This window comes from Pseudorasbora parva, chromosome 22, assembly GCF_024679245.1.
Source record: "Pseudorasbora parva isolate DD20220531a chromosome 22, ASM2467924v1, whole genome shotgun sequence".
Taxonomy (NCBI): Eukaryota; Metazoa; Chordata; class Actinopteri; order Cypriniformes; family Gobionidae; genus Pseudorasbora; species Pseudorasbora parva.
This window is the reverse complement of record NC_090193.1, coordinates 6848185-6920273: the sequence shown is the minus strand read 5'-3', so window position 1 is coordinate 6920273 and position 72089 is coordinate 6848185. Positions and strand designations below refer to the sequence as shown.

Below are 72089 nucleotides of genomic sequence, written 5' to 3'. Positions count from 1 at the left end.
TAAGCAGGGCTGAGCCTGGTAAGTACCTGGATGGGAGACCAACTGGGAAAACTAGGTTGCTGCTAGTAGAGGTGTTAGTGAGGCCAGCAGGGGGCGCTCACCCTGTGGTCTGTGTGGGTCCTAACACCCCAGAATAGTTGATGGGGACACTATACTGTCAAAGAGTGCCGTCCTTCGGATGAGACGTTAAACCGAGGTCCCGAGGTCGTTAAAAATCTCAGGATGTTCTTCGATAAAGAGTAGGGGTGTAACCCCGGCATCCTGGCCAAATTTGCCCACTGGCCCCTGTCCATCATGGCCTCCTAATAATCCCCCTCTCCTGATTGGCTTAATCACTCCTACGCTTTTATTATTCTTAATGAAAAACACAACAACTCACAATGACAAACTCACTAGGCACTTTTACATTTCACTTTTAAACCAAGCTTCCGCGATAATCTTGTCTTTTTCTTTTTTTTCTTTTTTTTTATTGTATGGAAAATCCCATTTAAAAAAAACAGACCGCCATTACATTTTTCTTCTCGTGCACCCCCTGGTGGCAGCTCGCGTACCCCTAGGGGTGCGCGCACCACACTTTGGGAATCCCCTAAGGTCTTTAATGGTTCATTGCTGCAGCTGGTCACTCCCAGCCATGTTGGTATGTCTCATTTTCTTTTTTGCTCTTGGCCCCGGAATTGCTGCTTTCAGCTATATTTGTTATTATTATTATTATTATTATTATTATTATTATTATTATTATTATTATTATTATTATTACTATAATTGGAATATTGTATTGGTGGCCTTAAAAAAGGCACGACAGCCCTGAAGATGTAAGATGTTCTCTATTCATGTCAAATCAAGTGAGAGTGCATCAGATCTCAGTTTCTGAGAGGCTGACCTCAAACCATATGTCAGCTCCCAGAAGTTGGAAGTGGTAAATGACCTTGGGAGCCTGCTGTCGTCATATCAGTTTATGTCACTTTAGGTTAATATCAGGATGCTTCTGGACCTTGCCTGTTAAAGGAGAGTATTGATTCAGTGAGATTTGCCCCGAAAGGTGTCGGACTTGTTAAAATGATCCTGTTCTAGGAACTATAATGCACATTTAGCAAACACTGACAATTTTTTTTTTTTTTTTCTCTGTGAAGAGAATGAGAGTGTGAGGGAAACATTCTAATTTACCCAACTGCCTGTGTGATGAGGGTCCATCCATTATACCAACACACACACACACACACACACACACACACACACACACACACACACACACACACACACACACACACAGTATGAGTCCTAAGAGGATCTTCACGTAATTACTGTGGGTACGCTAGATTAAATTGGGCCAGTTTCCAGCTCTGAGCAAAAATACTGAGGACCATTTTCAGATAAACATTTCAAGCCAGTGTCACGGTTTTGTTTCATGTTCTTATTTTAGGTGTGTTCGACATCGGCTGTGGCTGGATACAACAGATCGGCGATCTAGCCGCGTTCAGGAGGGGAAGAGCTGCAATCGGAGACGTGATACCGGACACTTTCTGCTTCCAGTAGTGATGCTCACGCTGTGTTTGTATACTTTATCACAACGAAAGTTAAATAAATCCAATACGATGCGCATATGTTTCTGAGACATTTTCATGTAGTCTAATACTTTATATACTTCTTAATACATTTTGTGTCTGTACAAGAATAAAGTTCAGCATAAGTGAACTATCAATGAAGTGGGGTCAACGTTTTATTTTGATAAACATAACACAATATAACATCGCGACTCGAATCGCTTTCGCAGTGGTTTGTTGACATACGTCACAGTCACGTGGCGTCAGCGCTGCCTCAAGTTGGGCAACATTTCAGTCAGCCGCCGATCGGTCTGCGCCTCTCTGCATGAAGTCGAACGAGCCTGCTGTCATGTTTCCTGTTGTCATGTGCTTCCCTAGTCTCGTGTCATGTTGTCTTTAGGCTTGTTCGACTTCACCCAGCAGTGCGCAGACCGATCAGCGGCTGACTCACTGCATGCCGGTTAGAAATTTTGTCCGACTTGAGACAGCGGCGACGGCACGTGACTGTGACGTATGTCAACAAAGTACCGAGAGAGCGATTCGAGACCAGCCGGCTGATGCAGCCGCTGCAGATTCTCAAGGGGGACTGCAGGAGGCTGCTCGAGCTCTGATGACGACACAGCTGATCCACGATTGGCCGATCGCGTGCGTTTCCTGTTTATTCTAAAACCTTATGTTACACTAATGCTCACAAATCATTTATTTATAATAGTAAAACCTCTTTTCATGTAGTCGTGATGTTATATTCTCATGTTTATCAAACTAAAACTGATTAAAACCGTTGACAACACTTCATTGATAGTGTAGGTTTATATGTTGAACTTTAATCTTGTCCAAATAGACGCTTTATTAAGCAGTACATAAAGTGTTGAATGAAAATGTCATTTGAAACATCTGTGTATTAAAGGGGGGGTGTAACACTCAGTTTCAGTCAATCTCATGTCAATCTTGAGTACCTATAGAGTAGTATTGCATCCTTCAAATCTCAGAAAAGTCTTTAGTTTTATTATATTTATAAAAGAAATATAGGCTGTACCGAGTCTTTCCGGAAAAAAAATGAGCGTTTATCAGTTTATGAGGACATGATTCGGTTTATGGACTATTGTATGTGACTAAACCTTAGCAGTAGCAAGCAAAACGGTTTTGCACATCAGACTAGTGTAACGTTACACAGAGAACAACAATGGAGTAACCGTTAGCGCATTTGAATGACGAAGCACGCTTTGTGAGAACGCTAGGTTTATGTTTGGGTGGTTTTACAATAAACAAACTGACACCTATAGTGGTCAGCTAAACAAATGTATTTAAACACACACCACTCACCGGCTGCTTCCAAAGCAGGACCGAACCTTTATCGCTGGGACCGCTCCGTCAAAAACACACTTCTTTGGTAACTGTTGATTTCGTGAAGTCCTGACAGCAGTGACCGTGGAGGTCCACTGTTGCGACACAACTGACGCATGATGTTGTGAATCTTCTCGTCATTTCTGCGTTCAAATCGGTTCAAATGCAGCGCTGCCTTCCCAGAATGCTGTGCTGAAGCGTTGAAGTCGCTTGATGTCACCCATAGGAATAAAGTGGAGCGCGCCGCAACCATCGATCTGCACCTGAGAGAGTGTTTATGGGCGTGCATTTGCGCTCTCGCTCTAGTCACACGCGTGCGCACCCTTCCGGGAGAAGAGCCCGTACGGCCCATACAAGGACCTTCCGCTCTGTCGACGTCAAGCCGACCCATACTCGAAAAAAACTCTGAAACTTGTGAGAAACCGGAAGGAGTATTTTTGACACAGAAATACTCCATCAAACATCCAACTTAGTTTCTTTAACAGTGTAAAAAGCTCAGTATGCATGAAACAGCATCTCCCCCCCCCCCCCCTTAAGAAATATTGCATTTATTTAACTTCAGCTGTGATAAAGTTTGTAAACGCAACGCAAGCGTCACCACGAGAAGCAGAAAGTGTCCGACTTCACGTCTCTGTTTGCAGCTCAGTATGCATGAAACAGCATCCCCCCCCCCACCACCACCACCACCACCACCCTAGAAAACTTCATTATTTAGCTTCCAGCCGATCACCTTCCGTATTCAACTTATGGAAAAAGTGTAGTGTCTCTCGTGGTTCAAAATGCTTACATTACATCTGACGACACTGCACACCTATTATGCTCATCTGACGTAGCGATTCTTTGTAAAGCTACACAGATGTGTGAAGTTCTCGTGTGTGTCATATCTGTCTCTCACATTAGCATTGGCAAAGAGCCTTTGTTAGTTGAATTACACATCACAGTTCTCATTGCTGTATTTCCGCTCAAGATTGGATGTTTTCCATTACATCTGGAGAGCATCCATCAAAACATTCATGTTTGTCAGGCTATTAATGGCTTATTGTACTGTGAAACTTCTCCTATCATATACTCCTGTCAATAATCTTTTTTTTTTTTTTTTTACTTTAAATTTGCTAAATTGATTATTTGGATTTGATGGGGTGTATTGGGAGTCCAGAGTTGAGGTTGTAGTGAGCAAAGGGGAAAAGCTAATACGGTTGCCAATGAAATCATCAGGGCCCAGTTTTTCAAAAGTAATCCACTAGGATTTTGGATAACGGATTGGATCAAATCTTGAAAATGTGTTTTTCAAAAGAAAAAACAGATTACATAATCGGATTTGATCACGTAATCCAATCTTGGTTTTGATCCGGATCAAACCTTTAGTTTGGGTTTTTCAGAACTTTTTTTGTAGGATTTGGATCATTTTGATCCCTAAAATCTGGATTAAACTGATCCCATCAGAAGGGTGGATTCAGCGTGGATTTCATGCCCAAAATATAATGAAAACTTTAAAAATGTATCAAATAATACTATATTTGGATCATGCAGTATCTTACAAGATATCCTATTTATTTATAATGTTTTAATTTTATTTGTTCATCTGTCAGGTTTCAGTGATTAGGTAGGCTTTAACGTATCCAGCCTTTCAGTGTAGGCCTACAACAAAGTAGAAAGAGTTTGGCCTCATAAAATAATCCCCCAAACAGCTGTCAAAATTGACCAAAAACAATACATTTTATTCTTTCACTAATTGATATATATATATATTCATCACAATCGAAAATATTTTTGTTTTTAGAATATTTATTAGTGATGCATGCAATGATTACAGTACATCTATACTTGATACTTGTTATAAATATCCTCAATGTCCAGTGTTTGTGTTGTAGGTCTCAGATGAGCGGACTGCTCAGAGTGGGGTTTTTCTTGTTTTTTTAAAACAAGTTTTCTTGTTCATTTCAAATAAAATTAAACTTATATTGACCTCACACTGGCTATTCTACTTGTTGCTCTTTATATATAGTTCTACTTTGTGATTTCCTATCATGTTTGAGCACTGGTTATCCAGATTTAGTGATCCTGAAAAGTTCCTATCCAGATCAGATTGATCCAATCCGATGTTGCTTTAAAAAACTGTCTCCAAAAGTAAGCTGGATTACGTGATCACGGATCGCACAAAAAGGATTACTAAATCCGGATCAATTTTATCCGGATTAAACCTTTTGAAAAACCAGGCCCAGGGCGGGCTTTCGACGATGACGGACAGATGATAAACAGTAACGTAATCATCACGTCATCAAAGGGGCTTGGATTATATTTTTTCAAATCCTAAACGGAGAGCTTGTTTGTATATGCATTCACCTCAACACCTCAACTCAGAAATGATGATCATGTTGGGTAAGTACTCTGTGTATCGTTAAATTATTCTATTTTTTTACAACACCGGCAAAGATTGTGTATTCCAGCCTGATTTCAGCGCACGTGCAGACAGGGTTGCTAAGTTTTTACAACAAAACCCGCCAACTACTAGCCCTAAACAATAGCTTCTCGGGGGGTTCTCCGGGAAAAAAATGGTGTTTGGGGGTAAAATGTGTGTTATTTTGGCAAGGTTGCCTGCTAAAATTCGCACTCATGGGTCTATATCACATAATAGTTGCTTCAACCCGCGGACATGGAAAACAACCCGCAGGGAAAAAACACGGACTTGGCAACAGTTTAACTCTGTTGACATTTGGCAATGCGTCGCTCCACTGCTCTGATTGGTTGTAGGTCTATCCAATTGAGGTCTTTCCTGGTTCGGTTGAAACGCCCCATAATCACAGCCCAATGGAGCAGTTTCAGACTCATATTCTGACTAGAATTGAGTATGACCACGTCAGGCTAAGTAACTTGCACAACACTGGTTACAAATTAAACCTTATTTGATGTAGATGAATGATAGGATTTTCTGCATACTGTAACTTACCCCTCAGAACCACCGTGAACGGTCTGTCCCTTACGAACTGCGTGTCGTGCTTGATTTCACCACTTCCTGTGAATAAAATCTTAGTTGACTAAGCCCCTTTTCATCGACCAACATCGACTATTAGGGGGCAGCCCTTAGATTGTATAATACATTTTTGCCGCTTGATATATTCAGTCTCCACTTGCATTGCATGGAAATGAGCAGATCAGATATTCTTCAAAATAACTACTTTTCTTTTTTTACTGAAGAAAGAAAGTCTTAAGGGGGTCGCACACCGGACGCGGCGCTCGGCAGCGCGCCACATCTTTAAAATTTCGAACACATTGTTTTCAATGAGTGTACGCACACCGGTGGCGGCATTCGGCGCCTGTCCGCGGCGACTCAGGGAAGTTGTTCTAAATCCTGCCGCGCCACAGAGCGCCATTTCAAGGCTTTATATTAAAAGTATATTATCGTTAAGGTATACTGATTTCACCCTTTGCTACAAGACACATTTGTTTTACATTCTGAGTTCAACAGCTTGAATAAAGTCTAAACATATTTTGGGGAAATGTATAATAAACGTAGCCTTTTAAAATCCTTTTAGAATGTGCGCGTCCGGTGTGCGACACCTGAGACGCTGCGCGGCGCGCCTCCGAGCTCCGCGTCCGGTGTGCGACCCCCTTTACAGGATTTGGTGAGTAAATAATAAAATAATTATAATTTGTAGGTGTTATTTTAGGTGTTATTATAATTTTATGTCTGTTCTGAAAGACCAAAAATCAAAAATAATGTACTAGTTGTTTCATCAGTCCCTTGTCTTTGTTCAAAGCAATGCACCTGCGAGACTTGCAGAGTAAATTAATTTTTACTGAGATCTTACTGTGATGGACCTGAGGCACTGGCCTGATCTGTAGTATACCTTGTTAACTCTAGAGATCTTCCAAACATGAATTGAATCAAAATAGTGTATATGTATGACTGCTGTGTTTTATATATATGTGTGTAAAGTAATATTTGGATGCTTTACACAAGAGCCTGATTTCTTCACCTCTGCTTTTGAAATAACCAAATATATTCTGTATATATAGTATTGATGCATATCCTGGTTGGTTAATCAGCATACACCAAAAGCAAATCTTGTTTTGTTTGTTGTAATGTTTTATCAAAATATAATAACTTGCTTGACTTTTAAAATGACTTTTCATTAATGTCATTTAACTGGCACTGTAACAAATTCAGATTTTTGACTAAACAATTTCCAGATGGGTAAAATCTAGTCTTGCCCTCTGTTGTTGTTCTTTTTCATTTCAAAATGTGACATTACAGAACTTGCTTCTTCACCACTGAGCTATTGTGGATGACAAACAGCAGATGGACCCAAGGGCAAAAGAATAACTTGCCGACTTGGATGACCGAACAAAAGGTGTTTTTACTGAATAATCCAAGTTTGAGGCCGTGTCCCAAATGGCACACTTCATGTGGACTTTCGGTCTTGTGGACTTACAACGGCGGTTGTGTCCATGCACGTGTCCGTTAAGTCCATGAAAACGCAGGGTGTCCTATTTGTCATTTTAGGTCTTAGAAGGGTGCTCGCGAGCCCCCTTTGAGGTCGATTAGGCCCTCGATGCGCACTTCTGCCGCCCATTGGTGCGGGTTGCACAGTGGACTTCTTCCCGGCAATCAAAGCAGCATTACGTTGTAAAAAAAAAAAAAAAAGAAATGCATATGGAAGACCCTGAGGGTTTAGAGTGCCATTTGGGACAGGGCCTAAAATTACAACAAAAAGGAAGCTGAGCTTACAGAGACAAATCAAAGAAACTAAAGGTGAGCAAAAAGCAAGTCCAAAAACACAAAAGACTTAGCTTTCTTGGCAAGGAAAATACAAAGCATAGTAGTCTCAAGACTGAACACAACTAAAAGAAAGAGGCATGCTTAAATAGGCCAACACAAACAAGATAATGAACCCTAGAAATCAAATACTAATGAGTGGCAACAATTAATTTTACAGAAGCCGTGGCCACCTAGTGACTGGGCGAGTCATTACAAGCTGGAGCCTTAAATTTTGATTTATTATCTAATGCAATAGCATTCCACAAAATCATGCTCATACAATATCCTGCATAAGCTAGAGTGCATGTGATCATTTGTCTGACGTAAGCGTATGTTTTATTGTGTTGTTCAGCTACTAGTGTACAAGATCTTTCCTTAAAGCACTGAATGAGAATGTATCTAGTGGGTTAAATATAGCCTTGCTAGTAGTACAAGGTTTAAGATGGTCTCAAAGGGGCAGGTGAGTCTAACACCGCTGGTACCACGGGAACTTATTATTTCAGCAAGTCAACAGAGAAAGGGGTTTCACTGCAGATATTCTCTGGCAAATTCAAAACGACGGCTAGTTTGACTTGCTAATGTACTGATTAGGGATAGTACTAAAATGTATGTCCCAATGTTTCCCTTTTCAGTGTAATAGGTTGATGACTGCTGAAACGTATAAAAAGTAAAGAGTATTTCTTGTCCTTCTGCTAGTTCAAGGACAAGGAACCTCTAATAAATCTCAGACCAGGTTGGTGAAGTGAACAGAATTGACTTGTAATGAGCAGTTACATTTTTACATTTGTTCTGAAAGAGAAAGCAACAGCCTCCAGATGAAATCAGAGGAATGTCACAGCCTTTACGATGTCTGACAAAGTTAATGTCTGTTGACTCGCAAAAACGAATTTCAGTGCAAAACAGAGTGATATGAACCATCTTTATTATGGTGAGATGTGCCAACATCTGTTTAAACTGAGAGACAGACTGCGTAATGCGGTTGAAGGATTCACATTAATTACAGATTGATGAATGATGCTCCACGTGGCCTTTACATTTTTTAGAATGTTCATGTTCTCAGTGCATTTCATATTCTTGTGCTTTTCCCTGAGTGATAAATTAGCTTGACTTCATCCCAAAAGCAGCTTGTATGAATAACTAGAGTATATTGCACAGGGAGAAAAAATAGCATTTGTGTCATTTTCACTGGCAAAGACACAGAAACTCAATGCATGTGTATTTGCTTTGCTTTTTTCCATGATGCAATTAAAAACGTATTTTGGTTTGGTAAAAATAACTGTGATCTTAAATCCTTCTTCCCCAAAGGACAAAACAAAAGAGGTCTCTTAAAACAGGCACAAGTGGCAAAGCAAAGGCAAGAACATGATTTGTGTCCTCATCAGTGATGCAAAGGCATGTTAGAACCAATTATGGACTGTGTCACTTTGTAAATGCATCTGAGAAGCAGAAAAGCAGAAGGGATGCATGAAAAGAGGTGAAAAAAAGGTAACTTAACATAACTACTAATATCCAAGGTGCTCCAATAGGCATAAACTATTCAATAATCAACTAACAATTTATTTGCTAAATTATTATTTCTTAATTATTACTTGTGCTTATTTTATATATTTTATATATATACACACACATGCGCACATCGATAAGGCATAACATTATAACCTATTCCTGTTGGTCCCTCTTTTGTTGCCAAAAACAGCCCTGACCCATCGAGGCATGGAATCCACTAGACCCCTAAAGGTGTGCTGTGGGGTTCTGGCACCAAGATGTTAGCAGTAGATCCTATAAGTCCTGTAAGTTACAAGGTGGGGCCTCCATGGATCGGACTTGTTCATTCAGCACATCCCACAGATGCTCGACTGGATTGAAATCTGGGGAATTTGGAGGCCAAGTCAACACCTCAAACTCGATGTTGTGCTCCTCAAACCATTCCTGAACCATTTTTGCTTTTTGGCAGGGCACATTATCCTGCTGAAAGATGCCAAAGCCACCAGGTAATACTCTTTCCATTAACGAGACAAAATAGTATTCACATGGATGGCAGGACCCAAGGTTTCCCATGCAAAACATTGCCCAAAGCATCACATTGCCTTCGCCGGCTTGCCTTCTTCCCATAGTGAATCCTGGTGCCATGTGTTCCCCAGGTAAATGATACACATACACATCCAGCCATCCAGGTGATGTAAAAGAAAACGTGATTCATCAGACCAAGCAACCTTTTTTTTATTGCACCATGGTCCAGTTCTGATGTGCCCACTGTGGGTGCTTTCAGCAGTGGACCGAGGTCAGCTTGGGCACAGTGACTGGTATGTGCCTATACAGCCCCATACGCAACAAATTAAGATATACTTTTGACACCTTTTTTTAGAACCAGTGTCATGAACTTTAACATTAAGTAAAGTTGCCTTAACTTCAATCACTATATAATCAAATCAATTTGCAGCCATTTTTGGCTGGGATCATGAAGAGCTCTTTGAAGCTGCACTGAAACTACAGTTTAGCCCCCTGTTGAAGCCCACTATATGGAGAAAAATCCTGGAATGTTTTCCCTTTAAAACCCATAATTATGTTTCGAATGAAAAAAAGAAAGATATGAACATTTTGGATGACATGGAGGTGAGTAAATTATCAGGAAATTTTAATTCTGGAGTGAACAAATCTTTTAATTAGCTGGTTTGCTGTGTTTGATAGGATGTGTACATTGAACTGGTAGGTTGATTTCCAGAAGCAAGAATGTGCATCTAAAAAAGAAAACAAAAAACTGTGCATCTCCACCAGATGGCAGCACTGCCCTGTTTTTTTGTTTTGTTTTTTTGAATAGACAGATTAGATAGATAGATAGATAGATAGATAGATAGATAGATAGATAGATAGATAGATAGATAGATAGATAGATAGATAGATAGATAGATATATAGATAGATAGATAGATAGATAGATAGATAGATAGATAGATAGATAGATAGATAGATAGATAGATAGATAGATAGATAGATAGAAAGATAGATAGATAGATAGGTAGTCTTTAATCATTAATAATTGTGTTCCCTTTTTCAGGGAACTATGCTTCCATATACTAAACCTTATAAAGTTAGAATTCTGAGATGTAAACTCGCAACTGCGTGATATAAAAAGTCAGAATTGTGACTTTATACCACGCAATTGCAAGTTTATATCATAATTCTGACTTTACAACTCGCAATTGTGAGAGAAACAATTCTGAGATAAAAAGTCACAATTACTATTTTTTTTTTTATTATTATTTTTTAGTGGCGGAAACGCGCTTCCATAAGGACCACTATCATCAAAGATGATTAACAATTAGCATATAGTTTGGATTGGTGGTATGGAATATGGCAGGCTATCGGCGCCATACTCTTATAGATAGAGAGTCGTCTGATGAGAGCTTGACTGATGTGACCTGCCAGAACTAATGGTCCACTTGACTTTGGGTGTTGTTAACCCATTTAATCAAAACAACAACAACCATCAACATATTTTTAAATTCTTACTTTATTGTTACATATATCATATGTTGAGATATATAAGAATTTTGATGAATGGAGAAATATGTTAATTCAGTATACACATTATCCCACACATTATCAGTATACACACAATTGTGACTGGCCATAAAAAGCACTTTCTCATAACAATTAAAAAAATAAAAAATAAAGCTGCGAGCAGCATTTAGCGGGGTTCACGCATTTAAGGCCTTTAACAACACAAGCATCAAAAGACATTAAGTTTTATTTAGCAAGATTTTAAACACTGAAATAATAGATGGAAAAGTCCATTTACAGCCAATATAGGCAATTTGCCATAGGGAATGCATGGTTTTTAAAGCTTTTTTAATAGTCATAGCACCACCTATAGTCCGATCTCCGTAAAACTTTGCATGCTTCATCAGCATTTTATGCCACATATAAAATTTTCGTGAGGTTTTGAGTTTCCCCTTAGGATTTATAGGCTGTTGAGTGTATTTTGCCACGCCTCTTTTCTAAATGCCCCTTTTATAGCCATCCAATGGCAAAAGTTCAACTTTTTTTCAATAATTTTTGATCTAGAGAGTCCAGAGAATTGTCCTAGACTGGTTTGGTTCCGATCGGGCAAAAAAACAGGGACTAGTTTGCAAAAGTAGGTTTTTAACATAATTGCAAATATTTAATTGCAATTGATTTGATTGACAGCAATGGTTCTAGAGGCAAAGTTGTTTAACATGAGGAGATCTATCATATGATATGCATATTTTGCGGATGTGTGCGACACCACGTGATTACTGAGCCATAAAACTTGTTAGCGCCAACTAGTGGCCGATTTCTTTCAAAATTCTTACAGACCTCTAGGACCATGAGTCAAACATGTCCACTGAGTTTCGTTCCGATCGACCTCCGTTAACCCCGTCTAATAGGTGCTTCAAATTCATTGGCTGATGGCGGCCATGTTTTTTAAAATACGCCAATGTCTTCATAGACATCATTAGTATCTTGGGCCAAGACACTGCATACCAATTTCCAGGTCAATCGGACTAGCGGTCGCATGGTTATAGCTATTTTCATGTTTTTTTCACATTATAGCTCCACCAAGTGGCCAATCGTCACAATTTTTTTTATCGTGACCTCAGATTGAGCCCATACACATGTCCCACGTTTGGTGAAGATATCTCATTTCGTTCTTGAGTTATAGCCTCTTTAGTAAAATAGGCTCCTTTTTTTTTTATATAATTATTGATCATCTGAATCCAGAGAACGTTTCTGCACTAGTTCGGTTCCCATCAGTCAATAAACCAGGGACTAGTTTGCAAAAGTAGGTTTTTAAAAAAAAACAAATATCTCAAAATTGGCGCCTGAAGAGCGAGGCGATCCGAGGCATGCATCTCGTCCGTCTTGAGCCAGGGATTCCAACGATATAAGGCACTTGAGGCTACGGCCAACGGTCTAGGAGTTATGAGCAGTTTCACGCAATTGATTTCTATAGCGCCACCTATGGGCCAATCTGGCTCATAATTTGATAACCTCTCATCGATTTTTGTACTACCTATTGGCCAAGTTTCAAGTCTCTAGCCCTTATGATTTGGTCTGCGCGATGCGTTTTACGGCAGAATAAAAACTGGCACAATTACAATAGGTTTTCAAGCACTTCGTGCTTGAACCCCTAATAAAGAGGGGCATAAAAGGGCATAAAAAGGCTTATAAAAATAAAAAAACTGTAGGGTCTCAGCACTGGATTTTTGAGCTGCTGGTTACAAAAACTTTATCAAGCGTTTTGACATGGCTATCAGAGAGCATAACGGTAGAATTTTGCATTTTCAGCTCATTTATCATGGAGATTAATTAATTAATACATTTTTTTTTTTACCTTTTAAACTGTAATACCTCTGCCGACGGCCCGTTCTCCAGAAAAGTTTGCACGCTTCTTTGCAATAATAGGGTGCACATGCTCAGCTAATTTGGTGAAGTTCTGCACAGAACAGACATTTTTTTGTGATTTAAATGTCATTTTGCATAGGATAATGTAGTTGACCTTTCTAACAGTTAAAGCGCCACCGACGGTCCGACGTCCATAAAAGTCTGCAAGGTTCTTTAGGGTCTCGTGACGCATAGGCACGCCCTATTTTGTGAAGCTGTATGCAAATTGTGTAGGAAGAGGGCCGCTTTCAAGCATTTCATGGGATTTGCCATAGAAATGCATCATTTTGACACCTTTTTAACCGTTATAGCGCCACCAAGAGGCCAGTCGCCACATACTTTTTCAGGTGACCACAGAATGAGCTCTTACATGGGTGTGCTGAGTTTGGTGAAAATATCTGGTTCTGTTGACCAGCTATAGCCAATAAAGTAAAAAGGGGCTCCTCCCCCCTCAAACTTGGCGGCCCTTAGGAACCCTGAACCCAAATTTCCACTTTTTTTTTGATAATTATTGACATTCAGACTCCAGAGAATCTGACTGCACTGGTTTGGTTCCGGTCTGGCCAAAAAACAGGGACTAGTTCGCAAAAGTAGGTTTTTGGAAAAAGGCAAAATAGCCGGACATTTTCTCAGGTCCCGAGCCGATTCGAGCCACTTCGTGCTTGAACACCTAATAATTATTGATTATTTCAAGGGGTTACTAATGAAATAATTTGCATATTTTTATGTCTGGGAAAAATTTGGGATTAAATGGGTCAATTGCATAAAAAATCACAATCTGTCTTTAAAAATGTATACGGCACATCTCAGATTACACTAATACTTTTTCATCTCGAAATTGAAAATAATAGCTCATATAAAATTACATTTACCACTTTACATTAAAGAACAACTCAGAATGCCTCTGTGATTAGACTGGGTCACATGCCTGGGCAAAGGCTGGATTCCCAAAGTAGGGGACATTGAACATTTATTCATATGTAAACAAAGGACACCACCAATGCCTTGATAATCCCAGCAAAAATCAGACCCCTTTCCTTGAATTCTGACAGTTACAGTATTCTGAGGCCATCCCACCATGAGCCTTTCCCAAGACTTCCTTCTCTGTCACCAACAATTAGCATAATCTCTGCGCAGTGGATAAATCCTGTAAGGAAAGCAGAGTAACAGGTGCCACGGATGGTCTGGTTTACTCTGAGTGACTCACATGCTCAGTTTGATTCCAGTTTGTTTAGAGCTAAGATACCCAAGATGACAAAATAGCTACCTCAAGCTTACAAGCTGCTTTTTTTTATGAAGCCAAATAATGTCAAAGAGTCTTAGTCATTATAATCTAACCTAACTAGTCACTTTTGCCAGACTGCCCCACTGCTGAGCTGCCAGAGAGCAAGAGGGCTTTTCTTTCTGCACCCCCTCCCTTCCTCCTTCCCTCCCTGGTGGAGCCGAAGTGGACACGGATCAAGTCGAGGAGAGGAGTTTGGACTTACAAGGAAATCTGAAATCTGGGCCTAGCAAACAGACAACAACCACATCCCATCCAAAGTCTCAGCATGGGGGCGTCCTATGGCAAAAAAGTAAGCATGTTTTGTCATTTTTTGTTAAGCAGTTTGGTTAATTGAGGTAGTAGATGACACAGATCATGGCTTGTTTTAAACACTTGAGACACCTGTCTTAAAAGAGTCTTATGGATTGTATGCATCAGAACAGTCACCAAGTATTCAATGCTCTGCTAGTGTGTCTTTAAATATTTAATGTTGAACAATAAATAAAATATCTAAAGTAATATATTTTTTTCAATATAATCATTAAATGTGTACTTCCTAAAGACATGCTTATTTATAAGTGCTGAGTTTAGAGTTATTTTGTTATAGAAGTCAACATTCATGATAATGCTTTTATATTGAGCGAAGCCTAAAAGATATGCATTTGAGTCCAGGACAGTGAATGCTGTTGACTTTACATAGCAGTTTTTCGGAATTGCTCTAATTTCCAGCGGTTTTGGATTAACCCAAGATCCCATTGTTGGTGTTTTAAATGTTTGGGTCTTTTCCAATAAAGTAGTGGAGTAGTAACACTGACAAATATTTGAGCTATGGGGAGGGTTGCATGCTGGGAAGGTGTGGATGGAGGGTGTGGTGGTGACTGAAGTTGACTCTTCATTGCTCAGTGCTGCAAGTGACAGCTGACAGCTGCTGTAGAGAGGGTTACTAGAGGATTATAGGATACTAGAGCCTCTTCTGATTACCTATGTCTGAGCCATTTGATTGTATCAAGTGTCAGATTTATTAGGATGAAGAGTCACAGTCACAGTTAAATAAATCTTGATCCATACCATGGATAAATAACTGTGCTGTATTGTATAGGCATGTGACTAAATGAAAAGACATTTCGTAATTTAACAGGTTATTGAACAATCGACATCCAGACCAGGGCATTGTGAGTTGAGTTTATCATATTAGTGACCATCATTGGTTTTACGATCTACTTAGACTTACAATGCTTTTGGGAGATTCAGCCCTGGACTATATTGTCTAATTGAGAAATCAGTTTTAGGTGTATTGTGTCTGTGGGTGTTTCTTTATGTTTGGACATTTTTATGTGATCAGGAGTTGATATTTCCCCGTCCCCCTTTCACCTCTACCCCTTTCCCCCCTCAAAATTGAGATATAAACTCCTCAATTTATATATATTGGGAGTTATAAAGTCAGATTTGCATGATATAGTTGCAATTGCATGTTATACTTATATTACACAATTCTAACTTTATAACACACAATTGGAACTTTATGGCCTGGTTTCAAAGACAGGGTTTAGATTAAGTTTATTCCATGGCAGAAACAAGCTTTCATAGTTATTTCAGAATCATATTAAAACTAACTTAATCATGCCTTAATCATTTATTTGTGCTACTTTTCATAGTGTTTTTACCGTTGTTTCAGACCCAGACTTGCAGTCTTAAATCATGAAATGCATCATGAAATAGGAATTATTGCAGGTTTGATATTATGTTTACTTATTTACTTATACTTATATATATATATATATATATATATATATATATATATATATATATATATATATATATATATATATATATATATATATATATATATATATATATATATATATATATATATATATAAGCTCCTTCAGTATTATCAGCAGCAGCCATCGTATTTCTCCAGAGCTATTTACCCTCCTCCATCCCCAGCTCCTCCTCTCGTCCGGTCAGGGTTTGGTATTCTATCCCCTTGAATCAGACTAAGGCTGCGTCCACACGAACTCAGAGCTTTCCTTTTTTTTCCTCGTCTCATGAATTATCTACGTACACACGAGAGCACTGAAACTGACTCAAACCGATGTAGTATACATGCCATACCTCCACAGAAATACACTAAAAACAGAGAAAAAGAGTTGTGACTAGAAGGGGTACAGCAATGGTAGGAAGTGAGGCAAAATCTCACGATAAAATAACAATAAATAAATGTTTTTTTATTAACGCCTACACCCACCCCAACCTTAAACCTACCCTTACAATAATGCAAATTAAATGATTCAGTGCCTATAGATGTATCACCTTCTAGTCTATAACGTGCGGGACATGGTGTGATGACATCACAGTTTCACAAAATATACGGATTGTCTTTACATGAAAACGCAAGGGTGTCGGTTAGAGATTTATCCACTATAGGACTGAGTTTCAAAAAATACCGGTTTCAGGCTGATAAAACGCCAGATCCATCTGGTAAAAAACCCTGACACGATACAAAATGTTTATGTATACAGCTAAACACGTCTCCATGTGGATGGGCCTAAATTCCTGAATTATGGTCTGTTGGGTCCATGAGGACATAGTGTTTCCCATTTGTCATTTTTAGGTCTCAAAAGGGTACTCACGAGCATCCTCTTTGCAAAATTCTCATTTGCGTCCTCGATGCGCACTTTTGCTGAGCCCTCACTGGTGCAAGCTTCTTCCCAAGTAGGAAGACTGTAAATGTTTAGGCTGCCATTTTAGCCTGGATGCCAGCCGAACTTAGCCCCGCCCACAAATTTTTTAGGTCGGGCAATTCGGTCTGGCCTTGCTCCATAGAGGAGTGATTATCTCCGAACAGAAACTGTTCGGACCAATGAAATCATCAGGACGGGCTTCAGACGATGACGGACAGATGATAAACAGTAACGTAATCATCCACGTCATTAAAGGGGCTTGGATTATATTTTTTGAATCCTAAACGGAGAGCTTGTTTGTATATGCATTCACCATCACAATTTCTCTCAGAAATGATGATCATGTTGGGTAAGTACTCTGTGTATCATTAAATTATTTTACAACACTGGCAAAGGTCGTGTATTCCAGCCTGATTTCAGCTCGCATGCAGGCAGGGTTGCCAAGTTTTTACAACAAAACGCGGCAACTACTAGGGGGGTTCGCCGGTGAAAAAATGGCGTTTGGGGGGTAAAATGTGTGTTATTTTGGCAAGGTTGCCTGCTAAAATTCGCACTCCAGGGTCTATATATCACATAATAGTCGCTTCAACCCGCAGACATAGAAAAGAACCCGCGGAAAAAACGCGGACTTGGCATCACAGTGCAGTTGAGTTCTGTTGACATTTGACAATGCGTCGCTTCGTTGCTCTGATTGGTTGTAGGTCTGTCAAATTGAGGTCTTTCCTGGTTTGGTTGAAACACGCCATATAATCACAGCCCAATGGAGCAGTTTCAGACTCATATTCTGACTAGAATTGAGTATGACCACGTCAGGCTACTGCCATTTGGGACAGGGCCTAAATAGACAGCCGTGTCTACTGAGACCCTAAAGGGAAATGGTGAAGAAAAAATATGGAATTAGAGGAAAAATTATTTGGTTATGCTTTTGCGGTCTCTCGCAAGTGTTTTGCCTTCCCCCAAAAAACGTTGAATTCTCTCTCAAAATGTTTGCGCTCCCTTGAGAAACTTTGCGTTCACTTGCAAAGAGCACAAATGTTTAGCTGGTGAATGCAAAACACTGACTTATTATTTTTCCTCTCATCTCATATCTATTATTTTCCTCCCAAGAGCTTGAGATGAAATATGAAGAATATGATGTGTAAAAAAATAAAATAAAATAAAGAAAAGAGAAAGTCAATATTTAAAGTAATGTGGTCACATTTGGCAAAAAGTTTGAAAGTTTGTGAATTTTGGACATTTGGGATACATAAAATTCTAGCTATGAAATTAGCCTTAGCATGGGGTGGAGACTTATTTCCAAAGAACATATTTTCATTGTGTAATGAAAATACATAATATGAGATGAGGTGGAAATAACACTGTGATGAAAATGTTTATAACTTATAACGTATTCATCTCTTAAAGAAACATCACAATATTTTCCCTTCAGTCTAGCAGTGGGGCAGAGGTCATGGAGTTAAGCTGATTTTCTTGCAAAAAATGCTAAAAAGCAGCCAATAATTGTCAAGCAATGACCTTGCAAATTCCTCTCCAGGCCAAGGAAAGTCCCATGTGCAAATTGGTACCAGATTCCATAATCAACCCCAAATATTGACTTATGGTTCACAGCCATCTCAGCATGCTGGATCATGTAGACTGTACTTCAAAACTTACATTTACATTTACATTTACAACTTACAGAATATCTGAAGTAAAACAAGATTAGTGCCCCCCTTGAACAGATTGTTGTTTTGATAGTCCGGCAGTTACTGGAATGTGAGTTCTTCAGTAATGTCTAAGGTGCAGCAGAGAAACCAGTGCTCAGTGAGAGCTGAAAATGTCAGCTTGTCAGAGCTGTAATTTCACCCTCTCTGCCAGCTTCCGGGCCACTTGGCATGAGCTGAATACCTCGACAGGACCTCACAGTTATAGACCCTCGCGTTACAAGACCCCTCTTTCCCTTTTTCAAATAGGCTGTTGAGCTGAGGCTTTACTGTAAGAGAGATCAAGCAAACATTTGTGATTATTAATATAGCCTAATGCAGCGGCATGCTCTGTTTTTTGTGTCTGGTTAACACAATTGATTTAATTAAAACTGTATTCTGTGTTCATCCTGTTACAAGATTTATTCCACTGGAGCGTGTATCACCACTGTGGCATTTCATGCATGGGTGAGATGAGATGCACCTGCTCAAAGCTCACTCAATCACGAGCGAATGTGGAATGATTGGGAAACTGGTTGAAATCCAAGCAAATGAAATCTCTGCCCTGTGCGTTGTTCATTATAGCTTACCGTACTACTAGCACTTGCCGTAGGTATTTATGCATAGAAAATCTGGTTACCTGTTTTATTTTTCCAAAACAGGCAGTATTCAACAAAGAACACTCAGCTTTCCAGTAAAGTACAAAAAAAAAGTTTTCTAAAATGAAAATGATAAAGGCCCAAGGAACATTATAATACTATGTTAATAGAAAAGTCCAGTCCTACTATAACGACACAGCAGAACAATATTTTTGAAATCACTTTCAGAATTATTATTTTTTTCAGATAAAAACGATAAAACATTGACAACGAATGAGACTCCACTTGACTTTAAGGAGCTTGAGCATTTAAATTGGCAGATGGCATAACTGCACAGCGCACTTAAAGGGATAGTTCACCCAAAAAATTTAAACGATCCCATAATTTACACACTCAAGCTATCCTGGGAGTGTATGACTTTCTTCTTTCATCTGAACACAATCAGAGTTATAATAAAATATACCCTTGCTCTTTCAGGCATTATAATATGGCAACGGCTCTTTGCACTAAGTGTAAATATAATCTAGTTGCTATGTACACTGTGTTAATAGCAACTAGATTATTTTTACACTCAGTGAAACTAGCATATTTTCTTAATGATAATTGATATTTACACTAAGTGCAAATAACAATAGATGCTATTTACATTAAGTGTAAATAGCAACTAGATTGTGAAATCAATATATTTTCTAAGCGATAGTCGATAGATGATATTTACACTAAGTGCAAATAGCTGTAGATTCGATTTACTAAGTGAAAATAGTGATATATTCTATTTACAGCATATAAAAGTAGCAGCCATATAAATAGAAATTACATGTTATTTATCATTTATTTTGACAGATATCAATCAGTCAATCAACTTTATTTATATAGCGCTTTCACAATTACGATTGTGTCAAAGCAGCTTCACAGTGTCAAACAGGACAACATTGCGACAAAATTAGATTCGGCTGTACAGTCTTACTGGAGAAAACAGTGATGTTATCAGCTTATTTTAATTTATCATATAGCGACAATGTTGGCAGATCAGTATTATAGTTTATAGAATTAAATAAGACCTAATTCATACATTTTATTTGTATAATTAGTTGAATAACTTTAATCATATTTTTAGTGTCCCCAACTGAGCAAGCCAAGCCAAAGGCGACAGTGGCAAGGAACCAAAACTCCATCAGGGCGTGATGGAGAAAAATAAACCATGGGAGAAACCAGACTCAGTCGGGTTGCCAGTTCTCCTCTGGCCTATTAACACACCGTGTAAGATTATTATTCTGGCAACCTTACAGGTCAGAAATCATATTAGATTGGAATATTCAAAATTTCAGGGTATCACGGAAGAGACGGATTTATTTAGGATGGGGCGTCGATTACACAAGAGTATGAATACATGAAAGATCGGAATTATTGCGCCGAAGACGGGTTTTGAGCATGTCGAAATAGATACATACTATTTGCACCTCAGTATTGTCATTAACAGGATGCAATAATAACAGTGTGTAGATTATAATTTTTATTTAAATGATTAAATGGAATGTCGTCTTAAAGGGACAAAAAAAAAGCCCTACACCTATCCCTAACCCTACTCAATAAATGCTTTTATTAATATTAAACATTTTGTTTGGCACTTTATTTCCACATTTAGAACATTTTCTTGGAAAAAATGGCTTTCCGATGTGATTTGTGATGAGAAAAGAGAGAAGAGCAAGCTTTGCAAAAGGCTGATTCAAAGCCGTGTTGATCGCGACGACCAGTGATCTATTAGCCATGCATACGCTTTACTGACCGCGCCACCGAGGACGTTGAACTAGGGGTGTTTTTTTTTTTTTATCTTGTTTGGCACAGCCAGGCATTGTTAGGTGGTGCTAATGCGAATAGCACTTGCCAACCAGGCACGCTATTTGCACTTGATGTGAATAGACACTCTGTTATAATATATAGGTTATGATCTTTTAATTAAAAGGTTTTGAAGCTCCAAAAAGTGCATCCATCCATCAAAAAAAGTAAGTTAATAAAGTGGGTTAATAAAGGCCTTCTGAAGTGAAGCTATGTGTTTTTGTAAGAGAAATATCCATATTTAGAACTTTGTAAACTATAATCGCTGGCTTCCGGTAACTGCCTTACGTGAGTCAATTTCAAAATAATTGAGAAAACCAATCAAATCAGAGTAGGCAGTCTTTATATGCTCACACAGAAGCTGGTGAATTTTAGCAGCGCGACTTGACGTCAAGTGCGAGATATGTAAGTAGCTAACCTAAACTTTTCATATTTGACAGCTGCATCTTTAAGTCAGAAATATTAAATTACAAAAATATTCAGGCAAAGTTGTCAAATTTTGTAATTTTTATTAAAAATAGGCCTATGGAATGTGAATCATTATGTAATTAGTGCACAAGAAATATTAACAAAGTCATTTTAGGATCAGATTAGCCATAAGATTAATAATGAATGTGTTCATATTGTATTAATTAATATAATTCCATTTAGCCTTCAGTAAATTAAAAAGCTAAGCTTTTTTCAGTCTGTATTGGGCATAAGATTAGTATAATGAATGTGTGCATATTGTAAATTAATTTATAAACTTAGCTTTCCTGCTAGCCTTCAGTAAATTAACTGGTCTATGAAAATGATTCATAAAACATATAAATAAAAGTTAACCATATGTCTACTTTCTTTACTGACGAAAATGGAAAAATTATTTCAGTCAAAGCTCATAGGACGGGAAGAAGAGACAGGGCAAGATAAAAACAAAGAGAAAAAGAAAGATGTGGAGATAAGAAGAAAGACAAATAATCTACTGCCCACTGACATGGTTTTCAAGCTATTATCTAACTTTTAAGCTTTCAAAACAAAATGCACATATGGAGAGCTTAGAAATCGAAATCACTGAGAGCTGTTAATTATAGTTTAGAAAGTTATGAATATGGATATTTTTTTCTTTCAAAAGGCATTGCTTCACTTTAGAAGGCCCACTGGAGTCGTATGGATTAATTTTAGGATGGATGGATGGATGGATGGATGGATGGATGGATGGATGGATGGATGGATGGACTTCTATAGACCATTAACTTCCATTAAAAAGCTCGGAAGAGCCAGGATGTTTTTTTAATGTTTGTTTGGTCGGAAGAAGAAAGTCATATATACCTAAGATGGCTTGAGGGTGAGTAAATTATTTTCGGATGAACTACCCCTTGAAAATGTATTCTATACTGCACACTGTTTGTATACTGAGCATTATGCAGTAAACAGCATACTCTGTCCCATTCCAAGCATAGCCTCTATTTCGGCATTGTACGTGCTTTGGGTGGAAACCTTTTAGGAACAACAATGTTCAGGCTGTTCTTGGATGAGCATCTCTGCTCCTAAATTATAATGAGTAACAACAAAGCTGGTCTAGGATCAGGATTAATACGGCTACATCAGCCAACTCCTGAGCAGAGCACTTGCATGTGATTGCCTACTGCTAAATGGGATGTCAAGTTGTGCTAATGCTTCCTGTGCCAGAGACCTACTGAGGAAGATTAGACCAATCAGACAAAATCCTTTCTAAATGATCCAACAGTCAAGCTAAAAATAATTACACCCTATGGGAAGGATTTTAACTCTGAAAGAACATGAGTTTATGTTCTAAATTGACAGCTCCTGGTTTGTATAAAAGTTATCAGAGACAGCACAAATGTCTAATCTGTTCAAAAGTTTTATTGACATTTTTATTTATTTTTTTAATCAATGGACTGAAGTATATTTTAAAGGTGCACAACATATACATTTGCGTGTGTCTTCCACTCACTGAGTCATCAGTAATGTTGGACTTTATACTGACATCTAGTGGTGTGGATGAAGCATCACCCAAAGAAAAGTTTTCAGATAGCATTGCTAATACAATGACAGCTGTATTTTTCACCTGTGATTCATTTTTTACCCAATAAAGGCTGGTCATGTGATCTTAACATGGCCGCTACCCGCTTTATCTAATACTTTTAAGGCTACTGATGTGACACGCTGGGTTGATTTTATAAATAAAAGGTCATAATTATGATAACTAGTTATAATTAACTAAATAAAGCAGGTGGGGAGCTTCAAACGGGGTTGCTGTTACAGCTGAAGTCAAATAAATGCAATATTTGTCAAATACACACTTTACAATAAGGTTCATTAGTTGACATCGGTTATAATGAACTAATAATGAACTGCACTTTTAAAGCATTTATTTATCTCTGTTAATGTTAATTTCAACATTTACAAATGCATTATTAAAATCTTGTTAACATTAGTCAGTGCACTGTAAACTTAGCCTGGATGCCTTAGCCCCACCCACAGCATTTTTAGGTCTAACTAACATTAACAAAGATTAACTAATGCTGAACAGAGTTCTCACAGTTGTTTGAACATTGATTTTGCTATAAAAAGATGAATCTTAAATAGTTAACTGTGCTGAATTTTAGAGTTTAGCAGTTTCTGGTTGGCTGATATCAGACAGTGAATGTGTACAAGAAAAAGTGGGTCAGATTTAAAGTAAGATGGGTCCAGACACCAGAATGTATAAGAACCCTGGAGACGAGTAACTGAACCTGTCCGCTGTGCACTTCAGCCTCTGCAACAAATGAGTCTCTGATCAATGGTCTTTACACAGGAAAGCAGAAATATCTCTCTCTCTCTCTCTCTCTCTCTCTCTCTCTCTCTCTCTCTCTCTCTCTCTCTCTCAGCATTAGCACAGGTCTCATTTCACTCCATTAAGAGAGAAAAAACTGAAATAAGAAACAACACTTCAATTTGAAGGCTAAATTGTGGGTTGTAGGCAGAGATAGAGGATAATCTGAGACTCTGGAATTCTGGAGTTACAGAATGACTGCTCGGATATTTGTTTCACTAATTTAGCCTTAGTTTTCCTTAGTTTTAATTTAAAATGAATGAATAACAAAGTATTTCAACATGTCCATTAAGCTAGGCCAGACAATGGAATTGAAAAGAAGAAAGTGAGACAAAAGGTTCACCATTCATAATCAAACCTGAGAATTCTTCTCATTTCATTTAACCAGAGGAATTTAGTAGGTCACAGGAACTGGAAGTGGTTTAATTTGACAAGGGAAAATAGCATACACAGCTTCTGATCTGTCAATTTAAGAGTCCCATGAATAAACACAGAAAACCAGGAGAAAGAGAGCTAAAAACAGAAAGTGAAAAACATTGAATCAGCTTATGAATAGTGTGGCACACTATTTACATAAAATATGAAATATTGCAGAATGTTTACAGTAATATATGGTTTATGAATATACATCTGCATAGGATTTTTTATGACTTATTATTGTGGTCAAAAAATCTAGAAAGATATATTTGCAGAATCTTATAACACTGTAAGTTATTTTTTATTTAATACATTTGTACGAATAAAGTTAAAAATTCCAGCCTGCAAATCAATTTTCTCTTTCATTATTTTGGTTTGACCTTAAATGTTTATACTAATGTTTTGCTCCCATACAGTTTATTACAGGCCTAAAACACTAGTGTAAACATGCAGTTGTAGCCTTTGACAACACATAATTGTATGTTGGTTTATTTAACTTTGTTGTCTGTTCAGATTTTCTTGACAGAAATTCATCTTTGACACGGACAAAAACATCTTATCAGACAATAATGTACATCCACTAGCATACCTTATAATAAAGGACATGGAATACACATTTGAATACACATGAACTTTAATAACATCCCATTCTTAATCCGTAGGGTTTAATATGGAGTTGGCTCACGCTTTGCAGCTATAACAGCTTCAATCTTTTGAGAAGGCTTTCCAGAAGGTTTAGGAGTGTGTTTTGGTGAATTTTTGACCATTCCTCTAGAAGCTCATTTGTGAGGTCAGGCATTGATGTTGGACGAGAAGGCCTGGCTCTCAGTCTCCCCTCTAATTCATCCCAAAGGTGTTCTATCGGGTTGAGGTCAGGACTCTGTGCAGGCCAGTCAAGTTCCTCCACACTAAACTCTCTCATCCATGTCTTTATGGATCTTGCTTTATGCACTGGTGTGCAGTCATGTTGGAACAGAAAAGGGCCATCCCCAAACTGTTCCCACAAAGTTGGGAGCATAAAATTGTCCAAAATGTATTGGTATGCTGAAGCAATAAGAGTTCCTTTCACTGGAACAAAGGGGCAAAGCCCAACCCCTGAAAAACAACCACACACCATAACCCCCCCCCCCCCCCCAACAAACTTTACACTTGGCACAATGCAGTCAGGCAAGTATCATTCACCTGGCAAATGCCAATTCCAGCCTCATCTGAATTACTGTGTAATTTTACGTAGCCTACCACTTCGTGGCTGAGTTGCTATTGTTCCCAATTGACTGTTCACAAAGACCCGCCCCCTTACTGTTACTGTGTCCGACAAGTTATGGTGCTCTCACATCACATACATTATCATGTAGAGAAAATACATCACAGAGCAAAGAGGACACTAACAACACGCCAACAAACAGGACAGAGCAAGTTACTTTTGATATGAAACAAAATCTCTCAACTATCAAATTTTGTAATTTTTTATGAAATTTACACAATAAATACCGTTTTGTGGATCTTTAAAGGGATCCCCTGGTGTTGAGACTTGTATGGCTTAATATAACATAAATGATGTCTCTTACTGAATTATGTAGTAGAAAACCCATGAAAGATCTACGTTATTTTAAAAATCGATTTTATATTTGGACCATGGGCGGCGCCATTTTGTTTGCGTTCTAGGTTGATTACGTAGAGTGGTTGAACTCCTCAATCAGCTGGCATTACCCGTATAGCTATTTTTACCACAACGCAACTCGAAAATTGTTTCAGAGTTAAACAAAACCAATGAATTCCTTTGTAATTATACTTAAAACACACTCAAACATACATGTGCACACAAACTCACCTACATAAGTCACAAACAGATCGGCGGGCGCGCACACGACAGGCTCTGTCTCAATCGAGATGTTGGGCTGCTCAGTCTCCACGACAGGGGCTGAATCTGAAATCGACCCTATACCCTTAAATAGGGCATTATTTGAAGGGACGGACATTTGTAGTGTTGTCCGACACCATAGTGCATGTTCGAGTGCAGTCATTCAGTCTCACGTTCCACCGCAATAACGAGTGTACAGCCGATTTACAAACAGCTGTCCGACTTCACGCACTCAAACATACATGTGCACACAAACTCTCTCTCACACAGACTCTCACACACACCCCAACAGATCGGCGCGAACACACACACACACACACACACAACAGATCGGCGCGAACACACACAGACCCCAACAGATCGGCGCGAACACACACACGCACGCACTGCGCGCGCATACATAACCCTCAATCTATTCCCTGTGTTGATATCCTGTTCAACACATCCTGTTCCCCAGATAGACTGTTGATAGTAGATTAATGCCTAATGTGACCAGCAGAGGGAAATATCTAGGTAGGACGATGGGATAAAGTAACGTGAGGAAGAGAGGCAGGATGTTTTGGTGATGATGCATGCGATTGAGACAGAGCAGTCAGGTGTGTGTGTGCGCGCCCGCCGATCTGTTTGTGACTTGTGTAGGTGAGTTTGTGTGCCCATGTATGTTTGAGTGTGTTTTAAGTACAATTACAAAGCAATTCATTTGTTTTGTTTAACTCTGAAACAATTTTCGAGTTGCGTTGTGGTAAAAATAGCTACGGTAATGCCAGCTGATTGAGGAGTTCAACCACTCTACGTCATCAACCTAGAACGCAAACAAAATGGCGCCGCCCATGGTCCAAATATAAAATCGATTTTTTAAATAACGTAGATCTTTCATGGGTTTTCTACCACATAATTCAGTAAGAGACATCATTTATGTTATATTAAGCCATACAAGTCTCAACACCATGGGATCCCTTTAATGTGTTGTGATCGCTGTAGCGCCTCAGTTAAAGCTGCTAATGAATGATTATCTCTTCCTTCTAGCTCATTGATAAACATCACATAAACATGAATGAATATTAAAATTTATTTTGTTTCTACCACGGAAAGACGTCAGTACACACCCTTTTTTCAAGTTCAAATCTATTAACATTAATCTACTAACTCTCTTGAGTGCTTTGTCGGAAAACGTGGCAGATTCGGCTATGTGATTGCATCACCTGTCAATCAAACTTGCGGAGAAGGGTGAATTGCTTCCACTTTGTTATAATACAACTAACAGTTGACTATAGAATATTTAATAGTGAGGAAATTTCACAAATGGACTTATTGCACAGGTGGCAACCTATCATGATACCACGCTTGAATTCACTGAGCTCCTTAGAGCGACACATGCTTTCACAAATGTTTGTAGAAGCGTCTGCATGGCTATGGAAGTGATTGGAACACATATTATTTAGGTCACTTTACTTAAACATATCTAACATAAACAGGAATTAATTTAATTGTGTTCAATAAACCGAATAGATTAAAAACTGACGATTACTTCATTTATTTGTGTTTAAACTACATGAATATTTTTTTTTTTTTGGGACATAACTAACTGGGCAGTGGATATGTTCCCGGCATGCTTTGCAAGGGACTGCATTAGGGGAGTAAATTTAGGGATTTATGTGTTATGATATGTGTTTTTCTGTAAAGGGAAATATGTTGTTAGTTAATGTTAGAGTTAAATGTTCAGTTATGTTGGACATTTATAGGAGTTTCTGTAATGTTTTTAAATTTTGTGGTTATCATTTTGCTAAAGAGTAGGTGCTAATGAGACACTAGTCTTTTCTTATTTTTTTAATTTATACATATTTGATGATAAATTAAAATGCCTATAACTGATTTCCCAATTAAATGTTATAATTTAAGTATAAAAAGACATTGATAACTAAAAGAAGTTATGAGCATAAAAATGAAATATTAAAGATATAATTACATTTCATTGCATGAATGTGTTTTTTATGAGTTGGGACTACACATATTTATTCAGTGAAATTGAGTTTGTCCAATGAGTTATGTTTTTAGCATGTTCTTTAGCCATAACCAGTGGTATACGTAGTCCCCTGAAGGGATGACCTCAAAGCAGGAGTGGAGGGGATGGGTCTGGTCTGAATATACTGCAATTGCCTTTTCCATAATGTGTGAAAACAGGTTTTAAATATTGCTTTTTTTAAGGATATTTTTCTCATTTGTTGGAAAAGATTCACTTATGGGAATAATACAGCTGACCTACTCCAGCTGATCAGCTGTTGATCCATGAAGGATTGCATACATTGCAAGTCAATGAGTAGTGAAAATCTCATTAATTGTCGTTATGAAATCCCCAGTGCTTTGTAACTGACACGTTGTGATTCACTGGGAGCTTAAAAAGCACAGCTGCATGTGGCTTATTTGTACACTTTGGCATTTGAAACAAGATATAAGTGCTCAAAAATATTTGATGACGTTTGACCCAGGTCAGGTTATATTTATATCTTTTTGTAGAGCATTTAACAGGACAGAATTGAATGAATCTGTTTGGGCCATAATGTCCAGTAAACTGAGCATGTGTGGATGATATGTACTGCTCTAGTTGTATTACTGTATTCCCCACCAGGTGGCACAATTGCTCCAAATGTTAAAATGCCTTTGAGTCTTATCAGCATATGACATACTGGAAACACACTTCTTAATTGTATTTTTTTTTTCAACTTTGCTCGACTATAAAACAGTTTTGTGTAAAAACATAAGGCATATCTTATAAAGACATGAGAGAAAGAAAGAAGGTAGTTATTTTTTTTAGGAGATTTGTTTGACATTTGTTTTACATTTGGCATTATATTATTCATAGAAATTTAACTCCTCAATATTTCAAGAAATTAAATCTAGGTGATATGCATATTAATAAACTCTGCAGACAGCATACAGTATTTTGTTAAACATCAGTGGTGCTAATTTTACATCTACAGGGCAAAACTGTTATTACAAATGACCAGAAAAATAATGTCAATGCAACGCATGGTGTTATGATCAAGTGAGAGAAAAATCTATACTTAAAAGGTTAGTTTTAAATTTAAATTCTGTCATTAATTCCTCACCCTCATTCGTTCGACACCTGTAAGACCTTTGGCATCTTCAGAATACAAATTAAGATATTTTTTATTAAAATCTGATGGCTCAGAAAGGCCTTCATTCACTCAAAAAAATAAACTGTTGAACGAACTTAATTAAATTAAGGAAAACTTTTCCACGAAATTGAATTATGCTTGTCCAACAAAATCTAATTGGTTTGAAATAATTTGTTGTAATCTTGTTGTATGAACTTAAAACCATTTAGTCAAATCTACTAAAAATAATCATGTCATTCCAACTGGATAAAGTAAGGTAAAGAGAGGTAGAACTGATGACCATATTTAGTCTATGGGAACTTGTCACATGAATTTATTTTCTTTATTTCTATAAAAAATATTAGTCTACAACTCTTGATCACTTGCTAATTGTAACATGCAAGAAATTATCAAGTAAAGCATTCCTCTTTACTGGCATTAGCAAAATTACAGCTCATTGAGAACTGCACAGCCTAACCAATGTAAAACACGAGAATGAACCTAAAAAAAGTAACCTCAAAAAAATAATTTTGCAAAACATAACACACCTTTTAAATGTCAAATATAACATTAAACGTTACCAGGGGCCTAGTGCACAAAACTAGGATAAGGAATTAAGCCGGGATATCTTGGTAATCTTGTCATCTGTATGCAAAATGTAGTACACCACTCTTGTGTAAGCGTAGCCTGAATGCACACTCACACCAAGAATGATAACGATAATGAAAGATAACTGTATAAAACAAACAAAACAAAACAAAAAACAACAACAAAGATAACTACTTATTACACAGCTCTGTGAAATACTTGATTCTGATTGGTTAATCGCGCATTCCAGCGGTATGCTATTTCCAGATAACAACTGCTCATCCGGGTACTACAAGTTATCTTGACCGGTACTACTTCTATGCTTAATGCTGGCGCCATATTGTGGCTGTTAAATAATTAAACAGCCATGGCTACAATGGAAGACTTCAAGGCGGGTTTCCTTTTTATAAAGTTTTAAATATGGATATTTTTCTTACACAAACGCACTGATTGGAATCAGAAGGCTCTATTAACCCATCAGAGCCGCGTGGAGCACGGTATTTGACGGACAGCTGCATTTTTTATGGACTTCAAAAACAACTACAACTAACGTTACTGCTGAGATTAACGTTAGCCTGGACTTTTTAAATATAACTCTGATTGTATTTGTCTGAAAGAAGAATGTCATATACACCGATGATAACTTGAGGGTGAGTAAATCATAGGTTTGGTTTCATTTTTGGGTGAACTAACCCTTTCAGCATTCATTTTAACATTTAGCACCAATAGATAAAGGCTTAAAGCAGTTTGGAACTGTTTCTTCACGGAAGCTTTGCGTAAGAGCTAATAAAATATTTAATCTGAAGACAATATTTTGTGTCTAATTTATTTGAGACTAGCCGTGTAATAAGCGGGATCATTTACACCCAGCCGGTTTATATCGCAGAATAAACCCCTTCAGAGTGATGCTCCGCTTCGCGTCGGGGTCCTGATCACTCTGTCGGGGTTTATTCTGCGATAACAACCGGCTGGGTGTACATTATCCCTTACATAGCAGATAAATTGAGCCAGGATCACCAAAATATCCCAGCTTAATCCCTTATCCTAGTTTTGTGCAATAGGCCCCAGGTCTTTCCCTTCACTAAAAACACATTAAACAGCACTTAATTTCAACATTTACTCTCCTGATCTAGCTCTATGCAAAGCATGCTGGGAACTAGAAATACACTGGCCAGTTCAGTCAGCGAAACATAAATGATTCATGTTGTCCCAACACAATGGTTTAGGTTAACTTAACATTTTACAAATGTTATTTCATTTAATGTAATAAAATTGAGTAAACTGGATATTAAGTAAAAAATAAAGATTTGTGTTGTTTCAGCTTATTTTATTTTTTTTTAAAAATCATTTTTTTAAATGTTGGAAGCGATTACATTGTCTCCCTCAAGACCCGTAAAAGGCACTAAAGACTTTCATCTCCATCCAAAAAATACATCTCACTACAGTAGTTCTACAATCATTTTATGAAGCGACAAGAATATTTTTTGTGCGTAAAAAAAAAGGTGCAAGAATATAATGACCTAGAGCAGGCGGAAGCAAGGAACTTTGTTTACAATAGAGGTTGACATGCCGTATCTAAACTGTTGAATTCTACATTGATTGAGCTTTAGGTCTTGGCGGAGTGCACAAAATGGTGCTAAAGTGTGCTTTTCCTGGATGCCCGAACCGTGAGAAACATCATATTCTCGCACATGCGTCATGGAGCTTTGTCAGTTCACGCCACAGGCCCAGATGGAAGACAATAAATCAAGTTGTTATTTAGCTGTTGTTTTTACTCTATTAGATGAGCCACATTTGAAGTCATAATGAATAAAAGTCCCACATTAGTTAAAAGACCCACATATTTGAATGTTTACTGTAGAACATGCATGTGTTCTGGACAAGCCTGAAAAACACTTTTTTTTAAAGTGATTAATGTGTTTGTGATGTAGATGTTAGTCTCTCGATATACTTGTATAGCTGTAAAATACCTGCTTGGGGAGAGTATGAGTTGGTTTGCACAAGGACGAGCTACACACGCACTTGACTACAATTACAGTTATTTAATAGACTGGCTCCAAGCAGCCCAAGATTTATCACCATTTCCTCTTCCCCTTTCATCTCAACGGGAAACCAGAAGATGGACTCTGATCTTGTGTAGTTTTACCAGGTCTTAGCTGCCATTAAAGCACATAATGACCATTAGGGGAATGGAAAATGTTTAACTGTGTAAGGAAAGAAGCCTTTAGGGCTCTCTAAATGCAACATCAGGGCTGGGCAGCGGATCAGGACCATGGGAATCTGAAAAACGATGTCACATGTAACTAACAGAATGATAAACTATTAAACAATATTTTATCAAACATAAAATCATTCCTTATCAGTCTGTGTCTGGTTGCCGCAGCAGGTCCCTGCAGAAGACCGGAGCGTTGATCCGTGCCCGTGTTCTCTAGTAGGTTCCGTGGATAATTAGCAGGCTGCCTCTCCCCTCCGTGGCCTCCGCTAATTGTTTGTGCTGTCTAGGAAACCTGAGAACCCTCAGCTTGAAACCGGAGCAGCAAAGCAGGGCCAAAATCTATTAAAAACACCCTTTCTGTTTGTGGCTTATGCGTGAGGATGCAATATCACTTTGCGTAAATAACAGCGTAAATAAAACATGAGAGATCAGAACGGGCCACAAGCAGAAAGGTCAAACGATCACTTCGGCCAGTAACTGGACACTACAGGTGAGGCGCTGTGGCATCCAGCCCATCTTGGAGCACAATGGTGCATTCTAGAGGAGGTCACGCTTGGCTCTCCTCAAGGTTTAGTGATGCCAGATTGCTTTGGCTGTGGCCTATATTCTGTCCCTTGTGATAGACGAGAGGACAACTTTGATTTCAGAGACGCTGATGTTCTTTTCTACATGAGGCTACTACATTATACTGCACTAGATGCAACTATAGTACTGGGTAACATTTGATTCTGATGGTCCCTTTTAAACATTCTACTACTGTATAACTTTATAAGTATGTCAACTAACTCTCATTAGAGTATCAGAAGACTTAATATCTGTGCTTAATATCTAACCCTAACCCTACCAGCCTACTAACATTCTAATGAGAGTTAGTGGACATGTTGGTGCAACATTACTTATATAGTAAACATAATGTGTTAAAGCAGGTGGGGAACATAGATCCATGCTGTGTTCCAGTTCGTTTCTAATATGCCCTTTACTCGCAAACTTCCCTCCGTCTCGTTCACTCGGATGTGCATCGTCGCTTACATTGCATGATTGCCCACTACTGGCGGAAACTTTGCAATGGACTGAACTGGAACGCCCTTAGCCCTTGATCACTTGGAAGCCACTATGGATTGTTATTTATTTTTTTCCCTTACTTTTTTTCCCTTTATTGTTAAATGCAACATTCTATATTTATATAGATGTATTTGGGTTGTTTTAAATGTTTTTAAAAATAAATTAAACACGGTATGCGGTGACGTCACAATCACGTTGCATTCTGGTTTATGAAGCTGCCTGAAATGTGAAGTAGACAAAATCAAAGTCAAAGACAAAATCGGTCAAAATTGAGGGAGCAAGGGTCGTTCCATAAACTTCCCTTGTCCACTTCACGAAGTGGAACAACTTCAAAATGGCGGGCGGGGAAGTGCTTAGGGAATTTTGCAAGTACGTGTCTAATAGTGGAGTGGAACGCAGCACCAGAAGGGCCACTCTCTTGAGTTTAGCTCCAACCCTGAAACAAAAAAAAACAAAAAACTCACCTGCCTGTAGCGTTAGTAATCCTAAAGACCTTGATTATCTTCTGGTGTGTTTGATTAGGGGAAAAATTGGAACCATCAAAATAAAGTGAAACCCCGTACCATAATACGCTTACCCATTCTGTGCTTCATTATAACAAAATCCCATTAAACGTATTGACAGAGGGTGGGGGCAAATGCAAGGCAAAACACATAATTCCTAGTTCGCATTACTTAACAAAAATGTATTTTTAAAACATGATTTAAATGTCACGTGTGCACGCAGAGATTTATAAAATGTGTCCTTTTTTTAACTATAACATAATAAAACCATTGACTGTATTATACAGTATATAATGTGATTTTAAACCACTAATAATATAATAAACATAATAATAAACATTCCTGACAAGTATTATGATTTCTACCATTCATTTTTTTAAATAGTGGTCTCTTGATTTTGTATATTATACTAGTACTATGCTATATGTAGTTTAAAGTATATGCTAGTTGTTCATTTACAATTTTAGAGATGGCCTGTTTTGTTTAACGTTTAATTGGTTCAATTGTGGCTGTTTTGTCTGAATAATCACAGTCACAATGACACATATTGACTAGCTTAAGAAACATTTCATTAGAGAATCGAAATATATGAAGCCCAATTTCACACTTAATGGACTGAAGGCCATTCCACAATTAAATGAGAGCATTCAGTGCTGAATAAATCCAATCCAGATCTCATTCATACTATTAAACACCACTCTACCATTCACGGAACGCTGCTCCAAATATGGATTGACTCTTAGTGAGCATAAGCTTATTTCAACCTGATTCCATTGTTACTCGAGGAGGCTTTGCATCTTTCAGCCTCTTAGTAGGTCTTTGTTGATTATAATACTGTTTAAAGCCTCTCTCTCTCACACACACAAATCCCCTTTAAATACAAGAAATTAATTACATCTCTATAAAGATTCCTTTTTATGTCAGGCTTGAGAGCTCAAGAGCTGAAAGCAAAAATTAGATATTTGTGCAGGTGAATAAAAATCCTCTATTGGTTTTGTTTGCAAAGGGTGTGTAAGGGACAGCTAAACAGAAAGCATTACACACATTGAATTTTTCCCTGTAGATTGTAAGAGGTCTGTAAGCCTGAAATTAAAGACATTTGTTCCTTCCTCAGAATGTCACTCTCTATTATATCCTAATTTCCATGTCCTTACTGTGAATGATAAGACAGTGAGGCCCTTGTGAAGACACCAAGCCTGAGCAAGCTTCTCCTAGCAACTGCAGCAACAGTATCCATTCACTCAGCGAAAGCATTCTGCATTGAATATAGCTCAGGAAAGAGCCAGAAAAGAGTCCTCAAGCATTAATTTGTAACTGCTGGCTGTAGAAAAGGTGGGTGATGAGAGGTCAACTTAAAAGGAGAGGAGGTGTGTGCTCCCACTGCTGTATTTAAAAACGTTTACATCTGAAACCAAGCGGTTTTTCGAAGTGTTTTTGGTTTGGTTCAGTTCTTTTTCTCTCTTTCTGTTTGCCTCTGTTCCTTGTCATCGCAAGTTGGACTAGGCTGTGTCCGAAATACCCTTAAATAGGGCACTTTTGTACAACAAACAATAGCAGATCTTCTCTAGATCAGTCAGGTTTCTGGCCTGTCGCTGGGAAACATGGTGTTTGAGCTCCCTCCAAAGATTCTCTATTGGGTTTTGGTCTGGAGACTGGCTAGGCCATGCCAGAACCTTGATGTGCTTCTTACAGAGCCACTCCCAGGTTATCCTGGCTGTGTGCTTCGGGTCATTGTCATGTTGGAAGACCCAGCCTCGACCCATCTTCAATGCTCTAACTGAGTGAAGGAGGTTGTTCTCTCAAAATCTCGCAATACATGCCCCCCCCCCCCCCCCCCCCGGTCATCCTCTCCTTAATACAGTGCAGTCGCCCTGTCCCATATGCAGGAAAACACCCCAAAGCATGATGCTACCACCCCCCATGTTTCACAGTAGGGATGGTGTTCTTGGGATGGTACTCGTTTAGAGGAATTATGACCAAAAAGTTATACTTTGGTCTCATCTGGCCACATGACTTTCTCCCATGACTCCTCTGGATCATCTAAATGGTCATTGGCAAACTTAAGACGGGGCTGGCCATGTGCTAGTGTGCCATGCATGATTTAAAACCATGACGTCTTATTGTATTACCAACAGTAACCTTGGAAATGGTGGTCCCAGCTCTTTTCAGGTCATTGACCAGCTCATCCCGTGTAGTTCTGGGCTGATTTCTCACCTTTCTTGGGATCATTGAGACCCCACGAGGTGAGATCTTGCATATAGCCCCAGTCCGAGGGAGACTGACAGTCATGTTTAGCTTCTTCCATTTTCCAATAATTGCATGTTAGTAGTTGGATTCTTACTGATTGTATGGGGTGGACAGGTGTCTTAATGCAGCTAACGACCTCAAACAGGTGCATCTAATTTAGGATAACAAATGGAGTGGAGGTGGACATTTTAAAGGCAGACTAACAGGTCTTTGAAGGTCAGAATTCTAGCTCTAGAATTTGACAGGTGTTCAAATACTTATTTGCAGCTGTATCATACAAATAAATAGTTAAAGGGTTACTTCAGCTATTAGCATATGGCTTTGTATCAGTAGAAACCCTGTAGTATATTCAAATTATATCCCCCTGAGATGAGAGATTTATGCATTTTATTTCTGGAAAAATTCCTCTCGTGACGCAAATTGACAATATTTGCGTCACGAGAGGAATGTTTGCCCAGAGGCTAAAGACTACAGCCAGCAGAGGGAGCCATTTCTGCATGTTTTCAACTCGTGCATGGGGAATGGAGATCACACTTACAGCACAGCTCAGCTACAGGCATTAATTTAAACGGATGCTAAGCAATGTAAGTTTTTTAACTTCTCAAATTAATTTCTATGAAAGTTAAGCTTCCAAAGGCATGAACTGAAAACGCGCTGTGAATGTATGCCGCGAATGTGGTCGCGATTACCTCAGCTCTCATCACGAGAGCTCATTTATGACGTTAAATGTAATCTGACTCCTAATCTGAGTCTGCTGTGAGACTCACGCGGCAACTCGATCGTTATATTGAACACACACGTTCAGTATTTAATTGTACTTTCTGAACTCAGTCACTGTAATCCAGTAGCGGTGGCTTTTGGAATGGCCTCACAGGGCAGCTAAGCATTCTGGGAATTGTAGTCTTTCATCCCCATGAGACAAAAATACATTTTCTGTCTTTTCTCAGTCTAGAAAGCACCAAATTCAAAAATAATTTCTACTACATTAATGACCCAGTTTAAATACAGATTCATCTTCCCAGCGCTGAAGTACCCCTTTAAAAAATCATACATTGTGATTTCTGGATTATTTTTTATTTTATTTTTTTAGATTATATCTCTCACAGTGGACATGCACCTACGATGACAATTTCAGACCCGTCCATGATTTCCAAGTGGGAGAACTTGCAAAATAGCAGGGTGTTCAAATACTTCTCACTGTATATACACTCACCTAAAGGATTATTAGGAACCCCATACTAATGCTGTGTGTGACCCCTTTTTGCCTTCAAACTGCCTTCATTCTACATGGCATTGATTCAACAAGGTGCTGAAAGCATTCTTTAGAAATGTTGGCCCATATTGATAGGATAGAATCTTGCAGTTGATGGAGATTTGTGGGATGCACATCCAGGGCACGAAGCTCCCGTTCCACCACATCCCAAAGATGCTCTATTGGGTTGAGATCTGGTGACTGTGGGGGGCATTTTAGTACAGTGAACTCATTGTCATGTTCAAGAAACCAATTTGAAATGATTAGAGCTTTGTGGTACATTATTCTGCTGAAAGTAGCCATCAGAGGATGGGTACATGGTGGTCATAAAGGGATGGACATGGTCAGAAACAATGCTCAGGTAGGCCGTGGCATTTAAACGATGCCCAATTGGCACTAAGGGGCCTAAAGTGGGCCAAGAAAATATCCCCCACACCATTACTACACCACCACCACCAGCCTGCACAGTGGTAACAAGGCATGATGGATCCATGTTCTGATTCTGTTTATGCCAAATTCTGACTCTACCATCTGAATGTCTTAACAGAAATCGAGACTCATCAGACCAGGAAATATTTTTCCAGTCTTCAACTGTCTAATTTTGGTGAGCTCGTGCCAATTGTAGCCTCTTTTTCCTATTTGTAGTGGAGATAAGTAGTACCCGGTGGGGTCTTCTGCTGTTGTAGCCCATCCGCCTTAAGGTTGAGAGTGTTGTGGCTTCACAAATGCTTTGCTGCATACCTCGGTTGTAACAACTGGTTATTTCAGTCAAAGTTGCTCTTCTATCAGCTTGAATCAGTCAGCCCATTCTCCTCTGACCTCTAGCTTCAACAAGGCATTTTCGCCCACAGGACCGCCGCATACTGGATGTTTTTCCCTTTTCACACCATTCTTTGTTATTCCTAGAAATGGTTGTGCGTGAAAATCCTGAAAGTCACTGAGCAGATTATGAAATACTCAGACCAGCCTGTCTGGCACAAACAACCATGCCACCCTCAAAATTGCTTAAATCACCTTTCTTTCCCATTCTGACATTCAGTTTGGAGTTCAGGAGATTGTCTTGACCAGGACCACACCCCTAAATCCATTGAAGCAACTGCTATGTGATTGGTTGATTAGATAAATATATACATCTGCCTTTCTCTGCATTAACCACGGCCACATTAAATGTCTGACCAATCACACAATAGTTCTCGGACACCCGCAAGAAAAAAGTTCTGCTCAGGCGATGTGTCGAGAACAAGCTGCAAGAACTCCCAAACCATAACGAGAACAAAATCACGTAATTTTGCTATGGGACCGAGAACTTTTTTCTCTGTTCATGCAGAGTATTTTGCAGCCTTTAAACTCAAAAACCTAAAAAAACGTTCTTAGAAGATTTCTTGCCGACCATAAGATTCTGCCTTTATTTTCTAGTGGATAGAAATGCTACTCCTTACTAGAATTGCAGGGCAAGAGAAAAGGAATGGAACTGCCGGTTTCATGTTACAGCGGCAGAAGCATAGTTAATGTGGTTCCACCTTTCCTGGATCCATGACCATTGAAGTCTCTCATAATATATCCTAAATCAATTGGAGAAAGGAGCAAGCAGACAGAGTCAGTAATGCTGTGATGGATGAGAGTGATGTGAATATTTGTAAACTGATAAGCCTCTTTTTTCTCTCTATTTTCTGTCTCTCTCCCTCGCACGGATCAGAAGGGATACAACATTGAGCAGCAGAGTGTGAAAAACGGAAAACACCTGAATGGAGTGGGTAAGTCTACACTCACGCGTCCTTGAGAACAATGAAAGCTGCCCAACGGCCCTGCAGAGGAACAATGCAATGTTGCCACGGCTCCTTCTGTTCCACGTGAATGTCTTTGACCTTATTTCTTGGCACGTCACAGCTGGGTCAAAAACACTTCCGAAGTTCCTGCCATGCTTCCTGACGTACAATAATAATAATAATAATAATAATAATAATAATAATAATAATAATAATAATAATAATAATAATAATAATAATAATAATAATAATAATAATAATATTCTAATGCTTTATAATGTGCTTCTAAAAAGCTTCTAAATGTGTAATGTGCCACTATCCTTGGGGAAAAAAACAAGAAAGAACATGCTTTAAATAGATGTTATGGCATAATGCGAAGTTTAGTTGTTTATCAAGAAACATCAAACTTGCACAATTAATACTGAATTGCGAACAAGTCAACATTAGTTATACTGTATAGTGCTTTCCACAATACACATTGTTTCAAAGAGCTTTACAGAAAATCATGATGTTAACTCTTTTCCTGCCAGCGTTTAAAAAAAAAGTTTCCAGCCACTGCCATCATTTTCACAAAAATGTAATAGCCCATAGAATATTTTGTTTTATAAATATATCTTTGCAGTATGTCTATTATGCAATATGTATGCAATATATCAAAAGAAAGAGCTGATCCTCTTCTTTTAAACAAAAAAAATGCATTCCTTTTTTTATCAACACTTGAATATGAGTAAGTTTCATTAAAAAGATTTTGAACAAAAAGCTGAGAAAATCACGTTTTTGTGAAAGACAAAAAAAAAAAAAAAAAAAAAAATTAAATCCAGATCTGATTGGAGTAGATCGAGTCCATCAACACCCTTAATGCTTCACAGTCCTGTTGCTCGTCCTTGTTCCAATTTTTTATTCAGTAACATTAGATAGTTTTGATTTATATGCCGTTTAATGTTGATGATCACGTTATTTTGCATTTGCATTTGCTTATATACGATCGCTTTACTGCGTCTTTCTCGCGTTTGGTTTTGATCAGGAGATTCAGTACTCATTCATAAGATGCATAATAGCGCCCCCTAGCATCAAACATTGAAAACACAGAAACCAAGAAAATACTGTGTTTTAATGTTAATGTTTCTAAAATCGAAATATCTTCATGCCTTATACTGTAGCCACATGTAGCAGTTTAGAGCTGGCCAATAGTATAGTTTTCATTTTGCGATGATACAAGTGATATGGAACTGTAATGCAGTCAAATCCTGCGTGGAACTACTTTAGCCATGCATTATTTTCCCTGAAAATAAATGCACACTTTAGAACATTTGTAAACCAATCATAATTAACAGCCCTATAGTATAAAAATACAAGATAAACACAGCCGAGATTTGCTATATAGTATAGTATTTATTGCTATATGCGAGTATATGCTATGTATGATTTTTTGACGATATAACAATCAAGTAGTTGAGACTTGCTATATAGTAGGCTACATACTGCTTAACATGAGTGTACTGTAAGTATGCAGGTTGGATATACTTGTTTATAAGTATTCAATTGTTAATTAAACAGATCACAGTGCTTATGTGATAATTTACAATAGCTTTGAATGACTTAGCTCATCCTATCAGAATTTAGAGTCAGAATTACAGTATCTGTTTGTAAGATAGTTTGGAGTCTTTTATTTATTTATTTATTTATTTTTTAAATCAGGGACCGTAAAGCAATCGCAATTGCAAAATCGCAAAATGGAAATTGTGATTACTTCATTTTTGGGGGTTTGCACCAATAACACATGGCTATTTAATACATAAAACAGTTTTTTATTTCTGACAAAAATAACTATTTTGTGATACTGTTAAAATGATATGAAATTCATCTTTCTATGATATACAATTTTGTTACTGTCATCCAACCCTAACATATTCATATAGTTTTAATATTAAAAAAATGTCTTATATAACTAACAAATCTCCCACAAAAGCCCTATTTCCAATAGGGGTGGGGGTAGGATGGGAATCATTCCATGGATTATCAAGTTAAAATGAGCCTGACCTGATGGTCATGTCCAGAGATGTTGCTTTATGTAATCTTGAATGTAAACATGAAGATTGCGTGATCGTAAGATGATTCACTCTCTATGTGTATGTTGTTGTTTTTTTATAATGTCCAGTGTATGAGCTTGTGAAGGAAGAAAGCTTCTTGGTAGACCAATGGTTAATGTGAGATTTAGCAGAAGCGCGAGAGAGGGAGAGATTAAGCCCTCCGCTAATCCTATCAGACTCCTGAGAAAGAGAGAGTGTGTGTGAAAAAATAAAGTTGGGAGGAGCAGGAGGGGCGTAGCTTTGATGCCCAGTGGTCACATGACTGTTGACACTGTGTGAGAGGAGGCATGTGTGTGTGAAGAACAGCAGAAACTCAGGAGAAACGGCCCTCACATAAACATGTAGGATATCACACACACACACACATGCGTACACACAGGCAACAGCAGGATGGACCAGAGAGTTGAACACAGTTTGTATCCCCCTGAGGGCCAGCCCAGCAGACCCAGAGATGTGCTTGTTAAGTCAGGTAAGACAGATACAACAGTCTGCGGCTGAGATTACAGGATGCTGAACTGATGATGCTGTATTGTGCAGTGAAACTTTACCAGGGGTCTATATTAGATTACCAAGGATAAGAACATTGTCCACTTTTATCATAGACGGAATTCATACAGTTGTAATTCATTGAGTTTCATTGCTTTATTACTATGTAATAACTCAGTTACAATGTAGTAATTACAGATTTGATAGAGATAAATTCACACTGATGCATGCTTTGCAACCAGAAATTCCTGTGTAGGGTTAAATGTGTAATGTGTTTGAGAACAAGCTGTTGTAGTATATAAAAGACAAACTAAGAGGGCAAAAGAAAGACTATACATCAGAAAATAAATCAGTTTGGTGACGAGCAGGGAGCCATGCTTTCTTTGGGCAGAGTGCCCAACTTGCTAACAGACTTCAAAAACTCTGGTAGCCATTAGAAAGGCACTATTTGACATATCTTTGTTGGAATTTGTAGGTATCAGTAACAAGCTAAATCAATATCCCTGCATCTTAGTGACAAGAAGGATCATCTTTCACAATTTTGTTGTTGTAATGTTTTACCAGCAGTATCATGCTTTATGTTTGTTTAAGCTGAAAAGCGCAAGGTCCACAATGTATTTCTGCCTGACCGTGATCGACACCAATAAACCCTGCTTTGTGTATTTGAACAGTTATCTTAAATCATCCATCTCAGAATGCCCAGCTTTTAAACAAACACGCCTTTTATCAACATAACTTTGAAGTCTATAAATCCATTAATATGTGAATTAAACCTTAAAGGGATAGTCAGCCAAATGAAAGTCATCTTTTCCTGACCATAAAGTTGTTCCAAATCCGTATGACTTTATTTCTTGTGTGAAACACAAAGGAAGATATTTTATAGAGGTAATTCTCTTCAGATTCTGGGATTGGGATTTTGGCTGTTTGGTAATATTTAAAAAGCACATTTTAATGCATTAAGGCCAGTTCACACCAAAGACAATAACTATAAAGATAACAATACAGATATAGATCTAAAAATCATTCTCAATATTAAAGAATAGCAGAGTTCAAACCACATTAAAGGCACAGAGAAACAATATTGGTGGATTTTTTTTTTTCAGCTAATGAAAAAGGACAGCCAATCAGAATCCATTTTGCTGTAACAAGCCCAACCCCAACTGGCAGACAAGCACATGCTTAGAATAAACAGAACGACATTGTCTGTTGGTAATATAGCTATCTTTAGGGCGATGATAGAGAAATTATAGTGCTGCAGAGATATCAACCTTAATTAGCAGTAGCATTACTAGCCACGGCCCGTTAGGTATCGTAATACCAGTCTCGGCCATGGGAGGCGGTATGCGGGAAACATAACCACCAGCCAACCTGGCGTACTTGAACCTGATGTCAATCGTGTGGAAAGTACAGCCCACTACTTCATTTCAGTTCAGGGAAGAGAGTGGACGGATGGCCGAAGCCCTTGGCCTCTTAAATGTATCTGATATGATAAAAATAGCTGTTTTGCCTGACCGGAAAAAGCGGAAGTGCGGGCGCCCGGCGACTGTGTCCCGTCCCGTCATAATAAAAGTCCCGGTACTCGCGAGCCATTTAGAATAAGCGCCCTCCAGTGGACGAAAAGTTGCATAGTGCACCTTTTAATTTGCATGACCATATTCTACATCCCTTAATCCTAGCCAATATCTAAATTTAAAAACTACAAAAAGTCACATATTCACTATTAACTATGATTTTTGCCTCAATTACGTCCTAATTTACTGCTTATTAATATTAATACCGGTAGTTAGAAAGGTTACTTACGTACTATAAATATTAATAAGCAGTAAATTAAGACTTCAGGCAAAAGTCATAGTTAATAATATGTGTTAACCATGCTAAAGTGTTACCAAGATTTGTAAAGCTGCATGTTTAGTCAAAAAACAAAAAATGTTTTATTTACTCTTCAAGTCTTCAACTTGAAATAGGCTATATTGTGCATAGAGACTGCTGCGTTGTTTCTTGCTGAGCACCTTTATAATGCTAATTCCCTGTCTGAGAGCTGTGCCTAAATTTTATGGCTTGCCAAGGACCAGTATTCAGTGGGGATTGTGGGAAATAGCGCCGCTCTTCTACACACACACACATGGGAGAATGGGATCCCAGGGCATCCTCTGAGAATGCTGACGTCGCCATGACAACTGTCAGCATTTTATTTGTATACAATTCAATGTGGGAACAAACTTCTTATGTAACAGAAAATTTTGTTTGTATAATCAAAAATGGTCTTTTTAATGCTGAATGCTTGGTGATCAATGAGACAAACTGAAATCTTTATTTCCATCCAAAATGAATTTGGATATTTAAGGCACATTTAAAAATGTATGAATGCTTTGATTTGGAAAAAAATGGAAGTAGTTTTTAAATGCTAAAATAATCAAAATTCTGGAAACATCTTGAAAAAAAACATATGCAAATGTATGTTTTTTATTTTTATGTATGCAAACTGTATAATATCCAAGGCACACATTTCTAGTAATTGTGCAGTTATTTCTCATATTATATTTTGAGAAAGTTGTGAAATATTTTTCCTTTCCCCAAATTTGTCAATACTGAAACACAATAACTTTATTGACTAAGAAGGGTTATATTGACCTATTAAGATTTTGTTTACATCTACCTTGTAAATATATATTAAGTATATGTTTAATGTTTTATATATAGATTTGTTGTATTTTGAATCCAATCTAATCTTCTTCTTTTTTTTTTTTTTTTTTTTTAAACAGCTATTAAGTTAATCATACTGATTTCAGAGTTGGTTTTAATATATACATTAAACCAAACACTATCCTAACATCTTAGTTGATAATTCAATATGCTTTATTTTTGACAAAACATCCCATGTTTCTGTTGTGACATTAATGTTTTGGTAGCGACTACATCACAGTAGCTACATAATTTTAACTTGCATACTAAAACATAATAAAATACTAATGATTTGCATAACTGTACTAACATTTAGGGTGCGTTCACACTTGTCATGTTTGGTTCGATTAAAACGAACCCTGGTGGGGTTGCTCGGTTAGTGCGGTTCATTTGAACATATGTGAATATCTGCCATCCGAACTCTGGTGCGCACCAAACAAGCGGACCGAGACCGCTAAAAAGATGGGTCTCGGTCCGCTTCCAAACGAACTCTGGTGCGGTTCGATTGATATATGAACGCAACACGGACCAAAGACAGTAAACGGACCAAAAACCGGACGTAATGTCACAAGATGCGACGCATAGTCAGCTGATTTGACGACGCGGAAAGATCAGTGTATCCAAAATGAGTAACTTTAACGTTAGAGGGCAAACGTGGAGCAACGAGGAAGTGCCTAATCAATATTTGGTCAGACGAGCATGTTTCGAAAATGCTAGAAAAAACACACAAAAAGCATACCTGGCTCTTCTCATCAAAGTTCAGCATCCAAGTCCCGCCCTCGAAAGTTCCTGAACTTTGAAAAAGTGCCACCTCGCGAGCAGGGCCGTTTGGAGGGGGGAAAATTTACCCGGAACTTCATTTAGACCCTGGTTCCTGCGGTCGAAACACACCGAGTACCCCTTCAAAGCTCCTGGTTCCTGGGTAAAGTTCCTGCGGTGGAAACGCGGCTTAAGTTAGCAACTGTGTTAGTTGCAATGCAATTTCCCATTGCCTACCAACTAAGTTGCTAACAGGTTAACAGGTTTTAGGAAACGCATCCCTGAGCAGTTATACAAACACCCCGCCCAGGATCTTAGTAAACATCTGAGATTTGTATACTTAAAGAGTTAGTTCACCCAAAATTTAAATTTGATGTTTATCTGCTTACCTCCAGGGCATCCAAGATAGAGGTGACTTTGTTTCTTCACTAGAACACAAATTAAGATTTTTTTTACGGCAACTGTTGCAGTCGCATGATGCATGTGAATTGTAACAAAATCTATCAGAGTAAAAAAAAAAACAGTTAAAAAAAAACATGCACAGACAAATCCATATTAAACCCTTCGGCTCGTAAAGACACATTGATGTCTTAAGACACGACACGATTGGTTTGTGCGAGAAACCGAAAAGTATTTATATACTTTTTTACCTCTAACATGCCACTATGTCCAACAGTCTTCAGTGCGCGATCACTTCAGTGAGTAAGGTAAATGTACACGATCTGGCGTAGAGATACGCGCAAGAGATCACTCCCGGCGCTTCCGCCAGATTTTGTACATTGTACATTTACCTCACTCACCGGAACTGATCGCGCGCTGAAGGCTGTTGGATATAGTGCCGTATTTGGTGGGGTTGGGGGGCTGGGATATATTTATATAAATACTGTTCGGTGTCTCTTTAAGTTCTGTATCATTTAATTTGTCCATGTTTTGTAACCTACTATAATTACACTTTTAATTATAGTAGGCCTACTGAATCACTTTAGGTTTTGCTGGGTATATAAGGTAGCCACACACAAACAGACACCACACAAAAATCGAATTAACCCCATAATTTATCATCTGCAATTCTTGGAAATAGACTCAGATTTGATCAGCAGAAGCCCGTGACTTTCCTGTCTGTGTGACTCCTGGGTTTGTGGGGGATGTTGATAAATACATTATGCCCATAATAGAGGGATATTCACTTTCAGAGCAGACACAGTCCACCCTCTGTTGCTCTTCACCATGTTACTGATCCCTAATCAATGAGATCAAGGACAGGCTTCCAGAGCCCCAGATTATGCAGCAATACAAAACATTTTGTGGCGAGTGTGTATACGTGTATGTTTAAGTACTTTTATCCCATATTGAATTGTATCTTTAAGCTCTGAACAAATACACAGAAATCTTTTGTATTTCATAACCATGACGCAACATTCTCCCTGCACATACATTGAAGTTGGCCACACATATGCTCACACAGTTTACTCAGTCAACAGCAAGCAGATATTGCAACACGTTAATTTGCCATCACTGTTAAAACGCTAAAAAAAAACGTTTTAGTTTTCATAGCTACATAAGCCCAAATACTGTGTAGACTCTGATTCCAAAAAACTCTCTGACATATCATGTGATGTGATTATGTATTCATAATCCTCACAAAGATTTCTTTGAATGTATCAACAGCATTCAGTATAAACAAATGTAGGTCTATATCAGTGATGTTAATCCAACATACTGTGAGATATTTACTTTAAGCTTCATTTTCCTGATGCATAAAACATGTCCATACAGTATGTGATTTCGTATTTTTTTAGTAAAAGTTTGTCTTTTGCTTTTAGGGGAAGAGAAAATATTTAGAGTACAGTTGTCAACTGTGCAATACTTAAATACTTTTCTGGAAGACAACAAATGCCGAACAAATACACTGCCACAATGCATTGTGGGCTATATGTTGAGCAGGTATGTATGTTGCAGGTGGTTGCCACTAAGCCTACCACCAAGTCTCTATGATATTTTGGTGTAATTCTTTTTATTACTTTTCCACTGTTTTATCATCTACCAGGTGAAAAAAAGTCACCATAAGCCAGTTGAGACCTCTTCTCAACAAGCTGCATTATTTGAGGTTTCCTTCATATCTGTGAGCATGGAGTGCGGCCCAAAGTATAGTACTTGGATGGTTTGTTCCCTTACGCTTACAGAGCATCAGCAATAATAATAGTAATAGAATAAACTGAGAATATATAGTGTATATAACCAATTAGGCATATCATTATGGTTAAAGGTAAAGTGAATATCACTGATTATCTCTTCATCAGGGCACCTGTTAGTGGGTGGGATATATTAGGCAGCAAGTGAACATGTGCATTACTTACCCTTTGGAACACATGGCACCAGGATGCACTATGGGAAGAAGGCAAGCCGGTGGAGGCATGTGGTACCTGAGCATTGTTGCAGACCATGAACACCCTTTCATGGAAACAGTATTCAAGTGTTCAGAAATGGTTTGAGGAGCACAACAACGAGTTTGAGGTCTTGACTAAACCTACAAATTCCCCAGATCTCAATCCAATCGAGCATTTGTGGGATTTGCTGAACAAACAAGTGTGATCCATGGCGGCCCCACCTTGCAAATTAAAGGACTTAAATGATTTGCTGCTAACATCTTGGTGCCAGATAATCATAGCACATCTTTAGAGGTCTAGTGAAGTCCAGGCCTCGACGGGTCAGAGATGTTTTGGCAGCAAAGGCAGGGCAAACACAATATTAGGTCATAATGTTATGCCTGATCTGTGTATTTACAAAAGTTGGATTTAGCACAAAAGAGTCTTGCATTTAGTTTATGTAATACGTAGAATATACTAAAGATTAACAACAACAAAACATTTTATTTACTTTGGTGTAAACTTGCTAACCTCTGATACCAAACCCTGGGCCACAAATACTTTCACATGCATGAATTCCCTTCATCATTTTACCTGTCATCATCAACATCATTTCAGCCCTGTCCTCTTCTCATGCACTCTGATTGAGAAGTGCTAAGAATTGAGCTCAGCTTTTTTAATATTGAATGGTGGAGACTGTCTCTGGTTCCTCCTCCAAGCATAGCATTGTTCTGAGCAAGCTCCAATGCATATGACACTTGATCTGCTGACACTTTAGCATGGATCACTGCGCATTTAATCTGTCCTATCCTGAGAGGAGTGTCTTTACCCATGATGCAGTTGGGCTGGCTTGCATTATGGATCTGGATAAATGTTTGTCCTTAAGTGGTGGTGAATTACAAACCTGTCAGAACCAATACTATTTAATAACCTCTTCATTTCACAATTTATTACATGAAACTCATTTGCATTTACCATCCTGTATGTATGTATGTATGTATGTATGTATGTATGTATGTATGTATGTATGTATGTATGTATGTATGTATGTATGTATGTATGTATGTATGTATGTATGTATGTATGTATGTATGTATGTATGTATGTATGTATGTATGTAGTCTTGTTCAAAATAATAGCAGTACAATGTGACTAACCAGAATAATCAAGGTTTTTAGTATATTTTTTATTGCTACGTGGCAAACAAGTTACCAGTAGGTTCAGTAGATTGTCAGAAAACAAATGAGACCCAGCATTCATGATATGCACGCTCTTAAGGCTGTGCAATTGGGCAATTAGTTGAAAGGGGTGTGTTCAAAAAAATAGCAGTGTCTACCTTTGACTGTACAAACTCAAAACTATTTTGTACAAACATTTTTTTTTTTCTGGGATTTAGCAATCCTGTGAATCACTAAACTAATATTTAGTTGTATGACCACAGTTTTTTAAAACTGCTTGACATCTGTGTGGCATGGAGTCAACCAGCTTGTGGCACTTCTCAGCTGTTATTCCACTCCATGATTCTTTAACAACATTCCACAATTCATTCACATTTCTTGGTTTTGCTTCAGAAACAGCATTTTTGATATCACCCCACAAGTTCTCAATTGGATTAAGGTCTGGAGATTGGGCTGGCCACTCCATAACATTAATTTTGTTGGTTTGGAACCAAGACTTTGCCCGTTTACTAGTGTGTTTTGGGTCATTGTCTTGTTGAAACAACCGTTTCAAGGGCATGTCCTCTTCAGCATAGGGCAACATGACCTCTTCAAATATTTTAACATATGCAAACTGATCCATGATCCCTGGTATGCGATAAATAGGCCCAACACCATAGTAGGAGAAACATGCCCATATCATGATGCTTGCACCTCCATGCTTCACTGTCTTCACTGTGTACTGTGGCTTGAATTCAGAGTTTGGGGGTCGTCTCACAAACTGCCTGTGGCCCTTGGACCCAAAAAGAACAATTTTACTCTCATCAGTCCACAAAATGTTCCTCCATTTCTCTTTAGGCCAGTTGATGTGTTCTTTGGCAAATTGTAACCTCTTCTGCACATGCCTTTTTTTTAACAGAGGGACTTTGCGGGGGATTCTTGAAAATAGATTAGCTTCACACAGACGTCTTCTAACTGTCACAGTACTTACAGGTAACTCCAGACTGTCTTTGATCATCCTGGAGGTGATCATTGGCTGAGCCTTTGCCATTCTGGTTATTCTTCTATCCATTTTGATGGTTGTCTTCCGTTTTCTTCCACGTCTCTCTGGTTTTGCTCTCCATTTTAAGGCATTGGAGATCATTTTAGCTGAACAGCCTATAATTTTTTGCACCTCTTTATAGGTTTTCCCCTCTCTAATCAACTTTTTAATCAAAGTACGCTGTTCTTCTGAACAATGTCTTGAACGACCCATTTTCCTCAGCTTTCAAATGCATGTTCAACAAGTGTTGGCTTCATCCTTAAATAGGGGCCACCTGATTCACACCTGTTTCTTCACAAAATTGATGACCTCAGTGATTGAATGCCACACTGCTATTTTTTTGAACACACCCCTTTCAACTAATTCAACTAATTGCCCAATTGCACAGCCTTAAAGGCGGGCGTACACTGTGCGAATTCGGACACTCGGAAGGTTGTGAGATATTGCAGACGCTACGAGTCATTTAATTTGATCATCGCATCAAATCAGCTGGTACACGGCACGACTGTTTGCACCGCGAGCCGGCCGCGATCACACGAGTTTTCATGTAACACAGACACCGGAGCTTTCAATGTTGCTGCTATAGCTTCAGATACAAAAAATAAAGAACAAAGGTGTGAAAATGATTTGTTGAAAAGCAGAGAAAAGCCATTCCTTTAAACCGAAACAACCAGAGGGAGAGAGAAGAGTGCACGTGAGAGAGAGAATGTGTGTGTGTGTGTGTGTGTGTGTGTGTGTGTGTGTGTGTGTGTGTGTGTGTGTGTGTGTGTGTGTGTGTGTGTGTGTGTGTGTGTGTGTGTGTGTGTGTGTGTGTGTGTGTGTGTGTGTGTGTGTGTGTGTGTGTGTGTGAACGCAGTATGTGGCAGCCACTGAGCTAATAGTCATAGATAATAGTCATAGATTGTGCGTATGTGACGTGCTTGTGCATGATTTGGCAATAGGGGACAGCCATATGCTGGTAAAAATTGGGCCGACTCCCCGAACTTTTTAAACATGTTTAAAAATGATCGTAAGGTCGGGAGGTGCTCTTAACGTGCTCGGCTCGTCTCGTATTTCCTCTCACACGGTGTGAGCCGCGACCATATGAGCATCCACGATGTCCACGCGATTTCTTCCGCGAAAAAAAAATCGTCTGCGAGTTCGTACGACAGCAAAAATCGCACCGTGTACGCCCGCCTTAAGAGCGTGCATATCATGAATGCTGGGTCTCATTTGTTTTCTGAGAATCTACTGAACCTACTGGTAACTTGTTTGCCACGTAGCAATAAAAAACATTCTAAAAACCTTGATTATTCTGGTTAGTCACATTGTACTGCTATTATTTTGAACAAGACTGTATATATATATATATATATATATATATATATATATATATATATATATATAGAGAGAGAGAGAGAGAGAGAGAGAGAGAGAGAGAGAGAGAGAGAGAGACCTGTATATAGATTCCTCATTAGTGCCTGCATGGATCGGTTGAATGAGGCATCTATGTATACATCTCTATGATAGCGCGGTTAATTTGACCTTTTTCGGCGTAAGTAATGGTGCTGGGAATACTGGATAAGATTCGTCTGACATGAGGTAAAAAAAATAATATAAATACTGCTCGGTTTCTCGCAGAAACTGATTGTTTTTGTGTCTTAAGACATCAATGTGTCGCCACGAGCCACAAGGTTTAATATTTGTGTGTCTATGTGTTTTTTACCCTTATAGTGACTCTCATAGAAAAACACCCCATTGCCATGCATTATACAAGAAACATTTTGTTAAAAATCTTAATTTGTGTTCTACTAAAGAAACAAACACACCTACATTTTGGATGCCCTGGGGGTAAGCAGATAAACATCCCATTTTCATTTTTGGGTGGACTAAACTTTTCATTTCCTTTGAGCAAAATGTGTTTCTTTATTTTGATTTGTAGGGTGAAATATGCTAGAGTGCTTTATATATTAAATTATAGGGAAACAAACACAAGTGCAAAAAATTTTCACAAAAAAGGGTGGTAACAAAGATAGTCAAGATAATTCACATCAGTGCTTCGTCTGTGTGTGATGGTGTGTCAGAGTCTGGTGGTGTAAAAATGATCCAAATAGCTGGAATTTCCTTCCAAACAGGAGCGTAACCGCTCTGACTGTCCACCTGCTTCTTTTATGAAATCGCTTCAGCTTAGATGTAATTTTTAAACTGGAGCAGAGACGAGCAGTTATGTAGCAGTTTATGTAAATGCTGGCTATCTGACGTGGGTTGTTTATGCTGCACCATCCCACTTACTGCTGTTTTATTATGTTCTAATTTTGCGACATTCAGTAAAAAGTCAGGAAGGGAAAAGTTACTTCCTGTCAACAAAACCTTTCCTCTCACATTGTTTTCTCTCTGTCCTCAGCCTCGGCGTATGCCGATATTCAATGGGAACAGCCTCATCAGCCGAGAAACCCGGACAAGGATCCATTTGGTTACCCTCATCGTGAGATCCCCCCATTGGCCAGTTATGCTCCTCAGCCTGATTACACGACAGGGGATGATGACCTCATCAAGCCCAAAAAGCTGATTAATCCAGTGAAAGCCTCTAAAAGCCACCAGGAGCTTCATCGGGAGTTGCTTATGAACCATAAACGGTATGAGGATACACAAGTGTACAGTACATACACTCTTGTGTGAATGACAAATCCAGACTGTCCAGGATTTCTTCTGTGATCATATTTTGCAATCTGATAATAAGCCAAAAATAGACTGTTGGAGGTATGTGATGTAGGGCACAACACTTTCTCAGTTTAAACTTGGGGTTTGTGTATCGAGAGAGGAAAATCAGTAACATTAAAAATCATGTACTAATACCTGAATTAAGATATTTCAACTTGAACTCATGATTAGTGAAGATATGAACTATCCTTTACTATGACAGGAATCATAAAGATTCATGCATCAATAGGCCTAACAGCAGCTTTAACATGTTAGTATGTTTGAAATTCAAAGCATTTATTAACACTTAGTGGTTAACTTTATCCACCAGGTTTCAACCTTATCAAACTTAGAAAATACTAAATCGACTAATAATGTTCACCAATACGATCCACCACAGAGTACAGCATAAACAAAAAAGTCCAGATATATTTAACGACTAGCAAAACATCACTGAGCACCATGAAGACCTTAAATACACAGGACAATGAGTCGATAGGCTGCAGGTGTGTTCAATGAAGGTAACTATTATAGCTGTCTTATTTTGGAAGGCTGTATCCTCTGAAGGTCTCCAGAAGGCCGCATACGTCATAAGGCTGTCTTGTTTTAAAAAAAGGGAGTAGGACTCTCCAAATGCGATCTTCGAATATGTCCTTCTTTCACAGGAATTCAAAGTGTGCGTGAGGTTTATCCTTCGCCGCTGCAGATAACCCACAATTATTTGCGTCGCTGTTAACAACTGTCATTTTAAGCTGTATTACCTGAGGCCCGTTTTTTCTTAATACATCTGAGATGATTTGACAAATCCCAAATGAAGAGTCCGTTGCAGTAGTCCAGCCTGGTGAAGACAAAGGCATGGACAAGTTTCTCTGCATTTGGGAAGATTAGAAGGGGACCGAGTTTGGAGATGTTTCGAAGGTGGTGGAAGGAGGTTTTGCAGATGTGTTTAATATGGTCATTGAAGGTCAGCTGGGGGTCAAACTAAACCCCTAGGTTTGTGACTGAGGAGGAGAAAGTGATGACCTGGCCGTCAAAGATGATCTGGGATAAGGGAGAGGATTAGTGGGGCCAACCAGTAGTGCCTCAGTTTTACTGGAGTTTAGCTGGAGGAAGTTAGTTCCCATCCATGCCTTTATCTCCTCAAGACAAGTGGTGAGTCTTGACAGAGCTGTAAAGGGAATTGGGGCGGTTTTGATATAAAGTTGCGTGTCATCAGCATAACAATGAAAAGATAGATCATGTCTGCTGATGACAGGACCGAGGGGAACCATGTAGAGGATGAATAAGAATGGGCCGAGAATGGACCCCTGAGGAAAACACCACATGTAACAGGGAGCAGTCTGGACTCACATTCTCTCAATATAACACACTCACTCCTGCCAGAAAGGTAGGACTGAAACCACTGCAGTGCTTCTCCCGACAGTCCAACTATGGTGTAGAGCCGGTCCAGGAAGATCGTATGGTCCACTGTGTCGAATGCCACTGTTAGGTCAAGGAGACTGAGCAGTGATGATGATCCTGAGTCAGCTGAAATAAGAAGGTCATTTGTCACCCTGAGCAGAGCTGTTTCGGTGCTGTGGGCCGAGCGAAAGCCTAAATGAAATATCTCAAATAGGTTGTTGTTTTATAGATGGTTGTGGAGCTGCAAGGAGGCTTCCTCCTCTAGAACCTTTGACAAGAAGGTGAAGTTGGAGATCGGCCTATAATTAGCAAGGACCTTTGGGTCTAAAGTTCGTTTCTTAAGGATTAAACGTTAACAGCAGCTTTAAGGGCAAGAGGGGCATGCCCAGTTTTTGAGAGAGAGATTAACAAACTGGGTGATGATTGGGCTGACAATAGGGAATAAATTACTTGAGCAGAACAGTTGGGATGGGATCCAAGGTACAGGAGGCGAAAATCTAAAGGCCATCGAGACCAACTTGTGGTCAGACACACCCAGATCGTTTACCTCAAGGCTGTTTATGGGGGCTGCGTCAGTGATGACCAGATCTAGGGTGTGGTCCCTGATGTGCGTGGTAGCCTTCACATGTTTCTGGAGACAGTCAATCAAACTCAGGAATTCAGTTGCAAGATGACAGGAGGGTTTGTCAATATGGATATTAAATTAACCAAGAATTACAAGTCTGTTTGGCATGGAACAGAGTAATGTGAGAAGATCATGTATTTCAAGGAGAAATGAGGAGTGTGTTTGCAGGGATGGTATATGAGAAGCACAGTCATGGAGTATGGGGGTTTACATTTGAAGGCTAAACATTACATTGAGATAAGACCAGGCAGTAGCAGGGGAGACATTTTCAGTTCATCCCGATGAATGACAGCCAAACCACCCCCATGTACGGAGCTACAGGCTTTTTTGCATGTAGCCTGGGTGCAGGCTTCATTGAGCACTGAATGATCTCCCCACTTGCCACATGAAGTCTACTCCTTTATCCAAAATATGTTCGTGGATGAGCAGGGATTTATTGGTGAGGGATTGTGTGTTGAATAATTCCATAGTGGCAGGAGACAGAGCTGATGGTGGAAGTCTCTGTAAGCTCCACAGTACACTGTGGCCCACTCTATGTTTTATATTTCTCTCGGCCCTAGAGGATCTGTTGCTACATATTCACAGTGCGGCAGTGCCCTGATGACGTCGCTGAGGTACGACACGTACAGCTGAAGACCAGATAGAGGGGATCGTCGCGGTACCATGCAAGAGGTAAACAAAGATTTTCTGGGCACTTCTGTGGATATACCGGGGTCGGCACAGAAGTCCAAGTTGTTTTATGGTTGTAATGCAAGATGGAGCAGTGATCCAGTTGAGACTCAGCAGTTGAGAAGCGGAATATTTTAACATCATGCTCGACGCTGATGATGTTAGCCCAGTGCAATCGCCGCTAATCAACCAGCAATTTCAGACAGTACCAGCTCACCAGTCAAGTTGAGCTAGGCCAACAGCAGTAACTGTTTTCCTCTGGCAACAAAGGACACCAGTGACTCGATGGTCTGAATGTTTGGCTCACCAACAGTGGGACAAAGACGATCAACCGGCACCGAAAGCAATGGTAGCAAGTAGGTTGCTATGCACCTGGTCAGAAAGTTATTGCAGAACAGAGTATGTGAGCGGAGTGGAGTGGGAGCGGAGGGAGGAGTGGAGCGGCAAGATTTTGAATGGAGTGAGGAGCGGATTTTTTTAAAGTCGGAGCGTTGTGGTTTTTCTCGCTCCGAGAGCGCTCCACTACCGCTCCATCACGAGTACAATTCATGCCAACCGGCTAGCACATAATAACTACATTTTTAGACAGAACTAGAGCTTAGATCGGCTCAAAAAATCAAGCCCGACCCTACCCGAGCCCGTGCACCCGAGAGACCGGACCTGTCCGACACATTAACTGTAATTATGAGCCCGTTTTAAACCCGACCATTTTTTAATACGTGGGCGAGGTGTAGCCTGATCTCACTAATGAGCGTAGCGAAGCCGGTTTGACTCAGCTTAAAAATCCGCAGACACGCGCTCATGAACTGCTCACGGTAAAAGGAGGTTCGTTCAAATCCAACTCAGACATGACATAAATCTGTAGCTTACTATAGGCTACTTGTTGTAGCCATTAAACAATGTTTTTTTTTTCTTTCTTTCATATTTATGTTTAAATATTATAATATTATTTTTAAATTTCATCTGATTATGATATCAGTGCAAAGATGCAAGTGGGTCAGAAATTATTTTGGTGGTTATATTTAACTCAATATGAAGTTTTGTTTTGTAAAAAGCCTTTCTTTCGTTTTGTACAAATTGTTTCTTAATTTTAATAAAGGTTTCTTCGGCCAGTTGCATGTATTTAATAAATAATAAACAAATAGTAGACTATAATCGTGACGTGAGGTTGCGGAAGCGATCGCTTTCATTGCTCATGAACTGGAGCGCGTCTCATAAATAAACTGAAACTTAGCAGGCTACTTGCCTCACAGACATTAAAAATATGTGTAGACTAATATGTGTAGAAACGATTCGAAATGAAAAGATTTAAATAAGCAAAGTGCAGTGTTCAGAACTCACATGCAAACAAATGTAACTATTGATACAGATGGATCACGGTGATGGGCATGAGCGGGATGTTAAAGTAAAGATTTTTTTTTTTTTACCTCCTACATACTTTACATAAGACCACTGGTACAATCACCTGATCAAGACAAAAAATTGCTAAATTAATGTCAGAGGTGGAAAAGCTCCAAACAAACAATGTCAGCGTACTCTCCATCCTCAGGTGGGACAGTGGGATATTATATAGACAGGTGTGTGCCTTTCCAAATCATGTCCAGTCAACTGAATTTACCACAGGTAGACTCCAATTAAGTTGTAGAAATATCTCAAAGATGATCAGTGGAAACAGGATGCACAAGCTCAATTTTGAGTATCATGGCAAAGGCTGTGAATACTTATGTAAATGTGATTTTTTTTTCATGTTTTGTTTGTAATAAATTTGCAAACATCAAACAAACTTCGGTAACACTTTACTTGAAGGGGTGTGCATAAGACTGACATGACACCTTCATAATCATGACATGACACGTGTCATGAATATGAAGGAGTTTTTGTGCATCTTTATGACAACTGTCATTAAGTGTCATTCGCTTAATTATGTCATTTTTAATGCAATGATGACAATTCGGAGTTGTCTTTGTTATGACAACTTGACATAAACCTATACATCATAACCTGTCAGTGTCTTTGTCATGACAACTTGACATTACCAAGACAACATAGCCTGTCATAAACATGACATAACAGATTATCAAATTTAAGAAACTTACTTAGCTTATAGGGTTAACCTTAAACTGTTATGTGGTTGGTTTTGATGTTGACTGAGGCCATTATAATGTCATACATTTTTTTCCGTGGCACAAGTTTAATTTGTCATTAAAATGCAATTAGGTGTTAATACAGCATCATTAATATTTTTCAGTTCACAATGTTTTATTTTATTTTTTAAGTTTCCCCCACCAGCTTCAACAGAAGGTTAGATAATAGACAATTTCAAATGTCTTAAAAATATAAAAAGGAGTTTGAGAAATAAAATCACTCATTTAATTTTTAAGACCTGCCCTCTCACAGAACTGACTCTTAAAAACACAAGGCATGAATTTATACACAGGTGACCAGCACCAATTAACGCAAAAAGGGGAAAACACGTACACAAATAATGGCCATTACACAAAATAAACATATATATATATCAACATCATATACACACATAAACAAACACAGAAAAATAACACTTTGTCAAATGACTTCACTTTAAATTATCTTCCGATGTATAAAAATAAGAGAAATAGTCTTTAGAGCCCCACCCCGGGCTGAACAAGGAATGGTTGTGGCTAGAGCCTAGGCCGGAACATTATATATAGGGCCAACGTTTCCGCCCGAACTCCTTTTGACGGTGCACCAGCACACGAGACTCCACCATAACAAACGGAATGGTAAGAATAAACTCAAACTATTCGTTAAAGAGTGAGCGAAAGTTTAAATAAAGTATATTAAACCCAAAATAACGTTGTTGTGAATTGTTTTTACTTACTGCAAACTAAATTGACATTAAACACCTAAACAAACTAACCTGACTGAGGCTCTACCAACAACTGTTACAGCGTACACATTACCAGTGGTGCCACCATAGACATCATAGGTCTATATGTCTATGCCACTCTATCATTTTGAGTTATATTAATAGTTTTTAATGACTCTGTACGATTTCCTCTATGATGCCATATTTCAGGTCAAGCTAAATATTCATGACACTGTTATAAAATAATTTGACAGAGTTTTGACACTTAATGACATGATGACGAATTCAACTTGTACCACTGTAGTTTAGGTCAAGAAATATATTCATGACAATGTTATAAAATATTTTGACAGAGTATTGACACTTAATGACATGTAAATGACAAATTAAATTTATTTAAAAATCATGACATTATAATAGCCTAATGACAGCCAACGTCAAAACCAACCACATGACAGTTTAATAATAATAATAATAATAATAATAGTAATAGATTTTATTTATAACGCACTTTTCATTCCGAAGAATCTCAAAGTGCAACAAAGGGAAAAAATAACAATACATGAATAACAAGTAAAAATTACATCTCAACATCATGCCGGACGCTGATGACGCTAGCCTGGTGCAAACTTCAGCCACCATGCAGTTCAAGCCCGAGGGAGACCACCAGTGAGCAGCCGACACCCAGAAGAGAGAGCAGCCGCAGCGAGCAACATCAAATGTCCTTCAAACCAAAACCAACCACAAATTCAAACAAAAACAGAAGAGAAGCGCTGAAAAAACGGCAAACAACGTCCTCTCAGTGGCTGCCAGCAATCAGCAACAGTCCCAATAGTAGCTCTGTTAGACTAGTCACAAACATAAGAAAATAAAATAAAATCTAAATTTAATAGTAAAGTTAACATGATTTGTGGGTGGAGAAGCGGCGAACAGACAACGCCAGCGTCCTCTCCCCCACGTTGCCTAGCAACTAATGTAATGTAAACCCAAAAAGCTAAGTAGTTTCTTAAATTTGATAATTAATCTGCTATGTCATGTTGTCATGACAAAGACACTGACAGGTTATGATGTATTGGTTTATGTCAAGTTGTCATAACAAAGACAACTCCGAAATGTCATCATTGCATTAAAAATGACATAATTAAGCGAATGACACTTAATGACAGTTGTCATAAACATGCATAAAAACTCTTTCATATTCATGACACGTGTCATGTCATGATTATGAAGGTGTCATGTCAGTCTTATGCACACCCCTTCAAGTAAAGTGTTACCCAAACTTCTTTTTACATTGTCATTATGGGGTATTGTTTGTAGAATTTAGGAAAATAAATAATGAATTTAATCAATTTTGGAATAACCCGATTGAACATCTCTGGAGAGGTCTGAAAAAAACTGATGGAGCTTGAGAGGTTTTCATCAAGGATGTCTCTGTACATTGCTGAATTCAATTTTCCCTCAATCCTGACTAGTCTCCTAGTTTCTGCTGCTGAAAAACATCCCCACGGCGTGATGCTGCCACCACCATGCTTCACTGTAGGGATGGTAGTGACCAGGGGATGACCAGTGCCTGGTTTCCTCCAGGCAAAATAGTTCAATCTTTCTTTCAATTTTTTTTTTACATTTCATCGTTCCTCTCCAGAAGCACTGTATCTCATGTGCTAAGACTAATAGGAACCAATTGAGTCGCAGACAGCAAGAAGGGAGGGCCTATTTATTAGATACTTTCATTACCAAGAAAAAGTCACTGTTTGTGTGGGTACAGTTGTTAGTGTGTACACTCTGTACCACTATGAAACACTTTAAGCCACAGAGAGCTTCTTGGCACAGTGCCGTGTTGGCCATTAAGCAAGTATCTTTTAGTTACTGTTGGCACTTTTGCCTCTTTGGTGCTGAGAGATCCTACAGAAAACAGTGAATCTGTAGAGGACATTAAAAGAGAGCGAAGAGGGTGGGGATCTCACATCCACACAGATAACAGTGGGCATCAAAGGTGGCACAGTGTGCGCAAGGGTTGCAGAGGAAATAGGTCACTTTCAGAAAAGTGCCTCTTTTCTCAAGCCTACTCTAGATAAGCTTTTTATGTGACAGGGATGCTGCAGAGCTCTTTACAAAAAGTTCAACAAACACTGAAAAACATCCGTTAGGAGACGTGATGCTAAAAGAAGACATTAAAGGGGGAGAGACAAATTTGGCTCATATGTCACTGTTAGCCATGATAGGAAAAAGACACCATCTATGGATCATTTCAGGAACAGGTCGATGCCAATGATCCAAGCAAGGTTCAGCAAGTGACTATTCATAGCTGAGAGCTGAGATAGGACGGACGACCAAGCATGTTATTATTATGAGGGCTTTCGGGAGCTGTCCGGGGGCCTGATGTCTCTCTTGTTATCTTCATTAAATGTCCCTTGTGTTTATTTGTTGTTTTGTGGCTGTCTCTTCAGCTTGAAGGACACCATCTAAATTAACACGGCTGCTAATTGGAACTCCCACATCTGCTGTACTCCACACACACACACACACACACACACACACACACACACACACACACACACACACCCTTTCCCTCCTCTCAACACCCATGGCGCCACCCCCCTGTGGAGAGAACAAGCTCACACTTAATTTAATTATCTGTGTGTGTGTGCGTGCGTGTGTGTGTGTGCGTGTGTGTGTGTGTGTGCGTGTGTGTGTGTGTGTGTGTGTGTGTGTGTGTGTGTGTGTGTGTGTGTGTGTGTGTGTGTGTGTGTGTGTGTGTGTGTGTGTGTGTGTGTGTGTGTATCCTGCCACTAAACTTAATAATTATCATGTGTGTTAGCAGCAGCTTGGCACCTTGAGAAACAGTTGTGAGAGCTTAAACAGCACTGGTCGGAACTGATTTGAAAGACTAACTTAGACAAACAAGCACACAATTCAGATGTCAGGTCTGTCAAAATGAGCCCATTTTAAATGGGATTGGCCTTGACTAGGATGACTAAGATGGAAAGTCACAACACTGGCATGAAGGGTAAGAACGGCAGGAAACTAATTAATATTCTGTCACGTTTTACAGTCAAAGAACATCGACATATTTTCACAGGGTACATTATAACAGATTTCCATAATAAAATGTTTCACCTTTTTTTTAAATTAAAAACATACAAACAAGTTTTGCATAGCATATTAATCTGATAAAACAAGGCAATAATGCCACCTGGTGGATGAATAATGGACTGCACCAGCTAATGAGGCATTTTCTATTCTATTCTCATTTTTGTTTTTCTTGTATTTTCTACGTTATTTGTTTTGTTTACTCTATTATTTGTATTCTGTATTTGTTATTCTATTGTTTGTTGTTGTTTTGACCATCTATTAATTCATATTTCCATTAACTGTTTTCAATTCTATTCTAATTCTATTCCTTGTTTTCTATTCTGTTCTCATTGATTTCGATTCTAATCCCAAACTAATTTCTACTGATTTCTATTGTATTCTTTTCTTTTCTGTTCTCTTTTCAAATGTGCTCATTTTGTTCTGTTCATATTTATATTTTATTTTATACTATTCTTTTATTTTCTATTCTGCTCTACTCTATTTTATTCTCACTACTTTTTATTGTTTTTCTACCTTTTCTATACTGTTTTTATTTGTTTTGCTTTTTATTTTATTTTATTTTTCCATTCTGTTGTTTGTTGTTTTTAACCATCTATTAATTCTTATTTTTATCTGCTTTTATTTTCATTTGCTGTTTTCTATTCTGTTCAATCGTATTCCTTTCCTCTGCTCTTTGTTGTATTCAAACCTTTGTTATTTTGCATTATGTGATTTCTATTCTGTTTCTAAATCTAATTTTTGTTTTTAATATTTTATTATCAAATGTCCTCAAATTGCTATTGTACTCATTTCTTTTGTGTTCTCTTTTTAAATGTGCTCTATTCTGTTATATCATATTAATTATTTTTATTTTTCATTCTTGTTCATAACTTCTTCTCAGAGGTGTTAGTGTGGAGAGTAAGCCTGAACTGCAGCGTGTGTTGGAGCAAAGGAAGAGAGAGCAGATGATAAAGCAGAGAAAGCAGGAGGAGGAAGCCAGGAGGAAGATCTCTCCACTGGAACAGGAGCTTCTCAAGAGACAGCAGAAACTAGAGGAGGTAGAAACCACACAATCATACAGTATTTCATACAGACCCGGATGTGGGTCAATATCCTCTATATTTAATATTTCTTGTATATCAGGGGTTTTATCATACTAAACCCTCTTTTATATGTATATCCTGTTAAGCTGCAAACCACCAACCAAATATGCAGTCGGACCGATCTATCTTTTATTTTATTTTTGTACTTTAGCTGGAGAAGGAGCAAGCAAGACTGGAGGACGGCAACTGCAGCGCCCCGGAGTTCATCAAAGTGAAGGAGAACCTGAGACGAACCTCGTTTACAAGCTCTGGAGAGAAGGAGGTGTAGGGACACAGTCTGGATCCATATGTGTGTGTTTGCGCACAGCCATAACATATAGAGACCTGCTGCAGCTCCTAAACAACCCCTACATGACTGAGCTTCTCTACTCCCTGTCTCACACCCACAACACCTTCACCGCTCTCTGTAGCAGGTTCAGAGAGGGCAGAGATAAGGACAGGACCCAAAGAGCCTCTGCTACATCTTCACGTCATGAAGAGGGTTGATGCTCGAGAGGTTTAAAGAGACTGCAGCAAGAAAGAGAGTGTTGTTTTTTCTGCTCGGGATCGGACCTGATGGGTTAAAGATTAACTGTCCAGGCGGCTTATGAGTTTGTGTGAATGCATGGATGGACAGCTATGTTCTGGTTGTCACCTTCAATGAAAACGTGAAAACAGGGTACAAGGAGTCGTTTCAGAATGAATAAACAGTCTATTGCTCTCTTACCGAAAGGCAGAACATTTATAAGGCGACAATTAGACAAACATTTCAGTATTATTGCTTATTGCTTACCAAATCGCCAAATATTTGTTCATCGCCTAATTTTAAACTTTGTTTCTTATACTTTAACAATCAGCACTCGTCACTTTTAAATGAAAATATAACAACTTCTATTATTTTCAGCCTTGATTTTAAGCTCAGAAAAACTACTATTACTACTACAATGATGGCTAAAATGATGATGCACCATTACATGAAGCTAACTATTTAATTTGACAAGCGAGTTAAACCTGTGTAAAAATAGAGAAGTTGTCTGGATTGTGCTTATTCCAGTGCCTTTAAGTAATGCGACACTATGGGCTGCCTGACTGTTAATGTGGTTCAATCTATTGTTGCACAGAATTTTGTTCATAGTCTTATCTTTATGATATGTTCCATAACATGGCTGCGTATCAGAAAAGGTTTTGCAGGTTTTGTTTAAACAAAAATTTACAAATGAAAACTAGAACACAAAGCACTAATGAAAGTTTATGTTTAAAGTGCTATATGTTCATTTTCAGACAATTTATTTTATTTTTTATTAAAAAAATCACGCAAGTCATGTTTGGCCTTTTAAAGCACAAAGTAAAATTGAAATAATATGTAACTGCTGCCTTTTCTGACCCCTAAAGCCATTGGATAATACAACAATCAATGTGTTACTTGAATATTCAATTGTAATTTACTTCTCATGTCAAGATCATAAGAAAATATAAAAGTAGGCTACTTGTATTTTTTTGTAGCTTTAGCCCTGACCTTCCGATTGTTACAAACAGAGAACTTACACAATAAAGAAAAAGTGAGCATCCTTCATATAAATAAATAAATAAAAAGTAATGAAAAATGTTGTGATTATTTTTTCCTAAAATAAAATGAAAACTCATTAATTACTTAATTACTGTCATTACAAACACGTAAATGAAGATCATTTGAATGAAATTCCAGAGCTTCTGACTCTCCATGGAGATCCTTTTTTTATGAAGTGCTTTGTTTCTGCAGAAAAAAATTATTTACCACTTTATTCATGAAAATATTGATCTACAACGTGGATTACAAGAGCGTCATAAAGCATGCGTGTTGTGTCTCGGTTGTGTGACTCGCGCGTCAACGCAATGTTCATGAGAGCACCACAACGCATTTTGAGCTGACCTTCTGAACAAGCTATGGATATTACTTTGTAAATAAAGTGGTAAATGATGTTCCCTATATCGAGGGAACTTCGCACTGCGTCGAAACGACGAATTGGGGGATGCTCCCTAAGCATAACCGCATCTGAAGTATGAATGAAACCTGTCCAATCCTGATTGGTGCAACGTCATGACGTAGATGTGACGGCATCACCGGAAGCTATAAAGGGATGTCCGGCGCATAGTAGCGTCAGTTATCGCTCTTCAGCATAACGCTCTGTGTATATTGTCCTGTCTATTTACTGTTGTACGTCTTTCTAGCAAAGTAAATTAAATATATATAGAGTACAAATGGCGACTAAGAGCACTGAGTTCAGGCGGTGTGTGCCTCCGTGTCCTCGATTTATGTCAGGCACGGACACACACTCGCTTTGTGTTCTATGTTTGGGTGTGCAGCATGCCACAGCGGCTCTCGAGGGAGCCGCTTGTGAGCATTGTGAGAAGCTCACACTCAAGGTGCTTCGCTCGCGGCTGGCCGTTTTTAATGACGGCGGTCAGCCCCGTGAACCCCGTGGTTCGGGACCCGCAGTCGCTGAGGCGGCTCGGCGTCTCAGATCATGGGGTTCACAACTGGATTTGTCAGCGGAGATTGAGACTGCCGAGGCACTTTCTCAATCATCCGCTGACAGTCCAGATGACCGTCCTCCCCGTGTGGAAGCCCGCGCTGCGGCTTCTTCCCCCGGGGTGGGCGGTCCGATGCTCGTGCTCTCTGGTTCTGAGGAGCCAGATGAGTTCGACATCGAGGCGGGGGATGAAGATATATTGTCGCCACTTCATCCACCCGTCAATGAGGAGTTAGTGGAGGTGTTGACCCGTGCTGTGGCCAAATTAAATATTGAATGGCCACAAGAGAGGCAGGAGATCCAGCCACCCAGCAGGCTGGATGACCGCTTTCTCTCTCGCCGGGCTCCAACACCTCGCCGGGGCTTACCATTTTTCCCGGACCTGCACAACGAGTTGAGCAGGTCCTGGAATAAGCCTTATTCAGCGCGTGTTTCCAACCCCCCGGTACTGGATTATTCTAACGTACTGGGGGCGCGCGAGGCTGGTTATGGGACGATGCCGCGGGTGGAAGATGCTCTCGCGAGCTATCTTTCGCCCGAATCGGCATCGTCCCTTAAAGCCCCGGCACTGCCCACCAAGCCATGCCGTGATACATCTGCGTTGGTGGGCAGGGCATATATGGCGGCTGGGCGGGCTGGTAGTTCCCTGCATACATTATCTATTTTGCAGGCATACCAGGCCGACCTCCTCAAAGAGCTAGATGAGGGAGAGGGTCCCTCCCCTGAAGACATTTTAGAGCTCCGTAAAGCTGCTGACCTGTCTCTCCACATCACCAAGGAGACGGCCCGTGCCATCGGCCGCTCCATGGCATCTATGGTGACTGTGGAGAGACACTTATGGTTGAATTTATCGGGGATGAAGGAGAGGGATAAAACCTTTCTCCTTGATGCCCCGATTTCGCCTTCTGGTCTGTTCGGCGACGCCGTTAATAACGTCATCGACAGATTTCAGGAGGCGAAAAAACAGTCAGCAGCTTTTCGGCAGTTTCTCCCTCGTCGCTCTAAGGGGAAGGCTGCCCAAAGCGGGCAGCCTCAGCCGTCCACTAGCTCCTCGCACAGGCAGGTGCAGAAGGAGAGCGTCGCTTTTCGAGCCCCTCCTCCGGGAGCTTGGCAACAAAGGCGGCGCTCTCAACAACAGCAGCAGCAGCCTTCGAGGCCGAAGGGCGATCTGAGGAACGTCATTCTGGCTAAGAAGGCTGCTGCAAAAAGGTCCTAGCATCGGCTGGACCTTTAAGAGCGGTCCCCCCCGCGCGGACGCAACCGAGGTTGTTCTCCGCGCGGCGCTCGGGGGAAAACGATGTGGTAATCCCGCCGTCACTGACGCTTCGGGCCACATCGTTTTCCCTGGGACAGGTGCTGTCCCAGTCGCCTCAAAAAAGACCTGCGACGGAACAGCGCTTGTCCCCACACACCGAATATCGACTCCAGCTGCTCCCTGCCGGGGCTCCGCTTCAAGGGGCTGGGGACGAGATTCAAATAACACCCGAGGTCAGCCTCGAGAGGCTGATTCCCTTAGTAGATTATCTCGGCGCATGGAAATGCCTTCCGAATATATCAAAATGGGTCCTGCGTACTGTAGAGACAGGGTACAGACTGCAGTTCGATCACCCCCCTCCAAAGTTCAATGGGGTGACATGGACTGCAGTGGTGCCACAGCGGGTTCGGGTAATGGAACTAGAAGTAAAATCCTTGCTGGCGAGAGGAGCCATAGAAAAGGTTCCGATGTCGGAGAGGGATGCCGGGTTCTACAGCCGGTACTTTATAGTTCCAAAAAAGGATGGAGGGCTACGGCCGATTTTAGATCTGAGGTATCTGAACCGGTCTCTGAGGAGATTCAGGTTCAAAATGTTGACTATCTCTGCCATCGTGAGTCAGATCCAGCCCAAGGACTGGTTCGTCACGATAGATTTAAAAGACGCATATTTCCATATATCCATCCTTCCATGCCACAGGAAGTTTCTGAGGTTCGCTTTTGGGGGCGAAGCATACCAATATCGTGTACTTCCGTTCGGTCTAGCTCTTTCCCCTCGCACGTTCACGAAGTGCATGGATGCAGCTCTGGCTCCATTGAGACTGCAGGGCATCCGTGTGCTGAATTATATCGACGACTGGCTAATCCTGGCGCAGTCGTACGAGATGGCAGTTCAACATCGAGATGTAGTTCTGTCACACATCCAGTGCTTGGGGTTGAGACTCAATTCGAAGAAGAGTGTGTTACAGCCGGCCCAGAAAACGAGTTTTCTGGGGGTAATATGGGACTCGGTTTCGATGCGGGCACATCTATCTCCCGCACGAATCGAGACCACTCTAGCGATAGTCTCAAAAATAAAGCTAGGCCAGAATATCACTGTAAAGCACTTTCAAAGAGTATTAGGGTACCTAGCGGCAGCATCTAATGTCATTCCCTTCGGCCTGTTACACATGAGGGCTTTACAGTGGTGGCTAAAGACCAGGGGGTTCTCCCCCAGGGGGAACCCTTTTCGTATGATCAGAGTTACGCGCAAATGCCTTCGGGCTCTAGTCATATGGAAGAAAGTCTGGTTTCTGTCCCAGGGACCAGTGCTGGGAGCATCGTGTTGCCGGAAGACCGTTTCAACAGATGCATCCCTCACTGGTTGGGGCGCGGTCATGGAAGGCCGCTTTGCGAGAGGTCCGTGGGAGGACCGTCATTCCTCCTGGCACATAAACTGTCTGGAGATGATGGCGGTCTACAAAGCTCTGAGGAGTTTTTTCCCGGATCTCCGCGGACACCACGTTCTGGTCCGCTCAGACAATATGGCAGTCGTGGCGTATTTGAACCGCCAGGGGGGGTTGAGGTCGCGCCCTCTGTGCAGACTGGCGCATCTCATCCTCCTCTGGTCACAGGAGAAATTGTTATCACTCAGGGCTATGTACATCCCAGGGATACAAAATCAGGGGGCAGACATACTGTCGAGGCAGGGGCTGAGGCCCGGGGAGTGGCGGCTCCACCCAGAGGTGGTGGAGCAGATATGCGAAAGGTTCGGCCCAGTGGAAGTGGATCTCTTCGCGTCTCGAGAGACGTCCCACTGTCCGCTGTGGTTCTCCCTCACTCATCCAGCCCCATTGGGGCTGGACGCCATGGTACAGACGTGGCCGAGGCTGCGTCTGTATGCATTTCCCCCGATCGCTCTGCTCCCCGGGGTCCTGGAGAGAGTTCGGCAGCAGGGAGTCAGTCTTCTTTTGGTGGCTCCTCGTTGGCCGACTCGAGTATGGTTCTCAGACATCATAGCTCTGCTGGTGGGTCACCCGTGGCAGGTCCCTCTGAGGAGGGACCTTCTGTCACAGGCGGGGGGCACAATATTTCACCCCCGGCCAGAAATATGGAGCCTGTGGGTCTGGCCCCTGAGGGGGCCAGGTACCAGGAGGCGGGACTACCAGCAGACGTTATAGAGACCTTACTCAGCTCTAGGGCTCCATCAACTAGGAGATTGTACAGCCTCAAGTGGAATGTCTTCGTCACTTGGTGTAGAGAACGTGAGGTGGATCCAGTTAACTGCCCGGTGGCTTCAGTGCTGGAGTTCCTCCAAGATCGTTTCTCTGCAGGGCTTACCCCGTCTACACTCAAGGTGTACGTGGCTGCCATTGGGGCTTTCCACACTCCTCTGGGTGATGGGCAGTTGGGTAGGCATGAATTGGTTGTACGATTCCTCCGCGGGGCTAGGAGGATGAGGCCTGTAGTCAGGACCAGGGTTCCTTCCTGGGATCTGGCGGTGGTTCTCGAAGGACTGGCTGAGGCTCCCTTTGAGCCACTAGAAACAGTTGAACCTAAGTTTCTGACCCTTAAGGTAGCTTTCCTTTTGGCTATTACATCTCTGAGGAGAGTGGGGGATCTTCAGGCCTTGGCTATTACGCCGACTTGCCTGGAGTTTGCCCCCGGGGGAGTAAAAGCTATCCTGCACCCTAGGCCGGGCTACGTGCCTAAGGTGCCTTCTAGTGTGGTCAGATCTTTAGTTCTACAGGCTTTCCATCCTCCGCCTCATGTGACGGCGGAAGAAGGGAGACTTTTTCTATTGTGCCCCGTCAGGGCTCTTAGAATATATATTGAGAGGTCAGCACAGTGGAGGAAATCTGAACAACTTTTAGTATGTTTTGGTCTGCCTAAGAAGGGGTTGCCTGCAGCTACTCCCACTATAAGTAACTGGATAGTGCAGGCGATTGCCTCGGCATATCAGGTGCGCGGTCTGCCTTCACCTATAGCCGTAAGGGCACATTCCACCAGGGGCATGGGCTCCTCGGTGGCTCTTCTTTCGGGCGTTCCAATGCAGGATATCTGTGAGGCGGCCGGTTGGGCCACTCAACATACTTTTATTCGATTTTACAGTCTTCACCTCCCTGCGACTCCCGGCGCCAGGGTGCTCCAGTCCTAATTGTGCCTGGGTTCCAGCTTCACATTAGGGCAGGCGTACCCTTGGTGTGGCATAGTGGGTACTCGTTCCCCAATTCGTCGTTTTCGACGCAGTGCGAAGTTCCCTCGATATAGGGAACGTCTCGGGTTATGTATATAACCCTTGTTCCCTGAGAGGGAACGAGCACTGCGTCTCGTCGCCACACCGCGTATCGCCTGAGAGCGTTCTGCTTCATCGCGATAATTGACGCTACTATGCGCCGGACATCCCTTTATAGCTTCCGGTGATGCCGTCACATCTACGTCATGACGTTGCACCAATCAGGATTGGACAGGTTTCATTCATACTTCAGATGCGGTTATGCTTAGGGAGCATCCCCCAATTCATCGTTTCGACGCAGTGCTCGTTCCCTCTCAGGGAACAAGGGTTATATACATAACCCGAGACGTTTTTTGTGCAAACAAGGCACTCACATTGCTTCATAAAACTGAGGTTACACCAATGGATTAGCACATGGATTAATGTACTTTTTTTCAATCCTCAAACAAAGATTAGAACGGTCATGAATCACCGCATTGATTCATGATTCGGATCATGTGTCAAACTGCTGAAATCACGTGACATTGGTGACATTCTGAATCGATACGCTGATTCCTAACCATCCGAATTTTTGTTTGCGGATTGAAAACAAACACGAAGAGAAGAAAATACTGTTATTTTTGGACCAAAATGCAATTTCGATGCTTCATGAGATTCTAATTAAACAACTGATGTCACATATGGACTACTCTGATGATGTTTTATTTTACATTTCTGGACATGGACAGTATAGTGTGCATACACTTTTATTGAAGGAACAAAAAAGCTTTCGGACTAAACATAAAATATCTTAAACTGTGTTCTGAAGATGAACGGAGGTCTTACGGGTGTGGAATGACATTAGGGTAAGTCATTAATGGCATAATTTATATATTTGGGTGAACTAACCCTTAAAGGCTAAAAGTAGCTCATAACTTGCTGATTTAGGAGAAACTCTTGGAGAAAATAATGGATTTGTCTGCCCTTTTTTTAGGACTCCTACATTTCTTTACCCATTTTTGACCAGACCAGCCAGCGGTCCCGGGGCAGGGGCAGTGTAGTTTTATTTTTTGGGTGCCTGACACACTCTTTGGAAGGGTGGTGGTGGGTTATTTTGTGCATATAATACACCAAAACTCATTGTGGCATTCCAATAAAAAATTTTGCTAACTAGGCTGGTTTTATAAAATACTTAACAAAATTCACAAAAATCACACTGCAAAATACCTCATATATCTTGCCAAATGAACCACTGCTACCAAAAATAAATATAGGATTATCAAAATCTTTTGCACAAAATGGCACACACTTCATTTGTATTAGATTTTTGTCTAACCAACTACACACTGTTGGGCATAATTAAGCACTCTTGTCTTTAGTATGCTTTGCCACAATACTAAAATATGTGGTTTAAATTGTGGTAAATTCTTCAGATCGTTCACATGCACAGAAATATTTGCAGATACAAACATGCTGTTGAAACATTTATGTTGTTAACTTTCACCAAACAAGTCAGTGCAACATGCACAGCAGATATATTTACATTGGACTGAACAAAAATATGCTCACTAAAAATCAGTAAACTGAAAAAGAAACTTGAATCCACCCTCTTCATTTTCCTCTCTCTGCGATGTCTTCCATTGTTGTTGTAAAAAAAAAAAATAAAAAAAAATAAGGTACTCTACTGTGGTCTTTTCATACATTGTGAGGTGTTGGGCCAGGTGGCACATAGTGGCCAATTAGTTCATGTAGTGTCATTTTGAATGGCAGTGTTTTGAAATGCCAAACGGGACTTTGTCAGACTGTTGTGTCTTATGCAGAGAACCGTGTTCAGTGCATTTAAAAAGTGCCATTTTGAATTGCAAAATGTGCATAAGCAGAAAATGTTTTTAGACTTTAGGAGACTTGAGTAAAGGTTTTGCTCTCTGTGTGTCAGTTTAAATAGTTGTGCTATGCATTTCCTTTTAGTGTGTTAGCAATTGAAAAAAAATGGTAAATAGACTGCATTTATATAGCACTTTCAACAGACCCCATGGCCATCCAAAGCGCTTTACATGTTGCCTCACATTCACCCATCCATACACTCATTCATACACTGACGGCGGTGTCAGCCATGTAAGGCGCCATCCAGCTCGTCGGGAGCAGCTGGGGTTAGGTGTCTTGCTCATGGACACCACCGACACTTGGTCAGGTGGAACCGGGGATCGAACCACCAACCTTCCAGTTTGTAGACAACCAACATGAACCCCTGAACCACTGCCACCCAAAAGTGATGCAAACACCTTATTGGTTAATTGTTAACACTTCAATCAGGATGTAAGGACTATGAAAAGATTCCAGATTAACAGTATAGAGTACAAACTAGAAGATATACCTGATCTCCAGTCGGAATGTCCTGACTGATGCTACTGTGTAGCGACTGAGGTTAGGGTGGACTCTTTGCCCAGCCTCGCTCATAGACAGGCCATGATTTATCACATGATCCACCAGAGTAGCCCTGATGTCATCTTTTAAAATCAAGTAATTTGTAAAGTAACTAAATTACTTTTTAAAGGAGTAATCAGTAATCAGATTACTTTCTCAAAGTAACTGTGGCAACACTGCTTGTAGCATACCTTAAACATAGTGTAACCATGTTTGAACACATGGTCAACGTTGCACATTGTTTGCAATTCTTTATCACAATAATTGCAAAATGGCACTTTTTATTTTTTATTTAATTTTTAATTTTTATTTAATTTTTTTGCTCGAAATAAACTTCAATCAATCAATCTGATACTCGTCTCCACACAGGTCCTCGTCTCTGTCCACGTCCGACACCTCTCTCTCTCTCTTTGTCCTTAATTTAATCTGACTCTCATTGCCTCCATGCTTGCAAAGTTCTCAAAATGGCTTACCTGAGGCCTATTAGAGCTAAGTCTCAGATCGATCGGTGTTCTATTTCCTGTGTGTTCAGGTGTGTATGTACACTTTAAAAAAAATTGCTCCAATTGAAACTTTTCTAGTGACTAATCACATATGCAATTTAATTCACAGAAATGTAATTCAGCTTACTAAAAAATGTTGATGTGATCAGTCACTTTTTTTACAGTGTAAGTGCCTACAATTGCCAGATGAGAGTTTTCCCAATGATAACAGGTGACTATTGTAAGAGAACCTGTAGTGTTTTGCAATTATTGTGATAAAGAAATGCAAACAAAGAGCAACGTTGACCATGTGC

General features: G+C 39.6%; 1 protein-coding gene across 2 annotated transcripts; it reads left to right on the top strand.

Annotated features, from left to right (window-relative positions):
* Positions 1 to 14553: 14553 nt before the first annotated feature.
* Positions 14554 to 63109, top strand: si:ch211-236d3.4 (actin-associated protein FAM107A). 2 transcript variants are annotated; one of them, XM_067431467.1, is made up of 5 exons: positions 14554 to 14623; positions 38887 to 38944; positions 51922 to 52153; positions 61734 to 61890; positions 62087 to 63109. In XM_067431467.1, the coding sequence occupies exons 1-5, from the start codon at positions 14600 to 14602 to the stop codon at positions 62201 to 62203; spliced, it is 588 nt and encodes a 195-aa protein (XP_067287568.1). In that variant the 5' UTR covers positions 14554 to 14599; the 3' UTR covers positions 62204 to 63109. The 2 variants fall into 2 exon arrangements, with proteins under 2 accessions (XP_067287568.1, XP_067287569.1); XM_067431468.1 differs by lacking the exons at positions 14554 to 14623; positions 38887 to 38944 and adding an exon at positions 41311 to 41515.
* The last annotated feature ends 8980 nt before the right edge of the window (positions 63110 to 72089 follow it).

Coding starts and splice junctions, on each gene's coding strand:
- si:ch211-236d3.4 (XM_067431467.1), top strand. CDS start 14,600: ATGGGGGCGTCCTATGGCAAAAAA. Junction 14,624..38,886: donor GGGCGTCCTATGGCAAAAAA/GTAAGCATGTTT, acceptor CGCACGGATCAG/AAGGGATACAACATTGAGCA. Junction 52,154..61,733: donor TTGCTTATGAACCATAAACG/GTATGAGGATAC, acceptor ACTTCTTCTCAG/AGGTGTTAGTGTGGAGAGTA.